Source organism: Petromyzon marinus, unplaced genomic scaffold (assembly GCF_048934315.1).
Source record: "Petromyzon marinus isolate PM22_M1 ecotype Great Lakes invasive population unplaced genomic scaffold, UKy_Petmar_22M1.pri1.0 PM_Scaffold_1, whole genome shotgun sequence".
In the NCBI taxonomy this organism is placed as follows: domain Eukaryota; kingdom Metazoa; phylum Chordata; class Hyperoartia; order Petromyzontiformes; family Petromyzontidae; genus Petromyzon; species Petromyzon marinus.
In genome coordinates, this window is record NW_027423057.1 from 4,848,950 (window position 1) to 4,921,038 (window position 72,089).

The following is a 72,089-nucleotide window of genomic DNA, read 5'->3' on the forward strand; positions in this document are numbered from 1 at the left end:
TGAGTCAAGCAGTACGAGTACCACCTTGATGGGTCTGCGACGTTTACTTCCAGAGTTATTACCAAAAAACCACAAACATCCCAGAATCCTCTCGGTTTGGGGTCAAAATGTTGTCGCTTATTAAATCCCATAAGAAACGTCGCATCGAATAAATGTGATTGAATTCTCCCCGTCTGGACGAGCGGAATTGAATGGTGCAACTGATTTTGCTGTGCTGTGAAAATTCAGATATTTACATGACTGCTTTTGTTTTATTTTGTGAATAGCAAAAAGCATTCAACCCCATAATACATGTTGTTTTATTGGTCGCTCGTCCATTTCATATCCCATAGCTGAAACACTCATATATTTGAATTCCTCTCGATGAGGCGAGCAGTACGAGTACAACCTTGATGGGTCTGCGACGTTTCCTTCCAGAGTTATTACCAAAAAACCACAAACATCCCAGAATCCTCTCGGTTTGGGGTCAAAATGGTGTCGCTTATTAAATCCCATAAGAAACGTCGCATCGAATGAATGTGATTGAATTCTACCCGTCTGGACGAGCGGAATTGAATGGTGCAACTGATTTTGCTGTGCTGTGAAAATTCAGATATTTGCATGACTGCTTTTGTTTTATTTTGTGAATAGCAAAAAGCATTCAACCCCATATTACATGTTGTTTTATTGGTCGCTCGTCCATTTCATATCCCATAGCTGAAACACTCATATATTTGAATTCCTCTCGATGAGGCGAGCAGTACGAGTACAACCTTGATGGGTCTGCGACGTTTCCTTCCAGAGTTATTACCAAAAAACCACAAACATCCCAGAATCCTCTCGGTTTGGGGTCAAAATGGTGTCGCTTATTAAATCCCATAAGAAACGTCGCATCGAATGAATGTGATTGAATTCTACCCGTCTGGACGAGCGGAATTGAATGGTGCAACTGATTTTGCTGTGCTGTGAAAATTCAGATATTTGCATGACTGCTTTTGTTTATTTTGTGAATAGCAAAAAGCATTCAACCCCATAATACATGTTGTTTTATTGGTCGCTCGTCCATTTCATATCCCATAGCTTAACAACTCATATATTTGGATTCCTCTCGATGAGGCGAGCAGTACGAGTACCACCTTGATCGGTCTGCGACGTTTACTTCCAGAGTTATTACGAAAAAAACACAAACATCCCAGAATCCTCTCGGTTTGGGGTCAAAATGTTGTCGCTTATTAAATCCCATAAGAAACGTCGCATCGAATAAATGTGATTGAATTCTCCCCGTCTGGACGAGCGGAATTGAATGGTGCAACTGATTTTGCTGTGCTGTGAAAATTCAAATATTTGCATGACTGCTTTTGTTTTATTTTGTGAATAGCAAAAAGCATTCAACACCATATTACATGTTGTTTTATTGGTCGCTCGTCCATTTCATATCCCATAGCTGAAACACTCATATATTTGAATTCCTCTCGATGAGGCGAGCAGTACGAGTACAACCTTGATGGGTCTGCGACGTTTCCTTCCAGAGTTATTACCAAAAAACCACAAACATCCCAGAATCCTCTCGGTTTGGGGTCAAAATGGTGTCGCTTATTAAATCCCATAAGAAACGTCGCATCGAATGAATGTGATTTAATTCTACCCGTCTGGACGAGCGGAATTGAATGGTGCAACTGATTTTGCTGTGCTGTGAAAATTCAGATATTTGCATGACTGCTTTTGTTTTATTTTGTGAATAGCAAAAAGCATTCAACCCCATAATACATGTTGTTTTATTGGTCGCTCGTCCATTTCATATCCCATAGCTTAACAACTCATATATTTGGATTCCTCTCGATGAGGCGAGCAGTACGAGTACCACCTTGATGGGTCTGCGACGTTTACTTCCAGGGTTATTACCAAAAAACCACAAACATCCCAGAATCCTCTCGGTTTGGGGTCAAAATGTTGTCGCTTATTAAATCCCATAAGAAACGTCGCATCGAATGAATGTGATTGAATTCTCCCCGTCTGGACGAGCGGAATTGAATGGTGCAACTGATTTTGTTCTGTGCTGTGAAAATTCAGATATTTGCATGACTGCTTTTGTTTTATTTTGTGAATAGCAAAAAGCATTCAACCCCATAATACATGTTGTTTTATTGGTCGCTCGTCCATTTCATATCCCATAGCTTAACAACTCATATATTTGGATTCCTCTCGATGAGTCGAGCAGTACGAGTACCACCTTGATGGGTCTGCGACGTTTACTTCCAGAGTTATTACCAAAAAACCACAAACATCCCAGAATCCTCTCGGTTTGGGGTCAAAATGTTGTCGCTTATTAAATCCCATAAGAAACGTCGCATCGAATAAATGTGATTGAATTCTCCCCGTCTGGACGAGCGGAATTGAATGGTGCAACTGATTTTGCTGTGCTGTGAAAATTCAGATATTTACATGACTGCTTTTGTTTTATTTTGTGAATAGCAAAAAGCATTCAACCCCATAATACATGTTGTTTTATTGGTCGCTCGTCCATTTCATATCCCATAGCTGAAACACTCATATATTTGAATTCCTCTCGATGAGGCGAGCAGTACGAGTACAACCTTGATGGGTCTGCGACGTTTCCTTCCAGAGTTATTACCAAAAAACCACAAACATCCCAGAATCCTCTCGGTTTGGGGTCAAAATGGTGTCGCTTATTAAATCCCATAAGAAACGTCGCATCGAATGAATGTGATTGAATTCTACCCGTCTGGACGAGCGGAATTGAATGGTGCAACTGATTTTGCTGTGCTGTGAAAATTCAGATATTTGCATGACTGCTTTTGTTTTATTTTGTGAATAGCAAAAAGCATTCAACCCCATAATACATGTTGTTTTATTGGTCGCTCGTCCATTTCATATCCCATAGCTTAACAACTCATATATTTGGATTCCTCTCGATGAGGCGAGCAGTACGAGTACCACCTTGATGGGTCTGCAACGTTTACTTCCAGAGTTATTACCAAAAAACCACAAACATCCCAGAATCCTCTCGGTTTGGGGTCAAAATGTTGTCGCTTATTAAATCCCATAAGAAACGTCCCATCGAATGAATGTGATTGAATTCTCCCCGTCTGGACGAGCGGAATTGAATGGTGCAACTGATTTTGCTGTGCTGTGAAAATTCAGATATTTGCATGACTGCTTTTGTTTTATTTTGTGAATAGCAAAAAGCATTCAACCCCATATTACATGTTGTTTTATTGGTCGCTCGTCCATTTCATATCCCATAGCTGAAACACTCATATATTTGAATTCCTCTCGATGAGGCGAGCAGTACGAGTACAACCTTGATGGGTCTGCGACGTTTCCTTCCAGAGTTATTACCAAAAAACCACAAACATCCCAGAATCCTCTCGGTTTGGGGTCAAAATGGTGTCGCTTATTAAATCCCATAAGAAACGTCGCATCGAATGAATGTGATTTAATTCTACCCGTCTGGACGAGCGGAATTGAATGGTGCAACTGATTTTGCTGTGCTGTGAAAATTCAGATATTTGCATGACTGCTTTTGTTTATTTTGTGAATAGCAAAAAGCATTCAACCCCATAATACATGTTGTTTTATTGGTCGCTCGTCCATTTCATATCCCATAGCTTAACAACTCATATATTTGGATTCCTCTCGATGAGGCGAGCAGTACGAGTACCACCTTGATCGGTCTGCGACGTTTACTTCCAGAGTTATTACGAAAAAACCACAAACATCCCAGAATCCTCTCGGTTTGGGGTCAAAATGTTGTCGCTTATTAAATCCCATAAGAAACGTCGCATCGAATAAATGTGATTGAATTCTCCCCGTCTGGACGAGCGGAATTGAATGGTGCAACTGATTTTGCTGTGCTGTGAAAATTCAAATATTTGCATGACTGCTTTTGTTTTATTTTGTGAATAGCAAAAAGCATTCAACACCATATTACATGTTGTTTTATTGGTCGCTCGTCCATTTCATATCCCATAGCTGAAACACTCATATATTTGAATTCCTCTCGATGAGGCGAGCAGTACGAGTACAACCTTGATGGGTCTGCGACGTTTCCTTCCAGAGTTATTACCAAAAAACCACAAACATCCCAGAATCCTCTCGGTTTGGGGTCAAAATGGTGTCGCTTATTAAATCCCATAAGAAACGTCGCATCGAATGAATGTGATTTAATTCTACCCGTCTGGACGAGCGGAATTGAATGGTGCAACTGATTTTGCTGTGCTGTGAAAATTCAGATATTTGCATGACTGCTTTTGTTTTATTTTGTGAATAGCAAAAAGCATTCAACCCCATAATACATGTTGTTTTATTGGTCGCTCGTCCATTTCATATCCCATAGCTTAACAACTCATATATTTGGATTCCTCTCGATGAGGCGAGCAGTACGAGTACCACCTTGATGGGTCTGCGACGTTTACTTCCAGGGTTATTACCAAAAAACCACAAACATCCCAGAATCCTCTCGGTTTGGGGTCAAAATGTTGTCGCTTATTAAATCCCATAAGAAACGTCGCATCGAATGAATGTGATTGAATTCTCCCCGTCTGGACGAGCGGAATTGAATGGTGCAACTGATTTTGTTCTGTGCTGTGAAAATTCAGATATTTGCATGACTGCTTTTGTTTTATTTTGTGAATAGCAAAAAGCATTCAACCCCATAATACATGTTGTTTTATTGGTCGCTCGTCCATTTCATATCCCATAGCTTAACAACTCATATATTTGGATTCCTCTCGATGAGTCGAGCAGTACGAGTACCACCTTGATGGGTCTGCGACATTTACTTCCAGAGTTATTACCAAAAAACCACAAACATCCCAGAATCCTCTCGGTTTGGGGTCAAAATGTTGTCGCTTATTAAATCCCATAAGAAACGTCGCATCGAATAAATGTGATTGAATTCTCCCCGTCTGGACGAGCGGAATTGAATGGTGCAACTGATTTTGCTGTGCTGTGAAAATTCAGATATTTACATGACTGCTTTTGTTTTATTTTGTGAATAGCAAAAAGCATTCAACCCCATAATACATGTTGTTTTATTGGTCGCTCGTCCATTTCATATCCCATAGCTGAAACACTCATATATTTGGATTCCTCTCGATGAGGCGAGCAGTACGAGTACCACCTTGATGGGTCTGCGACGTTTCCTTCCAGAGTTATTACCAAAAAAAACACAAACATCCCAGAATCATCTCGGTTTGGGGTCAAAATGGTGTCGCTCATTAAATCCTATAGGAAACGTCGCATCGAATGAATGTGATTGAATTCTCCCCGTCTGGACGAGCGGAATTGAATGGTGCAACTGATTTTGCTGTGCTGTGAAAATTCAAATATTTGCATGACTGCTTTTGTTTTATTTTGTGAATAGCAAAAAGCATTCAACCCCATATTACATGTTGTTTTATTGGTCGCTCGTCCATTTCATATCCCATAGCTGAAACACTCATATATTTGAATTCCTCTCGATGAGGCGAGCAGTACGAGTACAACCTTGATGGGTCTGCGACGTTTCCTTCCAGAGTTATTACCAAAAAACCACAAACATCCCAGAATCCTCTCGGTTTGGGGTCAAAATGGTGTCGCTTATTAAATCCCATAATAAACGTCGCATCGAATGAATGTGATTGAATTCTACCCGTCTGGACGAGCGGAATTGAATGGTGCAGCTGATTTTGCTGTGCTGTGAAAATTCAGATATTTGCATGACTGCTTTTGTTTTATTTTGTGAATAGCAAAAAGCATTCAACCCCATAATACATGTTGTTTTATTGGTCGCTCGTCCATTTCATATCCCATAGCTGAAACACTCATATATTTGGATTCCGGTTGACGAGGCGAGCAGTACGAGTACCACCTTGATCGGTCTGCGACGTTTCCTTCCAGAGTTATTACCAAAAAAACACAAACATCCCAGAATCCTCTCGGTTTGGGGTCAAAATGTTGTCGCTTATTAAATCCTATAGGAAACGTCGCATCGAATGAATGTGATTGAATTCTCCCCGTCTGGACGAGCGGAATTGAATGGTGCAACTGATTTTGCTGTGCTGTGAAAATTCAAATATTTGCATGACTGCTTTTGTTTTATTTTGTGAATAGCAAAAAGCATTCAACCCCATATTACATGTTGTTTTATTGGTCGCTCGTCCATTTCATATCCCATAGCTGAAACACTCATATATTTGAATTCCTCTCGATGAGGCGAGCAGTACGAGTACAACCTTGATGGGTCTGCGACGTTTCCTTCCAGAGTTATTACCAAAAAACCACAAACATCCCAGAATCCTCTCGGTTTGGGGTCAAAATGGTGTCGCTTATTAAATCCCATAATAAACGTCGCATCGAATGAATGTGATTGAATTCTACCCGTCTGGACGAGCGGAATTGAATGGTGCAGCTGATTTTGCTGTGCTGTGAAAATTCAGATATTTGCATGACTGCTTTTGTTTTATTTTTTGAATAGCAAAAAGCATTCAACCCCATAATACATGTTGTTTTATTGGTCGCTCGTCCATTTCATATCCCATAGCTGAAACACTCATATATTTGGATTCCGGTTGACGAGGCGAGCAGTACGAGTACCACCTTGATCGGTCTGCGACGTTTCCTTCCAGAGTTATTACCAAAAAAACACAAACATCCCAGAATCCTCTCGGTTTGGGGTCAAAATGTTGTCGCTTATTAAATCCCATAAGAAACGTCGCATCGAATAAATGTGATTGAATTCTCCCCGTCTGGACGAGCGGAATTGAATGGTGCAACTGATTTTGCTGTGCTGTGAAAATTCAAATATTTGCATGACTGCTTTTGTTTTATTTTGTGAATAGCAAAAAGCATTCAACCCCATATTACATGTTGTTTTATTGGTCGCTCGTCCATTTCATATCCCATAGCTGAAACACTCATATATTTGAATTCCTCTCGATGAGGCGAGCAGTACGAGTACAACCTTGATGGGTCTGCGACGTTTCCTTCCAGAGTTATTACCAAAAAACCACAAACATCCCAGAATCCTCTCGGTTTGGGGTCAAAATGGTGTCGCTTATTAAATCCCATAAGAAACGTCGCATCGAATGAATGTGATTGAATTCTACCCGTCTGGACGAGCGGAATTGAATGGTGCAACTGATTTTGCTGTGCTGTGAAAATTCAGATATTTGCATGACTGCTTTTGTTTTATTTTGTGAATAGCAAAAAGCATTCAACCCCATAATACATGTTGTTTTATTGGTCGCTCGTCCATTTCATATCCCATAGCTTAACAACTCATATATTTGGATTCCTCTCGATGAGGCGAGCAGTACGAGTACCACCTTGATGGGTCTGCGACGTTTACTTCCAGAGTTATTACCAAAAAACCACAAACATCCCAGAATCCTCTCGGTTTGGGGTCAAAATGTTGTCGCTTATTAAATCCCATAAGAAACGTCCCATCGAATGAATGTGATTGAATTCTCCCCGTCTGGACGAGCGGAATTGAATGGTGCAACTGATTTTGCTGTGCTGTGAAAATTCAGATATTTGCATGACTGCTTTTGTTTTATTTTGTGAATAGCAAAAAGCATTCAACCCCATATTACATGTTGTTTTATTGATCGCTCGTCCATTTCATATCCCATAGCTGAAACACTCATATATTTGAATTCCTCTCGATGAGGCGAGCAGTACGAGTACAACCTTGATGGGTCTGCGACGTTTCCTTCCAGAGTTATTACCAAAAAACCACAAACATCCCAGAATCCTCTCGGTTTGGGGTCAAAATGGTGTCGCTTATTAAATCCCATAAGAAACGTCGCATCGAATGAATGTGATTTAATTCTACCCGTCTGGACGAGCGGAATTGAATGGTGCAACTGATTTTGTTCTGTGCTGTGAAAATTCAGATATTTGCATGACTGCTTTTGTTTTATTTTGTGAATAGCAAAAAGCATTCAACCCCATAATACATGTTGTTTTATTGGTCGCTCGTCCATTTCATATCCCATAGCTGAAACACTCATATATTTGGATTCCGGATGACGAGGCGAGCAGTACGAGTACCACCTTGATCGGTCTGCGACGTTTCCTTCCAGAGTTATTACCAAAAAAACACAAACATCCCAGAATCCTCTCGGTTTGGGGTCAAAATGTTGTCGCTTATTAAATCCCATAAGAAACGTCGCATCGAATAAATGTGATTGAATTCTCCCCGTCTGGACGAGCGGAATTGAATGGTGCAACTGATTTTGCTGTGCTGTGAAAATTCAAATATTTGCATGACTGCTTTTGTTTTATTTTGTGAATAGCAAAAAGCATTCAACCCCATATTACATGTTGTTTTATTGGTCGCTCGTCCATTTCATATCCCATAGCTGAAACACTCATATATTTGAATTCCTCTCGATGAGGCGAGCAGTACGAGTACAACCTTGATGGGTCTGCGACGTTTCCTTCCAGAGTTATTACCAAAAAACCACAAACATCCCAGAATCCTCTCGGTTTGGGGTCAAAATGGTGTCGCTTATTAAATCCCATAAGAAACGTCGCATCGAATGAATGTGATTGAATTCTACCCGTCTGGACGAGCGGAATTGAATGGTGCAACTGATTTTGCTGTGCTGTGAAAATTCAGATATTTGCATGACTGCTTTTGTTTTATTTTGTGAATAGCAAAAAGCATTCAACCCCATAATACATGTTGTTTTATTGGTCGCTCGTCCATTTCATATCCCATAGCTTAACAACTCATATATTTGGATTCCTCTCGATGAGGCGAGCAGTACGAGTACCACCTTGATGGGTCTGCGACGTTTACTTCCAGAGTTATTACCAAAAAACCACAAACATCCCAGAATCCTCTCGGTTTGGGGTCAAAATGTTGTCGCTTATTAAATCCCATAAGAAACGTCCCATCGAATGAATGTGATTGAATTCTCCCCGTCTGGACGAGCGGAATTGAATGGTGCAACTGATTTTGCTGTGCTGTGAAAATTCAGATATTTGCATGACTGCTTTTGTTTTATTTTGTGAATAGCAAAAAGCATTCAACCCCATATTACATGTTGTTTTATCGGTCGCTCGTCCATTTCATATCCCATAGCTGAAACACTCATATATTTGAATTCCTCTCGATGAGGCGAGCAGTACGAGTACAACCTTGATGGGTCTGCGACGTTTCCTTCCAGAGTTATTACCAAAAAACCACAAACATCCCAGAATCCTCTCGGTTTGGGGTCAAAATGGTGTCGCTTATTAAATCCCATAAGAAACGTCGCATCGAATGAATGTGATTTAATTCTACCCGTCTGGACGAGCGGAATTGAATGGTGCAACTGATTTTGCTGTGCTGTGAAAATTCAGATATTTGCATGACTGCTTTTGTTTTATTTTGTGAATAGCAAAAAGCATTCAACCCCATAATACATGTTGTTTTATTGGTCGCTCGTCCATTTCATATCCCATAGCTTAACAACTCATATATTTTGATTCCTCTCGATGAGGCGAGCAGTACGAGTACCACCTTGATGGGTCTGCGACGTTTACTTCCAGAGTTATTACCAAAAAACCACAAACATCCCAGAATCCTCTCGGTTTGGGGTCAAAATGTTGTCGCTTATTAAATCCCATAAGAAACGTCGCATCGAATAAATGTGATTGAATTCTCCCCGTCTGGACGAGCGGAATTGAATGGTGCAACTGATTTTGCTGTGCTGTGAAAATTCAAATATTTGCATGACTGCTTTTGTTTTATTTTGTGAATAGCAAAAAGCATTCAACCCCATATTACATGTTGTTTTATTGGTCGCTCGTCCATTTCATATCCCATAGCTGAAACACTCATATATTTGAATTCCTCTCGATGAGGCGAGCAGTACGAGTACAACCTTGATGGGTCTGCGACGTTTCCTTCCAGAGTTATTACCAAAAAACCACAAACATCCCAGAATCCTCTCGGTTTGGGGTCAAAATTGTGTCGCTTATTAAATCCCATAAGAAACGTCGCATCGAATGAATGTGATTTAATTCTACCCGTCTGGACGAGCGGAATTGAATGGTGCAACTGATTTTGCTGTGCTGTGAAAATTCAGATATTTGCATGACTGCTTTTGTTTTATTTTGTGAATAGCAAAAAGCATTCAACCCCATAATACATGTTGTTTTATTGGTCGCTCGTCCATTTCATATCCCATAGCTTAACAACTCATATATTTGGATTCCTCTCGATGAGGCGAGCAGTACGAGTACCACCTTGATGGGTCTGCGACGTTTACTTCCAGAGTTATTACCAAAAAACCACAAACATCCCAGAATCCTCTCGGTTTGGGGTCAAAATGTTGTCGCTTATTAAATCCCATAAGAAACGTCCCATCGAATGAATGTGATTGAATTCTCCCCGTCTGGACGAGCGGAATTGAATGGTGCAACTGATTTTGCTGTGCTGTGAAAATTCAGATATTTGCATGACTGCTTTTGTTTTATTTTGTGAATAGCAAAAAGCATTCAACCCCATATTACATGTTGTTTTATCGGTCGCTCGTCCATTTCATATCCCATAGCTGAAACACTCATATATTTGAATTCCTCTCGATGAGGCGAGCAGTACGAGTACAACCTTGATGGGTCTGCGACGTTTCCTTCCAGAGTTATTACCAAAAAACCACAAACATCCCAGAATCCTCTCGGTTTGGGGTCAAAATGGTGTCGCTTATTAAATCCCATAAGAAACGTCGCATCGAATGAATGTGATTTAATTCTACCCGTCTGGACGAGCGGAATTGAATGGTGCAACTGATTTTGCTGTGCTGTGAAAATTCAGATATTTGCATGACTGCTTTTGTTTTATTTTGTGAATAGCAAAAAGCATTCAACCCCATAATACATGTTGTTTTATTGGTCGCTCGTCCATTTCATATCCCATAGCTTAACAACTCATATATTTGGATTCCTCTCGATGAGGCGAGCAGTACGAGTACCACCTTGATGGGTCTGCGACGTTTACTTCCAGAGTTATTACCAAAAAACCACAAACATCCCAGAATCCTCTCGGTTTGGGGTCAAAATGTTGTCGCTTATTAAATCCCATAAGAAACGTCCCATCGAATGAATGTGATTGAATTCTCCCCGTCTGGACGAGCGGAATTGAATGGTGCAACTGATTTTGCTGTGCTGTGAAAATTCAGATATTTGCATGACTGCTTTTGTTTTATTTTGTGAATAGCAAAAAGCATTCAACCCCATATTACATGTTGTTTTATCGGTCGCTCGTCCATTTCATATCCCATAGCTGAAACACTCATATATTTGAATTCCTCTCGATGAGGCGAGCAGTACGAGTACAACCTTGATGGGTCTGCGACGTTTCCTTCCAGAGTTATTACCAAAAAACCACAAACATCCCAGAATCCTCTCGGTTTGGGGTCAAAATGGTGTCGCTTATTAAATCCCATAAGAAACGTCGCATCGAATGAATGTGATTGAATTCTACCCGTCTGGACGAGCGGAATTGAATGGTGCAACTGATTTTGCTGTGCTGTGAAAATTCAGATATTTGCATGACTGCTTTTGTTTTATTTTGTGAATAGCAAAAAGCATTCAACCCCATAATACATGTTGTTTTATTGGTCGCTCGTCCATTTCATATCCCATAGCTTAACAACTCATATATTTGGATTCCTCTCGATGAGGCGAGCAGTACGAGTACCACCTTGATGGGTCTGCGACGTTTACTTCCAGAGTTATTACCAAAAAACCACAAACATCCCAGAATCCTCTCGGTTTGGGGTCAAAATGTTGTCGCTTATTAAATCCCATAAGAAACGTCCCATCGAATGAATGTGATTGAATTCTCCCCGTCTGGACGAGCGGAATTGAATGGTGCAACTGATTTTGCTGTGCTGTGAAAATTCAGATATTTGCATGACTGCTTTTGTTTTATTTTGTGAATAGCAAAAAGCATTCAACCCCATATTACATGTTGTTTTATCGGTCGCTCGTCCATTTCATATCCCATAGCTGAAACACTCATATATTTGAATTCCTCTCGATGAGGCGAGCAGTACGAGTACAACCTTGATGGGTCTGCGACGTTTCCTTCCAGAGTTATTACCAAAAAACCACAAACATCCCAGAATCCTCTCGGTTTGGGGTCAAAATGGTGTCGCTTATTAAATCCCATAAGAAACGTCGCATCGAATGAATGTGATTTAATTCTACCCGTCTGGACGAGCGGAATTGAATGGTGCAACTGATTTTGCTGTGCTGTGAAAATTCAGATATTTGCATGACTGCTTTTGTTTTATTTTGTGAATAGCAAAAAGCATTCAACCCCATAATACATGTTGTTTTATTGGTCGCTCGCCCATTTCATATCCCATAGCTTAACAACTCATATATTTTGATTCCTCTCGATGAGGCGAGCAGTACGAGTACCACCTTGATGGGTCTGCGACGTTTACTTCCAGAGTTATTACCAAAAAACCACAAACATCCCAGAATCCTCTCGGTTTGGGGTCAAAATGTTGTCGCTTATTAAATCCCATAAGAAACGTCGCATCGAATAAATGTGATTGAATTCTCCCCGTCTGGACGAGCGGAATTGAATGGTGCAACTGATTTTGCTGTGCTGTGAAAATTCAAATATTTGCATGACTGCTTTTGTTTTATTTTGTGAATAGCAAAAAGCATTCAACCCCATATTACATGTTGTTTTATTGGTCGCTCGTCCATTTCATATCCCATAGCTGAAACACTCATATATTTGAATTCCTCTCGATGAGGCGAGCAGTACGAGTACAACCTTGATGGGTCTGCGACGTTTCCTTCCAGAGTTATTACCAAAAAACCACAAACATCCCAGAATCCTCTCGGTTTGGGGTCAAAATTGTGTCGCTTATTAAATCCCATAAGAAACGTCGCATCGAATGAATGTGATTTAATTCTACCCGTCTGGACGAGCGGAATTGAATGGTGCAACTGATTTTGCTGTGCTGTGAAAATTCAGATATTTGCATGACTGCTTTTGTTTTATTTTGTGAATAGCAAAAAGCATTCAACCCCATAATACATGTTGTTTTATTGGTCGATCGTCCATTTCATATCCCATAGCTTAACAACTCATATATTTGGATTCCTCTCGATGAGGCGAGCAGTACGAGTACCACCTTGATGGGTCTGCGACGTTTACTTCCAGAGTTATTACCAAAAAACCACAAACATCCCAGAATCCTCTCGGTTTGGGGTCAAAATGTTGTCGCTTATTAAATCCCATAAGAAACGTCCCATCGAATGAATGTGATTGAATTCTCCCCGTCTGGACGAGCGGAATTGAATGGTGCAACTGATTTTGCTGTGCTGTGAAAATTCAGATATTTGCATGACTGCTTTTGTTTTATTTTGTGAATAGCAAAAAGCATTCAACCCCATATTACATGTTGTTTTATCGGTCGCTCGTCCATTTCATATCCCATAGCTGAAACACTCATATATTTGAATTCCTCTCGATGAGGCGAGCAGTACGAGTACAACCTTGATGGGTCTGCGACGTTTCCTTCCAGAGTTATTACCAAAAAACCACAAACATCCCAGAATCCTCTCGGTTTGGGGTCAAAATGGTGTCGCTTATTAAATCCCATAAGAAACGTCGCATCGAATGAATGTGATTTAATTCTACCCGTCTGGACGAGCGGAATTGAATGGTGCAACTGATTTTGCTGTGCTGTGAAAATTCAGATATTTGCATGACTGCTTTTGTTTTATTTTGTGAATAGCAAAAAGCATTCAACCCCATAATACATGTTGTTTTATTGGTCGCTCGCCCATTTCATATCCCATAGCTTAACAACTCATATATTTTGATTCCTCTCGATGAGGCGAGCAGTACGAGTACCACCTTGATGGGTCTGCGACGTTTACTTCCAGAGTTATTACCAAAAAACCACAAACATCCCAGAATCCTCTCGGTTTGGGGTCAAAATGTTGTCGCTTATTAAATCCCATAAGAAACGTCGCATCGAATAAATGTGATTGAATTCTCCCCGTCTGGACGAGCGGAATTGAATGGTGCAACTGATTTTGCTGTGCTGTGAAAATTCAAATATTTGCATGACTGCTTTTGTTTTATTTTGTGAATAGCAAAAAGCATTCAACCCCATATTACATGTTGTTTTATTGGTCGCTCGTCCATTTCATATCCCATAGCTGAAACACTCATATATTTGAATTCCTCTCGATGAGGCGAGCAGTACGAGTACAACCTTGATGGGTCTGCGACGTTTCCTTCCAGAGTTATTACCAAAAAACCACAAACATCCCAGAATCCTCTCGGTTTGGGGTCAAAATTGTGTCGCTTATTAAATCCCATAAGAAACGTCGCATCGAATGAATGTGATTTAATTCTACCCGTCTGGACGAGCGGAATTGAATGGTGCAACTGATTTTGCTGTGCTGTGAAAATTCAGATATTTGCATGACTGCTTTTGTTTTATTTTGTGAATAGCAAAAAGCATTCAACCCCATAATACATGTTGTTTTATTGGTCGCTCGTCCATTTCATATCCCATAGCTTAACAACTCATATATTTGGATTCCTCTCGATGAGGCGAGCAGTACGAGTACCACCTTGATGGGTCTGCGACGTTTACTTCCAGGGTTATTACCAAAAAACCACAAACATCCCAGAATCCTCTCGGTTTGGGGTCAAAATGTTGTCGCTTATTAAATCCCATAAGAAACGTCGCATCGAATAAATGTGATTGAATTCTCCCCGTCTGGACGAGCGGAATTGAATGGTGCAACTGATTTTGCTGTGCTGTGAAAATTCAGATATTTACATGACTGCTTTTGTTTTATTTTGTGAATAGCAAAAAGCATTCAACCCCATAATACATGTTGTTTTATTGGTCGCTCGTCCATTTCATATCCCATAGCTGAAACACTCATATATTTGAATTCCTCTCGATGAGGCGAGCAGTACGAGTACAACCTTGATGGGTCTGCGACGTTTCCTTCCAGAGTTATTACCAAAAAACCACAAACATCCCAGAATCCTCTCGGTTTGGGGTCAAAATGGTGTCGCTTATTAAATCCCATAAGAAACGTCGCATCGAATGAATGTGATTTAATTCTACCCGTCTGGACGAGCGGAATTGAATGGTGCAACTGATTTTGCTGTGCTGTGAAAATTCAGATATTTGCATGACTGCTTTTGTTTTATTTTGTGAATAGCAAAAAGCATTCAACCCCATAATACATGTTGTTTTATTGGTCGCTCGTCCATTTCATATCCCATAGCTTAACAACTCATATATTTGGATTCCTCTCGATGAGGCGAGCAGTACGAGTACCACCTTGATGGGTCTGCGACGTTTACTTCCAGGGTTATTACCAAAAAACCACAAACATCCCAGAATCCTCTCGGTTTGGGGTCAAAATGTTGTCGCTTATTAAATCCCATAAGAAACGTCGCATCGAATAAATGTGATTGAATTCTCCCCGTCTGGACGAGCGGAATTGAATGGTGCAACTGATTTTGCTGTGCTGTGAAAATTCAGATATTTACATGACTGCTTTTGTTTTATTTTGTGAATAGCAAAAAGCATTCAACCCCATAATACATGTTGTTTTATTGGTCGCTCGTCCATTTCATATCCCATAGCTGAAACACTCATATATTTGGATTCCGCTCGACGAGGCGAGCAGTACGAGTACCACCTTGATGGGTCTGCGACGTTTCGTTCCAGAGTTATTACCAAAAAACCACAAACATCCCAGAATCCTCTCGGTTTGGGGTCAAAATGGTGTCGCTTATTAAATCCCATAAGAAACGTCGCATCGAATGAATGTGATTTAATTCTACCCGTCTGGACGAGCGGAATTGAATGGTGCAACTGATTTTGCTGTGCTGTGAAAATTCAGATATTTGCATGACTGCTTTTGTTTTATTTTGTGAATAGCAAAAAGCATTCAACCCTATAATACATGTTGTTTTATTGGTCGCTCGTCCATTTCATATCCCATAGCTTAACAACTCATATATTTGGATTCCTCTCGATGAGGCGAGCAGTACGAGTACCACCTTGATGGGTCTGCGACGTTTACTTCCAGGGTTATTACCAAAAAACCACAAACATCCCAGAATCCTCTCGGTTTGGGGTCAAAATGTTGTCGCTTATTAAATCCCATAAGAAACGTCGCATCGAATAAATGTGATTGAATTCTCCCCGTCTGGACGAGCGGAATTGAATGGTGCAACTGATTTTGCTGTGCTGTGAAAATTCAGATATTTACATGACTGCTTTTGTTTTATTTTGTGAATAGCAAAAAGCATTCAACCCCATAATACATGTTGTTTTATTGGTCGCTCGTCCATTTCATATCCCATAGCTGAAACACTCATATATTTGGATTCCGCTCGACGAGGCGAGCAGTACGAGTACCACCTTGATGGGTCTGCGACGTTTCGTTCCAGAGTTATTACCAAAAAACCACAAACATCCCAGAATCCTCTCGGTTTGGGGTCAAAATGTTGTCGCTTATTAAATCCCATAAGAAACGTCCCATCGAATGAATGTGATTGAATTCTCCCCGTCTGGACGAGCGGAATTGAATGGTGCAACTGATTTTGCTGTGCTGTGAAAATTCAGATATTTGCATGACTGCTTTTGTTTTGTTTTGTGAATAGCAAAAAGCATTCAACCCCATAATACATGCTGTTTTATTGGTCGCTCGTCCATTTCATATCACATAGCTTGACCATTCATATATTTGGATTCCTCTCGACGAGGCGAGCAGTACGAGTACCACCTTGATGGTTCTGCGACGTTTCCTTCCAGAGTTATTACCAAAAAAACACAACCATCCCAGAATCCTCTCGGTTTGGGGTCAAAATGTTGTCGCTTATTAAATCCCATAAGAAACGTCGCATCGAATAAATGTGATTGAATTCTCCCCGTCTGGACGAGCGGAATTGAATGGTGCAACTGATTTTGCTGTGCTGTGAAAATTCAAATATTTGCATGACTGCATTTGTTTTATTTTGTGAATAACAAAAAGCATTCAACCCCATAATACATGCTGTTTTATTGGTCGCTAGTCCATTTCAAATCCCATAGCTTAACCATTCATATATTTGGATTCCTCTCGACGAGGCGAGCAGTACGAGTACCACCTTGATGGGTCTGCGACGTTTCCTTCCAGAGTTATTACCAAAAAAACACAAACATCACAGAATCCTCTCGGTTTGGGGTCAAAATGTTGTCGCTCATTAAATCCCATAAGAAACGTCGCATCGAATGAATGTGATTGAATTCTCCCCGTCTGGACGAGCGGAATTGAATGGTGCAACTGATTTTGTTCTGTGCTGTGAAAATTCAGATATTTGCATGACTGCTTTTGTTTTATTTTGTGAATAGCAAAAAGCATTCAACCCCATAATACATGTTGTTTTATTGGTCGCTCGTCCATTTCATATCCCATAGCTTAACAACTCATATATTTGGATTCCTCTCGATGAGGCGAGCAGTACGAGTACCACCTTGATGGGTCTGCGACGTTTACTTCCAGAGTTATTACCAAAAAACCACAAACATCCCAGAATCCTCTCGGTTTGGGGTCAAAATGTTGTCGCTTATTAAATCCCATAAGAAACGTCCCATCGAATGAATGTGATTGAATTCTCCCCGTCTGGACGAGCGGAATTGAATGGTGCAACTGATTTTGCTGTGCTGTGAAAATTCAGATATTTGCATGACTGCTTTTGTTTTATTTTGTGAATAGCAAAAAGCATTCAACCCCATAATACATGTTGTTTTATTGGTCGCTCGTCCATTTCATATCCCATAGCTGAAACACTCATATATTTGAATTCCTCTCGATGAGGCGAGCAGTACGAGTACAACCTTGATGGGTCTGCGACGTTTCCTTCCAGAGTTATTACCAAAAAACCACAAACATCCCAGAATCCTCTCGGTTTGGGGTCAAAATGGTGTCGCTTATTAAATCCCATAAGAAACGTCGCATCGAATGAATGTGATTTAATTCTACCCGTCTGGACGAGCGGAATTGAATGGTGCAACTGATTTTGCTGTGCTGTGAAAATTCAGATATTTGCATGACTGCTTTTGTTTTATTTTGTGAATAGCAAAAAGCATTCAACCCCATAATACATGTTGTTTTATTGGTCGCTCGTCCATTTCATATCCCATAGCTTAACAACTCATATATTTGGATTCCTCTCGATGAGGCGAGCAGTACGAGTACCACCTTGATGGGTCTGCGACGTTTACTTCCAGAGTTATTACCAAAAAACCACAAACATCCCAGAATCCTCTCGGTTTGGGGTCAAAATGTTGTCGCTTATTAAATCCCATAAGAAACCTCGCATCGAATAAATGTGATTGAATTCTCCCCGTCTGGACGAGCGGAATTGAATGGTGCAACTGATTTTGCTGTGCTGTGAAAATTCAGATATTTGCATGACTGCTTTTGTTTTATTTTGTGAATAGCAAAAAGCATTCAACCCCATATTACATGTTGTTTTATTGGTCGCTCGTCCATTTCATATCCCATAGCTGAAACACTCATATATTTGAATTCCTCTCGATGAGGCGAGCAGTACGAGTACAACCTTGATGGGTCTGCGACGTTTCCTTCCAGAGTTATTACCAAAAAACCACAAACATCCCAGAATCCTCTCGGTTTGGGGTCAAAATGGTGTCGCTTATTAAATCCCATAAGAAACGTCGCATCGAATGAATGTGATTTAATTCTACCCGTCTGGACGAGCGGAATTGAATGGTGCAACTGATTTTGTTCTGTGCTGTGAAAATTCAGATATTTGCATGACTGCTTTTGTTTTATTTTGTGAATAGCAAAAAGCATTCAACCCCATAATACATGTTGTTTTATTGGTCGCTCGTCCATTTCATATCCCATAGCTTAACAACTCATATATTTGGATTCCTCTCGATGAGGCGAGCAGTACGAGTACCACCTTGATGGGTCTGCGACGTTTACTTCCAGAGTTATTACCAAAAAACCACAAACATCCCAGAATCCTCTCGGTTTGGGGTCAAAATGTTGTCGCTTATTAAATCCCATAAGAAACGTCCCATCGAATGAATGTGATTGAATTCTCCCCGTCTGGACGAGCGGAATTGAATGGTGCAACTGATTTTGCTGTGCTGTGAAAATTCAGATATTTGCATGACTGCTTTTGTTTTATTTTGTGAATAGCAAAAAGCATTCAACCCCATAATACATGTTGTTTTATTGGTCGCTCGTCCATTTCATATCCCATAACTGAAACACTCATATATTTGAATTCCTCTCGATGAGGCGAGCAGTACGAGTACAACCTTGATGGGTCTGCGACGTTTCCTTCCAGAGTTATTACCAAAAAACCACAAACATCCCAGAATCCTCTCGGTTTGGGGTCAAAATGGTGTCGCTTATTAAATCCCATAAGAAACGTCGCATCGAATGAATGTGATTTAATTCTACCCGTCTGGACGAGCGGAATTGAATGGTGCAACTGATTTTGCTGTGCTGTGAAAATTCAGATATTTGCATGACTGCTTTTGTTTTATTTTGTGAATAGCAAAAAGCATTCAACCCCATAATACATGTTGTTTTATTGGTCGCTCGTCCATTTCATATCCCATAGCTTAACAACTCATATATTTGGATTCCTCTCGATGAGGCGAGCAGTACGAGTACCACCTTGATGGGTCTGCGACGTTTACTTCCAGAGTTATTACCAAAAAACCACAAACATCCCAGAATCCTCTCGGTTTGGGGTCAAAATGTTGTCGCTTATTAAATCCCATAAGAAACGTCGCATCGAATAAATGTGATTGAATTCTCCCCGTCTGGACGAGCGGAATTGAATGGTGCAACTGATTTTGCTGTGCTGTGAAAATTCAGATATTTGCATGACTGCTTTTGTTTTATTTTGTGAATAGCAAAAAGCATTCAACCCCATATTACATGTTGTTTTATTGGTCGCTCGTCCATTTCATATCCCATAGCTGAAACACTCATATATTTGAATTCCTCTCGATGAGGCGAGCAGTACGAGTACAACCTTGATGGGTCTGCGACGTTTCCTTCCAGAGTTATTACCAAAAAACCACAAACATCCCAGAATCCTCTCGGTTTGGGGTCAAAATGGTGTCGCTTATTAAATCCCATAAGAAACGTCGCATCGAATGAATGTGATTTAATTCTACCCGTCTGGACGAGCGGAATTGAATGGTGCAACTGATTTTGCTGTGCTGTGAAAATTCAGATATTTGCATGACTGCTTTTGTTTTATTTTGTGAATAGCAAAAAGCATTCAACCCCATAATACATGTTGTTTTATTGGTCGCTCGTCCATTTCATATCCCATAGCTTAACAACTCATATATTTGGATTCCTCTCGATGAGGCGAGCAGTACGAGTACCACCTTGATGGGTCTGCGACGTTTACTTCCAGGGTTATTACCAAAAAACCACAAACATCCCAGAATCCTCTCGGTTTGGGGTCAAAATGTTGTCGCTTATTAAATCCCATAAGAAACGTCGCATCGAATAAATGTGATTGAATTCTCCCCGTCTGGACGAGCGGAATTGAATGGTGCAACTGATTTTGCTGTGCTGTGAAAATTCAGATATTTGCATGACTGCTTTTGTTTTATTTTGTGAATAGCAAAAAGCATTCAACCCCATATTACATGTTGTTTTATTGGTCGCTCGTCCATTTCATATCCCATAGCTGAAACACTCATATATTTGAATTCCTCTCGATGAGGCGAGCAGTACGAGTACAACCTTGATGGGTCTGCGACGTTTCCTTCCAGAGTTATTACCAAAAAACCACAAACATCCCAGAATCCTCTCGGTTTGGGGTCAAAATGGTGTCGCTTATTAAATCCCATAAGAAACGTCGCATCGAATGAATGTGATTTAATTCTACCCGTCTGGACGAGCGGAATTGAATGGTGCAACTGATTTTGCTGTGCTGTGAAAATTCAGATATTTGCATGACTGCTTTTGTTTTATTTTGTGAATAGCAAAAAGCATTCAACCCCATAATACATGTTGTTTTATTGGTCGCTCGTCCATTTCATATCCCATAGCTTAACAACTCATATATTTGGATTCCTCTCGATGAGGCGAGCAGTACGAGTACCACCTTGATGGGTCTGCGACGTTTACTTCCAGGGTTATTACCAAAAAACCACAAACATCCCAGAATCCTCTCGGTTTGGGGTCAAAATGTTGTCGCTTATTAAATCCCATAAGAAACGTCGCATCGAATAAATGTGATTGAATTCTCCCCGTCTGGACGAGCGGAATTGAATGGTGCAACTGATTTTGCTGTGCTGTGAAAATTCAGATATTTGCATGACTGCTTTTGTTTTATTTTGTGAATAGCAAAAAGCATTCAACCCCATATTACATGTTGTTTTATTGGTCGCTCGTCCATTTCATATCCCATAGCTGAAACACTCATATATTTGAATTCCTCTCGATGAGGCGAGCAGTACGAGTACAACCTTGATGGGTCTGCGACGTTTCCTTCCAGAGTTATTACCAAAAAACCACAAACATCCCAGAATCCTCTCGGTTTGGGGTCAAAATGGTGTCGCTTATTAAATCCCATAAGAAACGTCGCATCGAATGAATGTGATTTAATTCTACCCGTCTGGACGAGCGGAATTGAATGGTGCAACTGATTTTGTTCTGTGCTGTGAAAATTCAGATATTTGCATGACTGCTTTTGTTTTATTTTGTGAATAGCAAAAAGCATTCAACCCCATAATACATGTTGTTTTATTGGTCGCTCGTCCATTTCATATCCCATAGCTTAACAACTCATATATTTGGATTCCTCTCGATGAGGCGAGCAGTACGAGTACCACCTTGATGGGTCTGCGACGTTTACTTCCAGAGTTATTACCAAAAAACCACAAACATCCCAGAATCCTCTCGGTTTGGGGTCAAAATGTTGTCGCTTATTAAATCCCATAAGAAACGTCGCATCGAATGAATGTGATTGAATTCTCCCCGTCTGGACGAGCGGAATTGAATGGTGCAACTGATTTTGCTGTGCTGTGAAAATTCAGATATTTGCATGACTGCTTTTGTTTTATTTTGTGAATAGCAAAAAGCATTCAACCCCATAATACATGTTGTTTTATTGGTCGCTCGTCCATTTCATATCCCATAGCTGAAACACTCATATATTTGAATTCCTCTCGATGAGGCGAGCAGTACGAGTACAACCTTGATGGGTCTGCGACGTTTCCTTCCAGAGTTATTACCAAAAAACCACAAACATCCCAGAATCCTCTCGGTTTGGGGTCAAAATGGTGTCGCTTATTAAATCCCATAAGAAACGTCGCATCGAATGAATGTGATTTAATTCTACCCGTCTGGACGAGCGGAATTGAATGGTGCAACTGATTTTGCTGTGCTGTGAAAATTCAGATATTTGCATGACTGCTTTTGTTTTATTTTGTGAATAGCAAAAAGCATTCAACCCCATAATACATGTTGTTTTATTGGTCGCTCGTCCATTTCATATCCCATAGCTTAACAACTCATATATTTGGATTCCTCTCGATGAGGCGAGCAGTACGAGTACCACCTTGATGGGTCTGCGACGTTTACTTCCAGAGTTATTACCAAAAAACCACAAACATCCCAGAATCCTCTCGGTTTGGGGTCAAAATGTTGTCGCTTATTAAATCCCATAAGAAACGTCGCATCGAATAAATGTGATTGAATTCTCCCCGTCTGGACGAGCGGAATTGAATGGTGCAACTGATTTTGCTGTGCTGTGAAAATTCAGATATTTGCATGACTGCTTTTGTTTTATTTTGTGAATAGCAAAAAGCATTCAACCCCATATTACATGTTGTTTTATTGGTCGCTCGTCCATTTCATATCCCATAGCTGAAACACTCATATATTTGAATTCCTCTCGATGAGGCGAGCAGTACGAGTACAACCTTGATGGGTCTGCGACGTTTCCTTCCAGAGTTATTACCAAAAAACCACAAACATCCCAGAATCCTCTCGGTTTGGGGTCAAAATGGTGTCGCTTATTAAATCCCATAAGAAACGTCGCATCGAATGAATGTGATTTAATTCTACCCGTCTGGACGAGCGGAATTGAATGGTGCAACTGATTTTGCTGTGCTGTGAAAATTCAGATATTTGCATGACTGCTTTTGTTTTATTTTGTGAATAGCAAAAAGCATTCAACCCCATAATACATGTTGTTTTATTGGTCGCTCGTCCATTTCATATCCCATAGCTTAACAACTCATATATTTGGATTCCTCTCGATGAGGCGAGCAGTACGAGTACCACCTTGATGGGTCTGCGACGTTTACTTCCAGGGTTATTACCAAAAAACCACAAACATCCCAGAATCCTCTCGGTTTGGGGTCAAAATGTTGTCGCTTATTAAATCCCATAAGAAACGTCGCATCGAATGAATGTGATTGAATTCTCCCCGTCTGGACGAGCGGAATTGAATGGTGCAACTGATTTTGCTGTGCTGTGAAAATTCAGATATTTACATGACTGCTTTTGTTTTATTTTGTGAATAGCAAAAAGCATTCAACCCCATAATACATGTTGTTTTATTGGTCGCTCGTCCATTTCATATCCCATAGCTGAAACACTCATATATTTGGATTCCGCTCGACGAGGCGAGCAGTACGAGTACCACCTTGATGGGTCTGCGACGTTTCCTTCCAGAGTTATTACCAAAAAACCACAAACATCCCAGAATCCTCTCGGTTTGGGGTCAAAATGTTGTCGCTTATTAAATCCCATAAGAAACGTCCCATCGAATGAATGTGATTGAATTCTCCCCGTCTGGACGAGCGGAATTGAATGGTGCAACTGATTTTGCTGTGCTGTGAAAATTCAGATATTTGCATGACTGCTTTTGTTTTATTTTGTGAATAGCAAAAAGCATTCAACCCCATAATACATGTTGTTTTATTGGTCGCTCGTCCATTTCATATCCCATAGCTGAAACACTCATATATTTGGATTCCGCTCGACGAGGCGAGCAGTACGAGTACCACCTTGATGGGTCTGCGACGTTTCCTTCCAGAGTTATTACCAAAAAACCACAAACATCCCAGAATCCTCTCGGTTTGGGGTCAAAATGTTGTCGCTTATTAAATCCCATAAGAAACGTCCCATCGAATGAATGTGATTGAATTCTCCCCGTCTGGACGAGCGGAATTGAATGGTGCAACTGATTTTGCTGTGCTGTGAAAATTCAGATATTTGCATGACTGCTTTTGTTTTGTTTTGTGAATAGCAAAAAGCATTCAACCCCATAATACATGCTGTTTTATTGGTCGCTCGTCCATTTCATATCCCATAGCTGAAACACTCATATATTTGAATTCCTCTCGATGAGGCGAGCAGTACGAGTACAACCTTGATGGGTCTGCGACGTTTCCTTCCAGAGTTATTACCAAAAAACCACAAACATCCCAGAATCCTCTCGGTTTGGGGTCAAAATGGTGTCGCTTATTAAATCCCATAAGAAACGTCGCATCGAATGAATGTGATTTAATTCTACCCGTCTGGACGAGCGGAATTGAATGGTGCAACTGATTTTGCTGTGCTGTGAAAATTCAGATATTTGCATGACTGCTTTTGTTTTATTTTGTGAATAGCAAAAAGCATTCAACCCCATAATACATGTTGTTTTATTGGTCGCTCGTCCATTTCATATCCCATAGCTTAACAACTCATATATTTGGATTCCTCTCGATGAGGCGAGCAGTACGAGTACCACCTTGATGGGTCTGCGACGTTTACTTCCAGGGTTATTACCAAAAAACCACAAACATCCCAGAATCCTCTCGGTTTGGGGTCAAAATGTTGTCGCTTATTAAATCCCATAAGAAACGTCGCATCGAATAAATGTGATTGAATTCTCCCCGTCTGGACGAGCGGAATTGAATGGTGCAACTGATTTTGCTGTGCTGTGAAAATTCAGATATTTACATGACTGCTTTTGTTTTATTTTGTGAATAGCAAAAAGCATTCAACCCCATAATACATGTTGTTTTATTGGTCGCTCGTCCATTTCATATCCCATAGCTGAAACACTCATATATTTGGATTCCGCTCGACGAGGCGAGCAGTACGAGTACCACCTTGATGGGTCTGCGACGTTTCCTTCCAGAGTTATTACCAAAAAACCACAAACATCCCAGAATCCTCTCGGTTTGGGGTCAAAATGTTGTCGCTTATTAAATCCCATAAGAAACGTCCCATCGAATGAATGTGATTGAATTCTCCCCGTCTGGACGAGCGGAATTGAATGGTGCAACTGATTTTGCTGTGCTGTGAAAATTCAGATATTTGCATGACTGCTTTTGTTTTGTTTTGTGAATAGCAAAAAGCATTCAACCCCATAATACATGCTGTTTTATTGGTCGCTCGTCCATTTCATATCACATAGCTTGACCATTCATATATTTGGATTCCTCTCGACGAGGCGAGCAGTACGAGTACCACCTTGATGGTTCTGCGACGTTTCCTTCCAGAGTTATTACCAAAAAAACACAAACATCCCAGAATCCTCTCGGTTTGGGGTCAAAATGTTGTCGCTTATTAAATCCCATAAGAAACGTCGCATCGAATAAATGTGATTGAATTCTCCCCGTCTGGACGAGCGGAATTGAATGGTGCAACTGATTTTGCTGTGCTGTGAAAATTCAAATATTTGCATGACTGCATTTGTTTTATTTTGTGAATAACAAAAAGCATTCAACCCCATAATACATGCTGTTTTATTGGTCGCTAGTCCATTTCAAATCCCATAGCTTAACCATTCATATATTTGGATTCCTCTCGACGAGGCGAGCAGTACGAGTACCACCTTGATGGGTCTGCGACGTTTCCTTCCAGAGTTATTACCAAAAAAACACAAACATCCCAGAATCCTCTCGGTTTGGGGTCAAAATGTTGTCGCTCATTAAATCCCATAAGAAACGTCGCATCGAATGAATGTGATTGAATTCTCCCCGTCTGGACGAGCGGAATTGAATGGTGCAACTGATTTTGTTCTGTGCTGTGAAAATTCAGATATTTGCATGACTGCTTTTGTTTTATTTTGTGAATAGCAAAAAGCATTCAACCCCATAATACATGTTGTTTTATTGGTCGCTCGTCCATTTCATATCCCATAGCTTAACAACTCATATATATGAATTCCTCTCGATGAGTCGAGCAGTACGAGTACCACCTTGATGGGTCTGCGACGTTTACTTCCAGAGTTATTACCAAAAAACCACAAACATCCCAGAATCCTCTCGGTTTGGGGTCAAAATGTTGTCGCTTATTAAATCCCATAAGAAACGTCGCATCGAATAAATGTGATTGAATTCTCCCCGTCTGGACGAGCGGAATTGAATGGTGCAACTGATTTTGCTGTGCTGTGAAAATTCAGATATTTACATGACTGCTTTTGTTTTATTTTGTGAATAGCAAGAAGCATTCAACCCCATAATACATGTTGTTTTATTGGTCGCTCGTCCATTTCATATCCCATAGCTGAAACACTCATATATTTGGATTCCTCTCGATGAGGCGAGCAGTAGGAGTACCACCTTGATGGGTCTGCGACGTTTCCTTCCAGAGTTATTACCAAAAAAACACAAACATCCCAGAATCATCTCGGTTTGGGGTCAAAATGTTGTCGCTCATTAAATCCCATAGGAAACGTCGCATCGAATGAATGTGATTGAATTCTCCCCGTCTGGACGAGCGGAATTGAATGGTGCAACTGATTTTGCTGTGCTGTGAAAATTCAGATATTTGCATGACTGCTTTTGTTTTATTTTGTGAATAGCAAAAAGCATTCAACCCCATAATACATGTTGTTTTATTGGTCGCTCGTCCATTTCATATCCCATAGCTGAAACACTCATATATTTGGATTCCGGTCGACGAGGCGAGCAGTACGAGTACCACCTTGATCGGTCTGCGACGTTTCCTTCCAGAGTTATTACCAAAAAAACACAAACATCCCAGAATCCTCTCGGTTTGGGGTCAAAATGTTGTCGCTTATTAAATCCCATAAGAAACGTCGCATCGAATAAATGTGATTGAATTCTCCCCGTCTGGACGAGCGGAATTGAATGGTGCAACTGATTTTGCTGTGCTGTGAAAATTCAAATATTTGCATGACTGCTTTTGTTTTATTTTGTGAATAGCAAAAAGCATTGAACCCCATATTACATGTTGTTTTATTGGTCGCTCGTCCATTTCATATCCCATAGCTGAAACACTCATATATTTGAATTCCTCTCGATGAGGCGAGCAGTACGAGTACAACCTTGATGGGTCTGCGACGTTTCGTTCCAGAGTTATTACCAAAAAACCACAAACATCCCAGAATCCTCTCGGTTTGGGGTCAAAATGGAGTCGCTTATTAAATCCCATAAGAAACGTCGCATCGAATGAATGTGATTGAATTCTACCCGTCTGGACGAGCGGAATTGAATGGTGCAACTGATTTTGCTGTGCTGTGAAAATTCAGATATTTGCATGACTGCTTTTGTTTTATTTTGTGAATAGCAAAAAGCATTCAACCCCATAATACATGTTGTTTTATTGGTCGCTCGTCCATTTCATATCCCATAGCTTAACAACTCATATATTTGGATTCCTCTCGATGAGGCGAGCAGTACGAGTACCACCTTGATGGGTCTGCGACGTTTACTTCCAGAGTTATTACCAAAAAACCACAAACATCCCAGAATCCTCTCGGTTTGGGGTCAAAATGTTGTCGCTTATTAAATCCCATAAGAAACGTCGCATCGAATAAATGTGATTGAATTCTCCCCGTCTGGACGAGCGGAATTGAATGATGCAACTGATTTTGCTGTGCTGTGAAAATTCAGATATTTACATGACTGCTTTTGTTTTATTTTGTGAATAGCAAAAAGCATTCAACCCCATAATACATGTTGTTTTATTGGTCGCTCGTCCATTTCATATCCCATAGCTGAAACACTCATATATTTGGATTCCGCTCGACGAGGCGAGCAGTACGAGTACCACCTTGATGGGTCTGCGACGTTTCCTTCCAGAGTTATTACCAAAAAACCACAAACATCCCAGAATCCTCTCGGTTTGGGGTCAAAATGTTGTCGCTTATTAAATCCCATAAGAAACGTCGCATCGAATAAATGTGATTGAATTCTCCCCGTCTGGACGAGCGGAATTGAATGGTGCAACTGATTTTGCTGTGCTGTGAAAATTCAAATATTTGCATGACTGCATTTGTTTTATTTTGTGAATAACAAAAAGCATTCAACCCCATAATACATGCTGTTTTATTGGTCGCTAGTCCATTTCAAATCCCATAGCTTAACCATTCATATATTTGGATTCCTCTCGACGAGGCGAGCAGTACGAGTACCACCTTGATGGGTCTGCGACGTTTCCTTCCAGAGTTATTACCAAAAAAACACAAACATCCCAGAATCCTCTCGGTTTGGGGTCAAAATGTTGTCGCTTATTAAATCCCATAAGAAACGTCGCATCGAATGAATGTGATTGAATTCTCCCCGTCTGGACGAGCGGAATTGAATGGTGCAACTGATTTTGTTCTGTGCTGTGAAAATTCAGATATTTGCATGACTGCTTTTGTTTTATTTTGTGAATAGCAAAAAGCATTCAACCCCATAATACATGTTGTTTTATTGGTCGCTCGTCCATTTCATATCCCATAGCTTAACAACTCATATATATATCAATTCCTCTCGATGAGGCGAGCAGTACGAGTACCACCTTGATGGGTCTGCGACGTTTACTTCCAGAGTTATTACCAAAAAACCACAAACATCCCAGAATCCTCTCGGTTTGGGGTCAAAATGTTGTCGCTTATTAAATCCCATAAGAAACGTCGCATCGAATAAATGTGATTGAATTCTCCCCGTCTGGACGAGCGGAATTGAATGGTGCAACTGATTTTGCTGTGCTGTGAAAATTCAGATATTTACATGACTGCTTTTGTTTTATTTTGTGAATAGCAAAAAGCATTCAACCCCATAATACATGTTGTTTTATTGGTCGCTCGTCCATTTCATATACCATAGCTGAAACACTCATATATTTGGATTCCTCTCGATGAGGCGAGCAGTACGAGTACAACCTTGATGGGTCTGCGACGTTTCCTTCCAGAGTTATTACCAAAAAAACACAAACATCCCAGAATCATCTCGGTTTGGGGTCAAAATGTTGTCGCTCATTAAATCCCATAGGAAACGTCGCATCGAATGAATGTGATTGAATTCTCCCCGTCTGGACGAGCGGAATTGAATGGTGCAACTGATTTTGCTGTGCTGTGAAAATTCAGATATTTGCATGACTGCTTTTGTTTTATTTTGTGAATAGCAAAAGCATTCAACCCCATAATACATGTTGTTTTATTGGTCGCTCGTCCATTTCATATCCCATAGCTGAAACACTCATATATTTGGATTCCGGTCGACGAGGCGAGCAGTACGAGTACCACCTTGATCGGTCTGCGACGTTTCCTTCCAGAGTTATTACCAAAAAAACACAAACATCCCAGAATCCTCTCGGTTTGGGGTCAAAATGTTGTCGCTTATTAAATCCCATAAGAAACGTCGCATCGAATAAATGTGATTGAATTCTCCCCGTCTGGACGAGCGGAATTGAATGGTGCAACTGATTTTGCTGTGCTGTGAAAATTCAGATATTTGCATGACTGCTTTTGTTTTATTTTGTGAATAGCAAAAAGCATTCAACCCCATAATACATGTTGTTTTATTGGTCGCTCGTCCATTTCATATCCCATAGCTTAACAACTCATATATTTGGATTCATCTCGATGAGGCGAGCAGTACGAGTACCACCTTGATGGGTCTGCGACGTTTACTTCCAGAGTTATTACCGAAAAACCACAAACATCCCAGAATCCTCTCGGTTTGGGGTCAAAATGTTGTCGCTTATTAAATCCCATAAGAAACGTCGCATCGAATAAATGTGATTGAATTCTCCCCGTCTGGACGAGCAGAATTGAATGGTGCAACTGATTTTGCTGTGCTGTGAAAATTCAGATATTTACATGACTGCTTTTGTTTTATTTTGTGAATAGCAAAAAGCATTCAACCCCATAATACATGTTGTTTTATTGGTCGCTCGTCCATTTCATATACCATAGCTGAAACACTCATATATTTGGATTCCTCTCGATGAGGCGAGCAGTACGAGTACAACCTTGATGGGTCTGCGACGTTTCCTTCCAGAGTTATTACCAAAAAAACACAAACATCCCAGAATCATCTCGGTTTGGGGTCAAAATGTTGTCGCTCATTAAATCCCATAGGAAACGTCGCATCGAATGAATGTGATTGAATTCTCCCCGTCTGGACGAGCGGAATTGAATGGTGCAACTGATTTTGCTGTGCTGTGAAAATTCAGATATTTGCATGACTGCTTTTGTTTTATTTTGTGAATAGCAAAAGCATTCAACCCCATAATACATGTTGTTTTATTGGTCGCTCGTCCATTTCATATCCCATAGCTGAAACACTCATATATTTGGATTCCGGTCGACGAGGCGAGCAGTACGAGTACCACCTTGATCGGTCTGCGACGTTTCCTTCCAGAGTTATTACCAAAAAAACACAAACATCCCAGAATCCTCTCGGTTTGGGGTCAAAATGTTGTCGCTTATTAAATCCCATAAGAAACGTCGCATCGAATAAATGTGATTGAATTCTCCCCGTCTGGACGAGCGGAATTGAATGGTGCAACTGATTTTGCTGTGCTGTGAAAATTCAGATATTTGCATGACTGCTTTTGTTTTATTTTGTGAATAGCAAAAAGCATTCAACCCCATAATACATGTTGTTTTATTGGTCGCTCGTCCATTTCATATCCCATAGCTTAACAACTCATATATTTGGATTCATCTCGATGAGGCGAGCAGTACGAGTACCACCTTGATGGGTCTGCGACGTTTACTTCCAGAGTTATTACCAAAAAACCACAAACATCCCAGAATCCTCTCGGTTTGGGGTCAAAATGTTGTCGCTTATTAAATCCCATAAGAAACGTCCCATCGAATGAATGTGATTGAATTCTCCCCGTCTGGACGAGCGGAATTGAATGGTGCAACTGATTTTGCTGTGCTGTGAAAATTCAGATATTTGCATGACTGCTTTTGTTTTATTTTGTGAATAGCAAAAAGCATTCAACCCCATATTACATGTTGTTTTATTGGTCGCTCGTCCATTTCATATCCCATAGCTGAAACACTCATATATTTGAATTCCTCTCGATGAGGCGAGCAGTACGAGTACAACCTTGATGGGTCTGCGACGTTTCCTTCCAGAGTTATTACCAAAAAACCACAAACATCCCAGAATCCTCTCGGTTTGGGGTCAAAATGGTGTCGCTTTTTAAATCCCATAAGAAACGTCGCATCGAATGAATGTGATTTAATTCTACCCGTCTGGACGAGCGGAATTGAATGGTGCAACTGATTTTGCTGTGCTGTGAAAATTCAGATATTTGCATGACTGCTTTTGTTTTATTTTGTGAATAGCAAAAAGCATTCAACCCCATATTACATGTTGTTTTATTGGTCGCTCGTCCATTTCATATCCCATAGCTGAAACACTCATATATTTGAATTCCTCTCGATGAGGCGAGCAGTACGAGTACAACCTTGATGGGTCTGCGACGTTTCCTTCCAGAGTTATTACCAAAAAACCACAAACATCCCAGAATCCTCTCGGTTTGGGGTCAAAATGGGGTCGCTTTTTAAATCCCATAAGAAACGTCGCATCGAATGAATGTGATTTAATTCTACCCGTCTGGACGAGCGGAATTGAATGGTGCAACTGATTTTGCTGTGCTGTGAAAATTCAGATATTTGCATGACTGCTTTTGTTTTATTTTGTGAATAGCAAAAAGCATTCAACCCCATAATACATGTTGTTTTATTGGTCGCTCGTCCATTTCATATCCCATAGCTTAACAACTCATATATTTGGATTCCTCTCGATGAGGCGAGCAGTACGAGTACCACCTTGATGGGTCTGCGACGTTTCCTTCCAGAGTTATTACCAAAAAACCACAAACATCCCAGAATCCTCTCGGTTTGGGGTCAAAATGTTGTCGCTTATTAAATCCCATAAGAAACGTCGCATCGAATAAATGTGATTGAATTCTCCCCGTCTGGACGAGCGGAATTGAATGGTGCAACTGATTTTGCTGTGCTGTGAAAATTCAGATATTTACATGACTGCTTTTGTTTTATTTTGTGAATAGCAAAAAGCATTCAACCCCATAATACATGTTGTTTTATTGGTCGCTCGTCCATTTCATATCACATAGCTGAAACACTCATATATTTGGATTCTGCTCGACGAGGCGAGCAGTACGAGTACAACCTTGATGGGTCTGCGACGTTTCCTTCCAGAGTTATTACCAAAAAACCACAAACATCCCAGAATCCTCTCGGTTTGGGGTCAAAATGTTGTCGCTTATTAAATCCCATAAGAAACGTCGCATCGAATAAATGTGATTGAATTCTCCCCGTCTGGACGAGCGGAATTGAATGGTGCAACTGATTTTGCTGTGCTGTGAAAATTCAAATATTTGCATGACTGCATTTGTTTTATTTTGTGAATAACAAAAAGCATTCAACCCCATAATACATGCTGTTTTATTGGTCGCTAGTCCATTTCAAATCCCATAGCTTAACCATTCATATATTTGGATTCCTCTCGACGAGGCGAGCAGTACGAGTACCACCTTGATGGGTCTGCGACGTTTCCTTCCAGAGTTATTACCAAAAAAACACAAACATCCCAGAATCCTCTCGGTTTGGGGTCAAAATGTTGTCGCTCATTAAATCCCATAAAAAAACGTCGCATCGAATGAATGTGATTGAATTCTCCCCGTCTGGACGAGCGGAATTGAATGGTGCAACTGATTTTGTTCTGTGCTGTGAAAATTCAGATATTTGCATGACTGCTTTTGTTTTATTTTGTGAATAGCAAAAAGCATTCAACCCCATAATACATGATGTTTTATTGGTCGCTCGTCCATTTCATATCCCATAGCTTAACAACTCATATATATGAATTCCTCTCGATGAGTCGAGCAGTACGAGTACCACCTTGATGGGTCTGCGACGTTTACTTCCAGAGTTATTACCAAAAAACCACAAACATCCCAGAATCCTCTCGGTTTGCGGTCAAAATGTTGTCGCTTATTAAATCCCATAAGAAACGTCGCATCGAATAAATGTGATTGAATTCTCCCCGTCTGGACGAGCGGAATTGAATGGTGCAACTGATTTTGCTGTGCTGTGAAAATTCAGATATTTACATGACTGCTTTTGTTTTATTTTGTGAATAGCAAAAAGCATTCAACCCCATAATACATGTTGTTTTATTGGTCGCTCGTCCATTTCATATCCCATAGCTGAAACACTCATATATTTGGATTCCTCTCGATGAGGCGAGCAGTACGAGTACCACCTTGATGGGTCTGCGACGTTTCCTTCCAGAGTTATTACCAAAAAACCACAAACATCCCAGAATCCTCTCGGTTTGGGGTCAAAATGGAGTCGCTTATTAAATCCCATAAGAAACGTCGCATCGAATGAATGTGATTGAATTCTACCCGTCTGGACGAGCGGAATTGAATGGTGCAACTGATTTTGCTGTGCTGTGAAAATTCAGATATTTGCATGACTGCTTTTGTTTTATTTTGTGAATAGCAAAAAGCATTCAACCCCATAATACATGTTGTTTTATTGGTCGCTCGTCCATTTCATATCCCATAGCTTAACAACTCATATATTTGGATTCCTCTCGATGAGGCGAGCAGTACGAGTACCACCTTGATGGGTCTGCGACGTTTACTTCCAGAGTTATTACCAAAAAACCACAAACATCCCAGAATCCTCTCGGTTTGGGGTCAAAATGTTGTCGCTTATTAAATCCCATAAGAAACGTCGCATCGAATAAATGTGATTGAATTCTCCCCGTCTGGACGAGCGGAATTGAATGATGCAACTGATTTTGCTGTGCTGTGAAAATTCAGATATTTACATGACTGCTTTTGTTTTATTTTGTGAATAGCAAAAAGCATTCAACCCCATAATACATGTTGTTTTATTGGTCGCTCGTCCATTTCATATCCCATAGCTGAAACACTCATATATTTGGATTCCGCTCGACGAGGCGAGCAGTACGAGTACCACCTTGATGGGTCTGCGACGTTTCCTTCCAGAGTTATTACCAAAAAACCACAAACATCCCAGAATCCTCTCGGTTTGGGGTCAAAATGTTGTCGCTTATTAAATCCCATAAGAAACGTCGCATCGAATAAATGTGATTGAATTCTCCCCGTCTGGACGAGCGGAATTGAATGGTGCAACTGATTTTGCTGTGTTGTGAAAATTCAAATATTTGCATGACTGCATTTGTTTTATTTTGTGAATAACAAAAAGCATTCAACCCCATAATACATGCTGTTTTATTGGTCGCTAGTCCATTTCAAATCCCATAGCTTAACCATTCATATATTTGGATTCCTCTCGACGAGGCGAGCAGTACGAGTACCACCTTGATGGGTCTGCGACGTTTCCTTCCAGAGTTATTACCAAAAAAACACAAACATCCCAGAATCCTCTCGGTTTGGGGTCAAAATGTTGTCGCTCATTAAATCCCATAAGAAACGTCGCATCGAATGAATGTGATTGAATTCTCCCCGTCTGGACGAGCGGAATTGAATGGTGCAACTGATTTTGTTCTGTGCTGTGAAAATTCAGATATTTGCATGACTGCTTTTGTTTTATTTTGTGAATAGCAAAAAGCATTCAACCCCATAATACATGTTGTTTTATTGGTCGCTCGTCCATTTCATATCCCATAGCTTAACAACTCATATATATCAATTCCTCTCGATGAGGCGAGCAGTACGAGTACCACCTTGATGGGTCTGCGACGTTTACTTCCAGAGTTATTACCGAAAAACCACAAACATCCCAGAATCCTCTCGGTTTGGGGTCAAAATGTTGTCGCTTATTAAATCCCATAAGAAACGTCGCATCGAATAAATGTGATTGAATTCTCCCCGTCTGGACGAGCGGAATTGAATGGTGCAACTGATTTTGCTGTGCTGTGAAAATTCAGATATTTACATGACTGCTTTTGTTTTATTTTGTGAATAGCAAAAAGCATTCAACCCCATAATACATGTTGTTTTATTGGTCGCTCGTCCATTTCATATACCATAGCTGAAACACTCATATATTTGGATTCCTCTCGATGAGGCGAGCAGTACGAGTACAACCTTGATGGGTCTGCGACGTTTCCTTCCAGAGTTATTACCAAAAAACACAAACATCCCAGAATCATCTCGGTTTGGGGTCAAAATGTTGTCGCTCATTAAATCCCATAGGAAACGTCGCATCGAATGAATGTGATTGAATTCTCCCCGTCTGGACGAGCGGAATTGAATGGTGCAACTGATTTTGCTGTGCTGTGAAAATTCAGATATTTGCATGACTGCTTTTGTTTTATTTTGTGAATAGCAAAAGCATTCAACCCCATAATACATGTTGTTTTATTGGTCGCTCGTCCATTTCATATCCCATAGCTGAAACACTCATATATTTGGATTCCGGTCGACGAGGCGAGCAGTACGAGTACCACCTTGATCGGTCTGCGACGTTTCCTTCCAGAGTTATTACCAAAAAAACACAAACATCCCAGAATCCTCTCGGTTTGGGGTCAAAATGTTGTCGCTTATTAAATCCCATAAGAAACGTCGCATCGAATAAATGTGATTGAATTCTCCCCGTCTGGACGAGCGGAATTGAATGGTGCAACTGATTTTGCTGTGCTGTGAAAATTCAGATATTTGCATGACTGCTTTTGTTTTATTTTGTGAATAGCAAAAAGCATTCAACCCCATAATACATGTTGTTTTATTGGTCGCTCGTCCATTTCATATCCCATAGCTTAACAACTCATATATTTGGATTCCTCTCGATGAGGCGAGCAGTACGAGTACCACCTTGATGGGTCTGCGACGTTAACTTCCAGAGTTATTACCAAAAAACCACAAACATCCCAGAATCCTCTCGGTTTGGGGTCAAAATGTTGTCGCTTATTAAATCCCATAAGAAACGTTCCATCGAATGAATGTGATTGAATTCTCCCCGTCTGGACGAGCGGAATTGAATGGTGCAACTGATTTTGCTGTGCTGTGAAAATTCAGATATTTGCATGACTGCTTTTGTTTTATTTTGTGAATAGCAAAAAGCATTCAACCCCATATTACATGTTGTTTTATTGGTCGCTCGTCCATTTCATATCCCATAGCTGAAACACTCATATATTTGAATTCCTCTCGATGAGGCGAGCAGTACGAGTACAACCTTGATGGGTCTGCGACGTTTCCTTCCAGAGTTATTACCAAAAAACCACAAACATCCCAGAATCCTCTCGGTTTGGGGTCAAAATGGTGTCGCTTTTAAATCCCATAAGAAACGTCGCATCGAATGAATGTGATTTAATTCTACCCGTCTGGACGAGCGGAATTGAATGGTGCAACTGATTTTGCTGTGCTGTGAAAATTCAGATATTTGCATGACTGCTTTTGTTTTATTTTGTGAATAGCAAAAAGCATTCAACCCCATATTACATGTTGTTTTATTGGTCGCTCGTCCATTTCATATCCCATAGCTGAAACACTCATATATTTGAATTCCTCTCGATGAGGCGAGCAGTACGAGTACAACCTTGATGGGTCTGCGACGTTTCCTTCCAGAGTTATTACCAAAAAACCACAAACATCCCAGAATCCTCTCGGTTTGGGGTCAAAATGGTGTCGCTTTTTAAATCCCATAAGAAACGTCGCATCGAATGAATGTGATTTAATTCTACCCGTCTGGACGAGCGGAATTGAATGGTGCAACTGATTTTGCTGTGCTGTGAAAATTCAGATATTTGCATGACTGCTTTTGTTTTATTTTGTGAATAGCAAAAAGCATTCAACCCCATAATACATGTTGTTTTATTGGTCGCTCGTCCATTTCATATCCCATAGCTTAACAACTCATATATTTGGATTCCTCTCGATGAGGCGAGCAGTACGAGTACCACCTTGATGGGTCTGCGACGTTTCCTTCCAGAGTTATTACCAAAAAACCACAAACATCCCAGAATCCTCTCGGTTTGGGGTCAAAATGTTGTCGCTTATTAAATCCCATAAGAAACGTCGCATCGAATAAATGTGATTGAATTCTCCCCGTCTGGACGAGCGGAATTGAATGGTGCAACTGATTTTGCTGTGCTGTGAAAATTCAGATATTTACATGACTGCTTTTGTTTTATTTTGTGAATAGCAAAAAGCATTCAACCCCATAATACATGTTGTTTTATTGGTCGCTCGTCCATTTCATATCCCATAGCTGAAACACTCATATATTTGGATTCCTCTCGATGAGGCGAGCAGTACGAGTACCACCTTGATGGGTCTGCGACGTTTACTTCCAGAGTTATTACCAAAAAACCACAAACATCCCAGAATCCTCTCGGTTTGGGGTCAAAATGTTGTCGCTTATTAAATCCCATAAGAAACGTCGCATCGAATAAATGTGATTGAATTCTCCCCGTCTGGACGAGCGGAATTGAATGGTGCAACTGATTTTGCTGTGCTGTGAAAATTCAGATATTTACATGACTGCTTTTGTTTTATTTTGTGAATAGCAAAAAGCATTCAACCCCATAATACATGTTGTTTTATTGGTCGCTCGTCCATTTCATATCCCATAGCTGAAACACTCATATATTTGGATTCCTCTCGATGAGGCGAGCAGTACGAGTACCACCTTGATGGGTCTGCGACGTTTCCTTCCAGAGTTATTACCAAAAAACCACAAACATCCCAGAATCCTCTCGGTTTGGGGTCAAAATGGAGTCGCTTATTAAATCCCATAAGAAACGTCGCATCGAATGAATGTGATTGAATTCTACCCGTCTGGACGAGCGGAATTGAATGGTGCAACTGATTTTGCTGTGCTGTGAAAATTCAGATATTTGCATGACTGCTTTTGTTTTATTTTGTGAATAGCAAAAAGCATTCAACCCCATAATACATGTTGTTTTATTGGTCGCTCGTCCATTTCATATCCCATAGCTTAACAACTCATATATTTGGATTCCTCTCGATGAGGCGAGCAGTACGAGTACCACCTTGATGGGTCTGCGACGTTTACTTCCAGAGTTATTACCAAAAAACCACAAACATCCCAGAATCCTCTAGGTTTGGGGTCAAAATGTTGTCGCTTATTAAATCCCATAAGAAACGTCGCATCGAATAAATGTGATTGAATTCTCCCCGTCTGGACGAGCGGAATTGAATGGTGCAACTGATTTTGCTGTGCTGTGAAAATTCAAATATTTGCATGACTGCATTTGTTTTATTTTGTGAATAACAAAAAGCATTCAACCCCATAATACATGCTGTTTTATTGGTCGCTAGTCCATTTCAAATCCCATAGCTTAACCATTCATATATTTGGATTCCTCTCGACGAGGCGAGCAGTACGAGTACCACCTTGATGGGTCTGCGACGTTTCCTTCCAGAGTTATTACCAAAAAAACACAAACATCCCAGAATCCTCTCGGTTTGGGGTCAAAATGTTGTCGCTCATTAAATCCCATAAGAAACGTCGCATCGAATGAATGTGATTGAATTCTCCCCGTCTGGACGAGCGGAATTGAATGGTGCAACTGATTTTGTTCTGTGCTGTGAAAATTCAGATATTTGCATGACTGCTTTTGTTTTATTTTGTGAATAGCAAAAAGCATTCAACCCCATAATACATGTTGTTTTATTGGTCGCTCGTCCATTTCATATCCCATAGCTTAACAACTCATATATATCAATTCCTCTCGATGAGGCGAGCAGTACGAGTACCACCTTGATGGGTCTGCGACGTTTACTTCCAGAGTTATTACCAAAAAACCACAAACATCCCAGAATCCTCTCGGTTTGGGGTCAAAATGTTGTCGCTTATTAAATCCCATAAGAAACGTCGCATCGAATAAATGTGATTGAATTCTCCCCGTCTGGACGAGCGGAATTGAATGGTGCAACTGATTTTGCTGTGCTGTGAAAATTCAGATATTTACATGACTGCTTTTGTTTTATTTTGTGAATAGCAAAAAGCATTCAACCCCATAATACATGTTGTTTTATTGGTCGCTCGTCCATTTCATATACCATAGCTGAAACACTCATATATTTGGATTCCTCTCGATGAGGCGAGCAGTACGAGTACAACCTTGATGGGTCTGCGACGTTTCCTTCCAGAGTTATTACCAAAAAAACACAAACATCCCAGAATCATCTCGGTTTGGGGTCAAAATGTTGTCGCTCATTAAATCCCATAGGAAACGTCGCATCGAATGAATGTGATTGAATTCTCCCCGTCTGGACGAGCGGAATTGAATGGTGCAACTGATTTTGCTGTGCTGTGAAAATTCAGATATTTGCATGACTGCTTTTGTTTTATTTTGTGAATAGCAAAAGCATTCAACCCCATAATACATGTTGTTTTATTGGTCGCTCGTCCATTTCATATCCCATAGCTGAAACACTCATATATTTGGATTCCGGTCGACGAGGCGAGCAGTACGAGTACCACCTTGATCGGTCTGCGACGTTTCCTTCCAGAGTTATTACCAAAAAAACACAAACATCCCAGAATCCTCTCGGTTTGGGGTCAAAATGTTGTCGCTTATTAAATCCCATAAGAAACGTCGCATCGAATAAATGTGATTGAATTCTCCCCGTCTGGACGAGCGGAATTGAATGGTGCAACTGATTTTGCTGTGCTGTGAAAATTCAGATATTTGCATGACTGCTTTTGTTTTATTTTGTGAATAGCAAAAAGCATTCAACCCCATAATACATGTTGTTTTATTGGTCGCTCGTCCATTTCATATCCCATAGCTTAACAACTCATATATTTGGATTCCTCTCGATGAGGCGAGCAGTACGAGTACCACCTTGATGGGTCTGCGACGTTTACTTCCAGAGTTATTACCAAAAAACCACAAACATCCCAGAATCCTCTCGGTTTGGGGTCAAAATGTTGTCGCTTATTAAATCCCATAAGAAACGTCCCATCGAATGAATGTGATTGAATTCTCCCCGTCTGGACGAGCGGAATTGAATGGTGCAACTGATTTTGCTGTGCTGTGAAAATTCAGATATTTGCATGACTGCTTTTGTTTTATTTTGTGAATAGCAAAAAGCATTCAACCCCATATTACATGTTGTTTTATTGGTCGCTCGTCCATTTCATATCCCATAGCTGAAACACTCATATATTTGAATTCCTCTCGATGAGGCGAGCAGTACGAGTACAACCTTGATGGGTCTGCGACGTTTCCTTCCAGAGTTATTACCAAAAAACCACAAACATCCCAGAATCCTCTCGGTTTGGGGTCAAAATGGTGTCGCTTATTAAATCCCATAAGAAACGTCCCATCGAATGAATGTGATTGAATTCTCCCCGTCTGGACGAGCGGAATTGAATGGTGCAACTGATTTTGCTGTGCTGTGAAAATTCAGATATTTGCATGACTGCTTTTGTTTTATTTTGTGAATAGCAAAAAGCATTCAACCCCATATTACATGTTGTTTTATTGGTCGCTCGTCCATTTCATATCCCATAGCTGAAACACTCATATATTTGAATTCCTCTCGATGAGGCGAGCAGTACGAGTACAACCTTGATGGGTCTGCGACGTTTCCTTCCAGAGTTATTACCAAAAAACCACAAACATCCCAGAATCCTCTCGGTTTGGGGTCAAAATGGTGTCGCTTTTAAATCCCATAAGAAACGTCGCATCGAATGAATGTGATTTAATTCTACCCGTCTGGACGAGCGGAATTGAATGGTGCAACTGATTTTGCTGTGCTGTGAAAATTCAGATATTTGCATGACTGCTTTTGTTTTATTTTGTGAATAGCAAAAAGCATTCAACCCCATATTACATGTTGTTTTATTGGTCGCTCGTCCATTTCATATCCCATAGCTGAAACACTCATATATTTGGATTCCTCTCGATGAGGCGAGCAGTACGAGTACCACCTTGATGGGTCTGCGACGTTTCCTTCCAGAGTTATTACCAAAAAACCACAAACATCCCAGAATCCTCTCGGTTTGGGGTCAAAATGGAGTCGCTTATTAAATCCCATAAGAAACGTCGCATCGAATGAATGTGATTGAATTCTACCCGTCTGGACGAGCGGAATTGAATGGTGCAACTGATTTTGCTGTGCTGTGAAAATTCAGATATTTGCATGACTGCTTTTGTTTTATTTTGTGAATAGCAAAAAGCATTCAACCCCATAATACATGTTGTTTTATTGGTCGCTCGTCCATTTCATATCCCATAGCTTAACAACTCATATATTTGGATTCCTCTCGATGAGGCGAGCAGTACGAGTACCACCTTGATGGGTCTGCGACGTTTACTTCCAGAGTTATTACCAAAAAACCACAAACATCCCAGAATCCTCTAGGTTTGGGGTCAAAATGTTGTCGCTTATTAAATCCCATAAGAAACGTCGCATCGAATAAATGTGATTGAATTCTCCCCGTCTGGACGAGCGGAATTGAATGGTGCAACTGATTTTGCTGTGCTGTGAAAATTCAAATATTTGCATGACTGCATTTGTTTTATTTTGTGAATAACAAAAAGCATTCAACCCCATAATACATGCTGTTTTATTGGTCGCTAGTCCATTTCAAATCCCATAGCTTAACCATTCATATATTTGGATTCCTCTCGACGAGGCGAGCAGTACGAGTACCACCTTGATGGGTCTGCGACGTTTCCTTCCAGAGTTATTACCAAAAAAACACAAACATCCCAGAATCCTCTCGGTTTGGGGTCAAAATGTTGTCGCTCATTAAATCCCATAAGAAACGTCGCATCGAATGAATGTGATTGAATTCTCCCCGTCTGGACGAGCGGAATTGAATGGTGCAACTGATTTTGTTCTGTGCTGTGAAAATTCAGATATTTGCATGACTGCTTTTGTTTTATTTTGTGAATAGCAAAAAGCATTCAACCCCATAATACATGTTGTTTTATTGGTCGCTCGTCCATTTCATATCCCATAGCTTAACAACTCATATATATCAATTCCTCTCGATGAGGCGAGCAGTACGAGTACCACCTTGATGGGTCTGCGACGTTTACTTCCAGAGTTATTACCAAAAAACCACAAACATCCCAGAATCCTCTCGGTTTGGGGTCAAAATGTTGTCGCTTATTAAATCCCATAAGAAACGTCGCATCGAATAAATGTGATTGAATTCTCCCCGTCTGGACGAGCGGAATTGAATGGTGCAACTGATTTTGCTGTGCTGTGAAAATTCAGATATTTACATGACTGCTTTTGTTTTATTTTGTGAATAGCAAAAAGCATTCAACCCCATAATACATGTTGTTTTATTGGTCGCTCGTCCATTTCATATACCATAGCTGAAACACTCATATATTTGGATTCCTCTCGATGAGGCGAGCAGTACGAGTACAACCTTGATGGGTCTGCGACGTTTCCTTCCAGAGTTATTACCAAAAAAACACAAACATCCCAGAATCATCTCGGTTTGGGGTCAAAATGTTGTCGCTCATTAAATCCCATAGGAAACGTCGCATCGAATGAATGTGATTGAATTCTCCCCGTCTGGACGAGCGGAATTGAATGGTGCAACTGATTTTGCTGTGCTGTGAAAATTCAGATATTTGCATGACTGCTTTTGTTTTATTTTGTGAATAGCAAAAGCATTCAACCCCATAATACATGTTGTTTTATTGGTCGCTCGTCCATTTCATATCCCATAGCTGAAACACTCATATATTTGGATTCCGGTCGACGAGGCGAGCAGTACGAGTACCACCTTGATCGGTCTGCGACGTTTCCTTCCAGAGTTATTACCAAAAAAACACAAACATCCCAGAATCCTCTCGGTTTGGGGTCAAAATGTTGTCGCTTATTAAATCCCATAAGAAACGTCGCATCGAATAAATGTGATTGAATTCTCCCCGTCTGGACGAGCGGAATTGAATGGTGCAACTGATTTTGCTGTGCTGTGAAAATTCAGATATTTGCATGACTGCTTTTGTTTTATTTTGTGAATAGCAAAAAGCATTCAACCCCATAATACATGTTGTTTTATTGGTCGCTCGTCCATTTCATATCCCATAGCTTAACAACTCATATATTTGGATTCCTCTCGATGAGGCGAGCAGTACGAGTACCACCTTGATGGGTCTGCGACGTTTACTTCCAGAGTTATTACCAAAAAACCACAAACATCCCAGAATCCTCTCGGTTTGGGGTCAAAATGTTGTCGCTTATTAAATCCCATAAGAAACGTCCCATCGAATGAATGTGATTGAATTCTCCCCGTCTGGACGAGCGGAATTGAATGGTGCAACTGATTTTGCTGTGCTGTGAAAATTCAGATATTTGCATGACTGCTTTTGTTTTATTTTGTGAATAGCAAAAAGCATTCAACCCCATATTACATGTTGTTTTATTGGTCGCTCGTCCATTTCATATCCCATAGCTGAAACACTCATATATTTGAATTCCTCTCGATGAGGCGAGCAGTACGAGTACAACCTTGATGGGTCTGCGACGTTTCCTTCCAGAGTTATTACCAAAAAACCACAAACATCCCAGAATCCTCTCGGTTTGGGGTCAAAATGGTGTCGCTTATTAAATCCCATAAGAAACGTCCCATCGAATGAATGTGATTGAATTCTCCCCGTCTGGACGAGCGGAATTGAATGGTGCAACTGATTTTGCTGTGCTGTGAAAATTCAGATATTTGCATGACTGCTTTTGTTTTATTTTGTGAATAGCAAAAAGCATTCAACCCCATATTACATGTTGTTTTATTGGTCGCTCGTCCATTTCATATCCCATAGCTGAAACACTCATATATTTGAATTCCTCTCGATGAGGCGAGCAGTACGAGTACAACCTTGATGGGTCTGCGACGTTTCCTTCCAGAGTTATTACCAAAAAACCACAAACATCCCAGAATCCTCTCGGTTTGGGGTCAAAATGGTGTCGCTTTTAAATCCCATAAGAAACGTCGCATCGAATGAATGTGATTTAATTCTACCCGTCTGGACGAGCGGAATTGAATGGTGCAACTGATTTTGCTGTGCTGTGAAAATTCAGATATTTGCATGACTGCTTTTGTTTTATTTTGTGAATAGCAAAAAGCATTCAACCCCATATTACATGTTGTTTTATTGGTCGCTCGTCCATTTCATATCCCATAGCTGAAACACTCATATATTTGAATTCCTCTCGATGAGGCGAGCAGTACGAGTACAACCTTGATGGGTCTGCGACGTTTCCTTCCAGAGTTATTACCAAAAAACCACAAACATCCCAGAATCCTCTCGGTTTGGGGTCAAAATGGTGTCGCTTTTTAAATCCCATAAGAAACGTCGCATCGAATGAATGTGATTTAATTCTACCCGTCTGGACGAGCGGAATTGAATGGTGCAACTGATTTTGCTGTGCTGTGAAAATTCAGATATTTGCATGACTGCTTTTGTTTCATTTTGTGAATAGCAAAAAGCATTCAACCCCATAATACATGTTGTTTTATTGGTCGCTCGTCCATTTCATATCCCATAGCTTAACAACTCATATATTTGGATTCCTCTCGATGAGGCGAGCAGTACGAGTACCACCTTGATGGGTCTGCGACGTTTCCTTCCAGAGTTATTACCAAAAAACCACAAACATCCCAGAATCCTCTCGGTTTGGGGTCAAAATGTTGTCGCTTATTAAATCCCATAAGAAACGTCGCATCGAATAAATGTGATTGAATTCTCCCCGTCTGGACGAGCGGAATTGAATGGTGCAACTGATTTTGCTGTGCTGTGAAAATTCAGATATTTACATGACTGCTTTTGTTTTATTTTGTGAATAGCAAAAAGCATTCAACCCCATAATACATGTTGTTTTATTGGTCGCTCGTCCATTTCATATCCCATAGCTGAAACACTCATATATTTGGATTCCTATCGATGAGGCGAGCAGTACGAGTACCACCTTGATGGGTCTGCGACGTTTACTTCCAGAGTTATTACCAAAAAACCACAAACATCCCAGAATCCTCTCGGTTTGGGGTCAAAATGTTGTCGCTTATTTAATCCCATAAGAAACGTCGCATCGAATAAATGTGATTGAATTCTCCCCGTCTGGACGAGCGGAATTGAATGGTGCAACTGATTTTGCTGTGCTGTGAAAATTCAGATATTTACATGACTGCTTTTGTTTTATTTTGTGAATAGCAAAAAGCATTCAACCCCATAATACATGTTGTTTTATTGGTCGCTCGTCCATTTCATATCCCATAGCTGAAACACTCATATATTTGGATTCCTCTCGATGAGGCGAGCAGTACGAGTACCACCTTGATGGGTCTGCGACGTTTCCTTCCAGAGTTATTACCAAAAAACCACAAACATCCCAGAATCCTCTCGGTTTGGGGTCAAAATGGAGTCGCTTATTAAATCCCATAAGAAACGTCGCATCGAATGAATGTGATTGAATTCTACCCGTCTGGACGAGCGGAATTGAATGGTGCAACTGATTTTGCTGTGCTGTGAAAATTCAGATATTTGCATGACTGCTTTTGTTTTATTTTGTGAATAGCAAAAAGCATTCAACCCCATAATACATGTTGTTTTATTGGTCGCTCGTCCATTTCATATCCCATAGCTTAACAACTCATATATTTGGATTCCTCTCGATGAGGCGAGCAGTACGAGTACCACCTTGATGGGTCTGCGACGTTTACTTCCAGAGTTATTACCAAAAAACCACAAACATCCCAGAATCCTCTCGGTTTGGGGTCAAAATGTTGTCGCTTATTAAATCCCATAAGAAACGTCGCATCGAATAAATGTGATTGAATTCTCCCCGTCTGGACGAGCGGAATTGAATGGTGCAACTGATTTTGCTGTGCTGTGAAAATTCAAATATTTGCATGACTGCATTTGTTTTATTTTGTGAATAACAAAAAGCATTCAACCCCATAATACATGCTGTTTTATTGGTCGCTAGTCCATTTCAAATCCCATAGCTTAACCATTCATATATTTGGATTCCTCTCGACGAGGCGAGCAGTACGAGTACCACCTTGATGGGTCTGCGACGTTTCCTTCCAGAGTTATTACCAAAAAAACACAAACATCCCAGAATCCTCTCGGTTTGGGGTCAAAATGTTGTCGCTCATTAAATCCCATAAGAAACGTCGCATCGAATGAATGTGATTGAATTCTCCCCGTCTGGACGAGCGGAATTGAATGGTGCAACTGATTTTGTTCTGTGCTGTGAAAATTCAGATATTTGCATGACTGCTTTTGTTTTATTTTGTGAATAGCAAAAAGCATTCAACCCCATAATACATGTTGTTTTATTGGTCGCTCGTCCATTTCATATCCCATAGCTTAACAACTCATATATATCAATTCCTCTCGATGAGGCGAGCAGTACGAGTACCACCTTGATGGGTCTGCGACGTTTACTTCCAGAGTTATTACCAAAAAACCACAAACATCCCAGAATCCTCTCGGTTTGGGGTCAAAATGTTGTCGCTTATTAAATCCCATAAGAAACGTCGCATCGAATAAATGTGATTGAATTCTCCCCGTCTGGACGAGCGGAATTGAATGGTGCAACTGATTTTGCTGTGCTGTGAAAATTCAGATATTTGCATGACTGCTTTTGTTTTATTTTGTGAATAGCAAAAGCATTCAACCCCATAATACATGTTGTTTTATTGGTCGCTCGTCCATTTCATATCCCATAGCTGAAACACTCATATATTTGGATTCCGGTCGACGAGGCGAGCAGTACGAGTACCACCTTGATCGGTCTGCGACGTTTCCTTCCAGAGTTATTACCAAAAAAACACAAACATCCCAGAATCCTCTCGGTTTGGGGTCAAAATGTTGTCGCTTATTAAATCCCATAAGAAACGTCCCATCGAATGAATGTGATTGAATTCTCCCCGTCTGGACGAGCGGAATTGAATGGTGCAACTGATTTTGCTGTGCTGTGAAAATTCAGATATTTGCATGACTGCTTTTGTTTTATTTTGTGAATAGCAAAAAGCATTCAACCCCATATTACATGTTGTTTTATTGGTCGCTCGTCCATTTCATATCCCATAGCTGAAACACTCATATATTTGAATTCCTCTCGATGAGGCGAGCAGTACGAGTACAACCTTGATGGGTCTGCGACGTTTCCTTCCAGAGTTATTACCAAAAAACCACAAACATCCCAGAATCCTCTCGGTTTGGGGTCAAAATGGTGTCGCTTTTAAATCCCATAAGAAACGTCGCATCGAATGAATGTGATTTAATTCTACCCGTCTGGACGAGCGGAATTGAATGGTGCAACTGATTTTGCTGTGCTGTGAAAATTCAGATATTTGCATGACTGCTTTTGTTTTATTTTGTGAATAGCAAAAAGCATTCAACCCCATATTACATGTTGTTTTATTGGTCGCTCGTCCATTTCATATCCCATAGCTGAAACACTCATATATTTGAATTCCTCTCGATGAGGCGAGCAGTACGAGTACAACCTTGATGGGTCTGCGACGTTTCCTTCCAGAGTTATTACCAAAAAACCACAAACATCCCAGAATCCTCTCGGTTTGGGGTCAAAATGGTGTCGCTTTTTAAATCCCATAAGAAACGTCGCATCGAATGAATGTGATTTAATTCTACCCGTCTGGACGAGCGGAATTGAATGGTGCAACTGATTTTGCTGTGCTGTGAAAATTCAGATATTTGCATGACTGCTTTTGTTTTATTTTGTGAATAGCAAAAAGCATTCAACCCCATAATACATGTTGTTTTATTGGTCGCTCGTCCATTTCATATCCCATAGCTTAACAACTCATATATTTGGATTCCTCTCGATGAGGCGAGCAGTACGAGTACCACCTTGATGGGTCTGCGACGTTTACTTCCAGAGTTATTACCAAAAAACCACAAACATCCCAGAATCCTCTCGGTTTGGGGTCAAAATGTTGTCGCTTATTAAATCCCATAAGAAACGTCGCATCGAATAAATGTGATTGAATTCTCCCCGTCTGGACGAGCGGAATTGAATGGTGCAACTGATTTTGCTGTGCTGTGAAAATTCAGATATTTACATGACTGCTTTTGTTTTATTTTGTGAATAGCAAAAAGCATTCAACCCCATAATACATGTTGTTTTATTGGTCGCTCGTCCATTTCATATCCCATAGCTGAAACACTCATATATTTGGATTCCGCTCGACGAGGCGAGCAGTACGAGTACAACCTTGATGGGTCTGCGACGTTTCCTTCCAGAGTTATTACCAAAAAAACACAAACATCCCAGAATCCTCTCGGTTTGGGGTCAAAATGTTGTCGCTTATTAAATCCCATAAGAAACGTCCCATCGAATGAATGTGATTGAATTCTCCCCGTCTGGACGAGCGGAATTGAATGGTGCAACTGATTTTGCTGTGCTGTGAAAATTCAGATATTTGCATGACTGCTTTTGTTTGTTTTGTGAATAGCAAAAAGCATTCAACCCCATAATACATGCTGTTTTATTGGTCGCTCGTCCATTTCATATCACATAGCTTAACCATTCATATATTTGGATTCCTCTCGACGAGGCGAGCAGTACGAGTACCACCTTGATGGTTCTGCGACGTTTCCTTCCAGAGTTATTACCAAAAAAACACAAACATCCCAGAATCCTCTCGGTTTGGGGTCAAAATGTTGTCGCTTATTAAATCCCATAAGAAACGTCGCATCGAATAAATGTGATTGAATTCTCCCCGTCTGGACGAGCGGAATTGAATGGTGCAACTGATTTTGCTGTGCTGTGAAAATTCAAATATTTGCATGACTGCATTTGTTTTATTTTGTGAATAACAAAAAGCATTCAACCCCATAATACATGCTGTTTTATTGGTCGCTAGTCCATTTCAAATCCCATAGCTTAACCATTCATATATTTGGATTCCTCTCGACGAGGCGAGCAGTACGAGTACCACCTTGATGGGTCTGCGACGTTTCCTTCCAGAGTTATTACCAAAAAAACACAAACATCCCAGAATCCTCTCGGTTTGGGGTCAAAATGTTGTCGCTCATTAAATCCCATAAAAAAACGTCGCATCGAATGAATGTGATTGAATTCTCCCCGTCTGGACGAGCGGAATTGAATGGTGCAACTGATTTTGTTCTGTGCTGTGAAAATTCAGATATTTGCATGACTGCTTTTGTTTTATTTTGTGAATAGCAAAAAGCATTCAACCCCATAATACATGTTGTTTTATTGGTCGCTCGTCCATTTCATATCCCATAGCTTAACAACTCATATATATGAATTCCTCTCGATGAGTCGAGCAGTACGAGTACCACCTTGATGGGTCTGCGACGTTTACTTCCAGAGTTATTACCAAAAAACCACAAACATCCCAGAATCCTCTCGGTTTGCGGTCAAAATGTTGTCGCTTATTAAATCCCATAAGAAACGTCGCATCGAATAAATGTGATTGAATTCTCCCCGTCTGGACGAGCGGAATTGAATGGTGCAACTGATTTTGCTGTGCTGTGAAAATTCAGATATTTACATGACTGCTTTTGTTTTATTTTGTGAATAGCAAAAAGCATTCAACCCCATAATACATGTTGTTTTATTGGTCGCTCGTCCATTTCATATCCCATAGCTGAAACACTCATATATTTGGATTCCTCTCGATGAGGCGAGCAGTACGAGTACCACCTTGATGGGTCTGCGACGTTTCCTTCCAGAGTTATTACCAAAAAAACACAAACATCCCAGAATCATCTCGGTTTGGGGTCAAAATGTTGTCGCTCATTAAATCCCATAGGAAACGTCGCATCGAATGAATGTGATTGAATTCTCCCCGTCTGGACGAGCGGAATTGAATGGTGCAACTGATTTTGCTGTGCTGTGAAAATTCAGATATTTGCATGACTGCTTTTGTTTTATTTTGTGAATAGCAAAAAGCATTCAACCCCATAATACATGTTGTTTTATTGGTCACTCGTCCATTTCATATCCCATAGCTGAAACACTCATATATTTGGATTCCGGTCGACGAGGCGAGCAGTACGAGTACCACCTTGATCGGTCTGCGACGTTTCCTTCCAGAGTTATTACCAAAAAAACACAAACATCCCAGAATCCTCTCGGTTTGGGGTCAAAATGTTGTCGCTTATTAAATCCCATAAGAAACGTCGCATCGAATAAATGTGATTGAATTCCCCCCGTCTGGACGAGCGGAATTGAATGGTGCAACTGATTTTGCTGTGCTGTGAAAATTCAGATATTTACATGACTGCTTTTGTTTTATTTTGTGAATAGCAAAAAGCATTCAACCCCATAATACATGTTGTTTTATTGGTCGCTCGTCCATTTCATATACCATAGCTGAAACACTCATATATTTGGATTCCGCTCGATGAGGCGAGCAGTACGAGTACAACCTTGATGGGTCTGCGACGTTTCCTTCCAGAGTTATTACCAAAAAAACACAAACATCCCAGAATCATCTCGGTTTGGGGTCAAAATGTTGTCGCTCATTAAATCCCATAGGAAACGTCGCATCGAATGAATGTGATTGAATTCTCCCCGTCTGGACGAGCGGAATTGAATGGTGCAACTGATTTTGCTGTGCTGTGAAAATTCAGATATTTGCATGACTGCTTTTGTTTTATTTTGTGAATAGCAAAAGCATTCAACCCCATAATACATGTTGTTTTATTGGTCGCTCGTCCATTTCATATCCCATAGCTGAAACACTCATATATTTGGATTCCGGTCGACGAGGCGAGCAGTACGAGTACCACCTTGATCGGTCTGCGACGTTTCCTTCCAGAGTTATTACCAAAAAAACACAAACATCCCAGAATCCTCTCGGTTTGGGGTCAAAATGTTGTCGCTTATTAAATCCCATAAGAAACGTCGCATCGAATAAATGTGATTGAATTCTCCCCGTCTGGACGAGCGGAATTGAATGGTGCAACTGATTTTGCTGTGCTGTGAAAATTCAAATATTTGCATGACTGCTTTTGTTTTATTTTGTGAATAGCAAAAAGCATTCAACCCCATATTACATGTTGTTTTATTGGTCGCTCGTCCATTTCATATCCCATAGCTGAAACACTCATATATTTGAATTCCTCTCGATGAGGCGAGCAGTACGAGTACAAGCTTGATGGGTCTGCGACGTTTCCTTCCAGAGTTATTACCAAAAAACCACAAACATCCCAGAATCCTCTCGGTTTGGGGTCAAAATGGTGTCGCTTATTAAATCCCATAAGAAACGTCGCATCGAATGAATGTGATTGAATTCTACCCGTCTGGACGAGCGGAATTGAATGGTGCAACTGATTTTGCTGTGCTGTGAAAATTCAGATATTTGCATGACTGCTTTTGTTTTATTTTGTGAATAGCAAAAAGCATTCAACCCCATAATACATGTTGTTTTATTGGTCGCTCGTCCATATCATATCCCATAGCTTAACAACTCATATATTTGGATTCCTCTCGATGAGGCGAGCAGTACGAGTACCACCTTGATGGGTCTGCGACGTTTACTTACAGAGTTATTACCAAAAAACCACAAACATCCCAGAATCCTCTCGGTTTGGGGTCAAAATGTTGTCGCTTATTAAATCCCATAAGAAACGTCCCATCGAATGAATGTGATTGAATTCTCCCCGTCTGGACGAGCGGAATTGAATGGTGCAACTGATTTTGCTGTGCTGTGAAAATTCAGATATTTGCATGACTGCTTTTGTTTTATTTTGTGAATAGCAAAAAGCATTCAACGCCATATTACATGTTGTTTTATTGGTCGCTCGTCCATTTCATATCCCATAGCTGAAACACTCATATATTTGAATTCCTCTCGATGAGGCGAGCAGTACGAGTACAACCTTGATGGGTCTGCGACGTTTCCTTCCAGAGTTATTACCAAAAAACCACAAACATCCCAGAATCCTCTCGGTTTGGGGTCAAAATGGTGTCGCTTATTAAATCCCATAAGAAACGTCGCATCGAATGAATGTGATTTAATTCTACCCGTCTGGACGAGCGGAATTGAATGGTGCAACTGATTTTGCTGTGCTGTGAAAATTCAGATATTTGCATGACTGCTTTTGTTTTATTTTGTGAATAGCAAAAAGCATTCAACCCCATAATACATGTTGTTTTATTGGTCGCTCGTCCATTTCATATCCCATAGCTTAACAACTCATATATTTGGATTCCTCTCGATGAGGCGAGCAGTACGAGTACCAGCTTGATGGGTCTGCGACGTTTACTTCCAGAGTTATTACCAAAAAACCACAAACATCCCAGAATCCTCTCGGATTGGGGTCAAAATGTTGTCGCTTATTAAATCCCATAAGAAACGTCGCATCGAATAAATGTGATTGAATTCTCCCCGTCTGGACGAGCGGAATTGAATGGTGCAACTGATTTTGCTGTGCTGTGAAAATTCAGATATTTACATGACTGCTTTTGTTTTATTTTGTGAATAGCAAAAAGCATTCAACCCCATAATACATGTTGTTTTATTGGTCGCTCGTCCATTTCATATCCCATAGCTGAAACACTCATATATTTGGATTCCGCTCGACGAGGCGAGCAGTACGAGTACAACCTTGATGGGTCTGCGACGTTTCCTTCCAGAGTTATTACCAAAAAACCACAAACATCCCAGAATCCTCTCGGTTTGGGGTCAAAATGTTGTCGCTTATTAAATCCCATAAGAAACGTCCCATCGAATGAATGTGATTGAATTCTCCCCGTCTGGACGAGCGGAATTGAATGGTGCAACTGATTTTTGCTGTGCTGTGAAAATTCAGATATTTGCATGACTGCTTTTGTTTTGTTTTGTGAATAGCAAAAAGCATTCAACCCCATAATACATGCTGTTTTATTGGTCGCTCGTCCATTTCATATCACATAGCTTAACCATTCATATATTTGGATTCCTCTCGACGAGGCGAGCAGTACGAGTACCACCTTGATGGTTCTGTGACGTTTCCTTCCAGAGTTATTACCAAAAAAACACAAACATCCCAGAATCCTCTCGGTTTGGGGTCAAAATGTTGTCGCTTATTAAATCCCATAAGAAACGTCGCATCGAATGAATGTGATTGAATTCTACCCGTCTGGACGAGCGGAATTGAATGGTGCAACTGATTTTGCTGTGCTGTGAAAATTCAGATATTTGCATGACTGCTTTTGTTTTATTTTGTGAATAGCAAAAAGCATTCAACCCCATAATACATGTTGTTTTATTGGTCGCTCGTCCATTTCATATCCCATAGCTTAACAACTCATATATTTGGATTCCTCTCGATGAGGCGAGCAGTACGAGTACCACCTTGATGGGTCTGCGACGTTTACTTCCAGAGTTATTACCAAAAAACCACAAACATCCCAGAATCCTCTCGGTTTGGGGTCAAAATGTTGTCGCTTATTAAATCCCATAAGAAACGTCCCATCGAATGAATGTGATTGAATTCTCCCCGTCTGGACGAGCGGAATTGAATGGTGCAACTGATTTTGCTGTGCTGTGAAAATTCAGATATTTGCATGACTGCTTTTGTTTTATTTTGTGAATAGCAAAAAGCATTCAACCCCATATTACATGTTGTTTTATTGGTCGCTCGTCCATTTCATATCCCATAGCTGAAACACTCATATATTTGAATTCCTCTCGATGAGGCGAGCAGTACGAGTACAACCTTGATGGGTCTGCGACGTTTCCTTCCAGAGTTATTACCAAAAAACCACAAACATCCCAGAATCCTCTCGGTTTGGGGTCAAAATGGTGTCGCTTATTAAATCCCATAAGAAACGTCGCATCGAATGAATGTGATTTAATTCTACCCGTCTGGACGAGCGGAATTGAATGGTGCAACTGATTTTGCTGTGCTGTGAAAATTCAGATATTTGCATGACTGCTTTTGTTTTATTTTGTGAATAGCAAAAAGCATTCAACCCCATAATACATGTTGTTTTATTGGTCGCTCGTCCATTTCATATCCCATAGCTTAACAACTCATATATTTGGATTCCTCTCGATGAGGCGAGCAGTACGAGTACCAGCTTGATGGGTCTGCGACGTTTACTTCCAGAGTTATTACCAAAAAACCACAAACATCCCAGAATCCTCTCGGTTTGGGGTCAAAATGTTGTCGCTTATTAAATCCCATAAGAAACGTCGCATCGAATAAATGTGGTTGAATTCTCCCCGTCTGGACGAGCGGAATTGAATGGTGCAACTGATTTTGCTGTGCTGTGAAAATTCAGATATTTACATGACTGCTTTTGTTTTATTTTGTGAATAGCAAAAAGCATTCAACCCCATAATACATGCTGTTTTATTGGTCGCTCGTCCATTTCATATCACATAGCTTAACCATTCATATATTTGGATTCCTCTCGACGAGGCGAGCAGTACGAGTACCACCTTGATGGTTCTGCGACGTTTCCTTCCAGAGTTATTACCAAAAAAACACAAACATCCCAGAATCCTCTCGGTTTGGGGTCAAAATGTTGTCGCTTATTAAATCCCATAAGAAACGTCGCATCGAATAAATGTGATTGAATTCTCCCCGTCTGGACGAGCGGAATTGAATGGTGCAACTGATTTTGCTGTGCTGTGAAAATTCAAATATTTGCATGACTGCATTTGTTTTATTTTGTGAATAACAAAAAGCATTCAACCCCATAATACATGCTGTTTTATTGGTCGCTAGTCCATTTCAAATCCCATAGCTTAACCATTCATATATTTGGATTCCTCTCGACGAGGCGAGCAGTACGAGTACCACCTTGATGGGTCTGCGACGTTTCCTTCCAGAGTTATTACCAAAAAAACACAAACATCCCAGAATCCTCTCGGTTTGGGGTCAAAATGTTGTCGCTCATTAAATCCCATAAAAAAACGTCGCATCGAATGAATGTGATTGAATTCTCCCCGTCTGGACGAGCGGAATTGAATGGTGCAACTGATTTTGTTCTGTGCTGTGAAAATTCAGATATTTGCATGACTGCTTTTGTTTTATTTTGTGAATAGCAAAAAGCATTCAACCCCATAATACATGTTGTTTTATTGGTCGCTCGTCCATTTCATATCCCATAGCTTAACAACTCATATATATGAATTCCTCTCGATGAGTCGAGCAGTACGAGTACCACCTTGATGGGTCTGCGACGTTTACTTCCAGAGTTATTACCAAAAAACCACAAACATCCCAGAATCCTCTCGGTTTGCGGTCAAAATGTTGTCGCTTATTAAATCCCATAAGAAACGTCGCATCGAATGAATGTGATTGAATTCTCCCCGTCTGGACGAGCGGAATTGAATGGTGCAACTGATTTTGCTGTGCTGTGAAAATTCAGATATTTGCATGACTGCTTTTGTTTTATTTTGTGAATAGCAAAAAGCATTCAACCCCATAATACATGTTGTTTTATTGGTCGCTCGTCCATTTCATATCCCATAGCTTAACAACTCATATATTTGGATTCCTCTCGATGAGGCGAGCAGTACGAGTACCAGCTTGATGGGTCTGCGACGTTTACTTCCAGAGTTATTACCAAAAAACCACAAACATCCCAGAATCCTCTCGGTTTGGGGTCAAAATGTTGTCGCTTATTAAATCCCATAAGAAACGTCGCATCGAATAAATGTGATTGAATTCTCCCCGTCTGGACGAGCGGAATTGAATGGTGCAACTGATTTTGCTGTGCTGTGAAAATTCAGATATTTACATGACTGCTTTTGTTTTATTTTGTGAATAGCAAAAAGCATTCAACCCCATAATACATGTTGTTTTATTGGTCGCTCGTCCATTTCATATCCCATAGCTGAAACACTCATATATTTGGATTCCGCTCGACGAGGCGAGCAGTACGAGTACAACCTTGATGGGTCTGCGACGTTTCCTTCCAGAGTTATTACCAAAAAACCACAAACATCCCAGAATCCTCTCGGTTTGGGGTCAAAATGTTGTCGCTTATTAAATCCCATAAGAAACGTCCCATCGAATGAATGTGATTGAATTCTCCCCGTCTGGACGAGCGGAATTGAATGGTGCAACTGATTTTGCTGTGCTGTGAAAATTCAGATATTTGCATGACTGCTTTTGTTTTGTTTTGTGAATAGCAAAAAGCATTCAACCCCATAATACATGCTGTTTTATTGGTCGCTCGTCCATTTCATATCACATAGCTTAACCATTCATATATTTGGATTCCTCTCGACGAGGCGAGCAGTACGAGTACCACCTTGATGGTTCTGCGACGTTTCCTTCCAGAGTTATTACCAAAAAAACACAAACATCCCAGAATCCTCTCGGTTTGGGGTCAAAATGTTGTCGCTTATTAAATCCCATAAGAAACGTCGCATCGAATGAATGTGATTGAATTCTACCCGTCTGGACGAGCGGAATTGAATGGTGCAACTGATTTTGCTGTGCTGTGAAAATTCAGATATTTGCATGACTGCTTTTGTTTTATTTTGTGAATAGCAAAAAGCATTCAACCCCATATTACATGTTGTTTTATTGGTCGCTCGTCCATTTCATATCCCATAGCTGAAACACTCATATATTTGAATTCCTCTCGATGAGGCGAGCAGTACGAGTACAACCTTGATGGGTCTGCGACGTTTCCTTCCAGAGTTATTACCAAAAAACCACAAACATCCCAGAATCCTCTCGGTTTGGGGTCAAAATGGTGTCGCTTATTAAATCCCATAAGAAACGTCGCATCGAATGAATGTGATTTAATTCTACCCGTCTGGACGAGCGGAATTGAATGGTGCAACTGATTTTGCTGTGCTGTGAAAATTCAGATATTTGCATGACTGCTTTTGTTTTATTTTGTGAATAGCAAAAAGCATTCAACCCCATAATACATGTTGTTTTATTGGTCGCTCGTCCATTTCATATCCCATAGCTTAACATCTCATATATTTGGATTCCTCTCGATGAGGCGAGCAGTACGAGTACCAGCTTGATGGGTCTGCGACGTTTACTTCCAGAGTTATTACCAAAAAACCACAAACATCCCAGAATCCTCTCGGTTTGGGGTCAAAATGTTGTCGCTTATTAAATCCCATAAGAAACGTCGCATCGAATAAATGTGATTGAATTCTCCCCGTCTGGACGAGCGGAATTGAATGGTGCAACTGATTTTGCTGTGCTGTGAAAATTCAGATATTTACATGACTGCTTTTGTTTTATTTTGTGAATAGCAAAATGCATTCAACCCCATAATACATGTTGTTTTATTGGTCGCTCGTCCATTTCATATCCCATAGCTGAAACACTCATATATTTGGATTCCGCTCGACGAGGCGAGCAGTACGAGTACAACCTTGATGGGTCTGCGACGTTTCCTTCCAGAGTTATTACCAAAAAACCACAAACATCCCAGAATCCTCTCGGTTTGGGGTCAAAATGTTGTCGCTTATTAAATCCCATAAGAAACGTCCCATCGAATGAATGTGATTGAATTCTCCCCGTCTGGACGAGCGGAATTGAATGGTGCAACTGATTTTGCTGTGCTGTGAAAATTCAGATATTTGCATGACTGCTTTTGTTTTGTTTTGTGAATAGCAAAAAGCATTCAACCCCATAATACATGCTGTTTTATTGGTCGCTCGTCCATTTCATATCACATAGCTTAACCATTCATATATTTGGATTCCTCTCGACGAGGCGAGCAGTACGAGTACCACCTTGATGGTTCTTCGACGTTTCCTTCCAGAGTTATTACCAAAAAAACACAAACATCCCAGAATCCTCTCGATTTGGGGTCAAAATGTTGTCGCTTATTAAATCCCATAAGAAACGTCGCATCGAATGAATGTGATTGAATTCTACCCGTCTGGACGAGCGGAATTGAATGGTGCAACTGATTTTGCTGTGCTGTGAAAATTCAGATATTTGCATGACTGCTTTTGTTTTATTTTGTGAATAGCAAAAAGCATTCAACCCCATAATACATGTTGTTTTATTGGTCGCTCGTCCATTTAATATCCCATAGCTTAACAACTCATATATTTGGATTCCTCTCGATGAGGCGAGCAGTACGAGTACCACCTTGATGGGTCTGCGACGTTTACTTCCAGAGTTATTACCAAAAAACCACAAACATCCCAGAATCCTCTCGGTTTGGGGTCAAAATGTTGTCGCTTATTAAATCCCATAAGAAACGTCCCATCGAATGAATGTGATTGAATTCTCCCCGTCTGGACGAGCGGAATTGAATGGTGCAACTGATTTTGCTGTGCTGTGAAAATTCAGATATTTGCATGACTGCTTTTGTTTTATTTTGTGAATAGCAAAAAGCATTCAACCCCATATTACATGTTGTTTTATTGGTCGCTCGTCCATTTCATATCCCATAGCTGAAACACTCATATATTTGAATTCCTCTCGATGAGGCGAGCAGTACGAGTACAACCTTGATGGGTCTGCGACGTTTCCTTCCAGAGTTATTACCAAAAAACCACAAACATCCCAGAATCCTCTCGGTTTGGGGTCAAAATGGTGTCGCTTATTAAATCCCATAAGAAACGTCGCATCGAATGAATGTGATTTAATTCTACCCGTCTGGACGAGCGGAATTGAATGGTGCAACTGATTTTGCTGTGCTGTGAAAATTCAGATATTTGCATGACTGCTTTTGTTTTATTTTGTGAATAGCAAAAAGCATTCAACCCCATAATACATGTTGTTTTATTGGTCGCTCGTCCATTTCATATCCCATAGCTTAACATCTCATATATTTGGATTCCTCTCGATGAGGCGAGCAGTACGAGTACCAGCTTGATGGGTCTGCGACGTTTACTTCCAGAGTTATTACCAAAAAACCACAAACATCCCAGAATCCTCTCGGTTTGGGGTCAAAATGTTGTCGCTTATTAAATCCCATAAGAAACGTCGCATCGAATAAATGTGATTGAATTCTCCCCGTCTGGACGAGCGGAATTGAATGGTGCAACTGATTTTGCTGTGCTGTGAAAATTCAGATATTTACATGACTGCTTTTGTTTTATTTTGTGAATAGCAAAAAGCATTCAACCCCATAATACATGTTGTTTTATTGGTCGCTCGTCCATTTCATATCCCATAGCTGAAACACTCATATATTTGGATTCCGCTCGACGAGGCGAGCAGTACGAGTACAACCTTGATGGGTCTGCGACGTTTCCTTCCAGAGTTATTACCAAAAAACCACAAACATCCCAGAATCCTCTCGGTTTGGGGTCAAAATGTTGTCGCTTATTAAATCCCATAAGAAACGTCCCATCGAATGAATGTGATTGAATTCTCCCCGTCTGGACGAGCGGAATTGAATGGTGCAACTGATTTTGCTGTGCTGTGAAAATTCAGATATTTGCATGACTGCTTTTGTTTTGTTTTGTGAATAGCAAAAAGCATTCAACCCCATAATACATGCTGTTTTATTGGTCGCTCGTCCATTTCATATCACATAGCTTAACCATTCATATATTTGGATTCCTCTCGACGAGGCGAGCAGTACGAGTACCACCTTGATGGTTCTGCGACGTTTCCTTCCAGAGTTATTACCAAAAAAACACAAACATCCCAGAATCCTCTCGGTTTGGGGTCAAAATGTTGTCGCTTATTAAATCCCATAAGAAACGTCGCATCGAATGAATGTGATTGAATTCTACCCGTCTGGACGAGCGGAATTGAATGGTGCAACTGATTTTGCTGTGCTGTGAAAATTCAGATATTTGCATGACTGCTTTTGTTTTATTTTGTGAATAGCAAAAAGCATTCAACCCCATAATACATGTTGTTTTATTGGTCGCTCGTCCATTTCATATCCCATAGCTTAACAACTCATATATTTGGATTCCTCTCGATGAGGCGAGCAGTACGAGTACCACCTTGATGGGTCTGCGACGTTTACTTCCAGAGTTATTACCAAAAAACCACAAACATCCCAGAATCCTCTCGGTTTGGGGTCAAAATGTTGTCGCTTATTAAATCCCATAAGAAACGTCCCATCGAATGAATGTGATTGAATTCTCCCCGTCTGGACGAGCGGAATTGAATGGTGCAACTGATTTTGCTGTGCTGTGAAAATTCAGATATTTGCATGACTGCTTTTGTTTTATTTTGTGAATAGCAAAAAGCATTCAACCCCATATTACATGTTGTTTTATTGGTCGCTCGTCCATTTCATATCCCATAGCTGAAACACTCATATATTTGAATTCCTCTCGATGAGGCGAGCAGTACGATTACAACCTTGATGGGTCTGCGACGTTTCCTTCCAGAGTTATTACCAAAAAACCACAAACATCCCAGAATCCTCTCGGTTTGGGGTCAAAATGTTGTCGCTTATTAAATCCCATAAGAAACGTCGCATCGAATAAATGTGATTGAATTCTCCCCGTCTGGACGAGCGGAATTGAATGGTGCAACTGATTTTGCTGTGCTGTGAAAATTCAGATATTTACATGACTGCTTTTGTTTTATTTTGTGAATAGCAAAAAGCATTCAACCCCATAATACATGTTGTTTTATTGGTCGCTCGTCCATTTCATATCCCATAGCTGAAACACTCATATATTTGGATTCCACTCGACGAGGCGAGCAGTACGAGTACAACCTTGATGGGTCTGCGACGTTTCCTTCCAGAGTTATTACCAAAAAACCACAAACATCCCAGAATCCTCTCGGTTTGGGGTCAAAATGTTGTCGCTTATTAAATCCCATAAGAAACGTCCCATCGAATGAATGTGATTGAATTCTCCCCGTCTGGACGAGCGGAATTGAATGGTGCAACTGATTTTGCTGTGCTGTGAAAATTCAGATATTTGCATGACTGCTTTTGTTTTATTTTGTGAATAGCAAAAAGCATTCAACCCCATAATACATGTTGTTTTATTGGTCGCTCGTCCATTTCATATCCCATAGCTGAAACACTCATATATTTGAATTCCTCTCGATGAGGCGAGCAGTACGATTACAACCTTGATGGGTCTGCGACGTTTCCTTCCAGAGTTATTACCAAAAAACCACAAACATCCCAGAATCCTCTCGGTTTGGGGTCAAAATGTTGTCGCTTATTAAATCCCATAAGAAACGTCGCATCGAATAAATGTGATTGAATTCTCCCCGTCTGGACGAGCGGAATTGAATGGTGCAACTGATTTTGCTGTGCTGTGAAAATTCAGATATTTACATGACTGCTTTTGTTTTATTTTGTGAATAGCAAAAAGCATTCAACCCCATAATACATGTTGTTTTATTGGTCGCTCGTCCATTTCATATCCCATAGCTGAAACACTCATATATTTGGATTCCACTCGACGAGGCGAGCAGTACGAGTACAACCTTGATGGGTCTGCGACGTTTCCTTCCAGAGTTATTACCAAAAAACCACAAACATCCCAGAATCCTCTCGGTTTGGGGTCAAAATGTTGTCGCTTATTAAATCCCATAAGAAACGTCCCATCGAATGAATGTGATTGAATTCTCCCCGTCTGGACGAGCGGAATTGAATGGTGCAACTGATTTTGCTGTGCTGTGAAAATTCAGATATTTGCATGACTGCTTTTGTTTTATTTTGTGAATAGCAAAAAGCATTCAACCCCATAATACATGTTGTTTTATTGGTCGCTCGTCCATTTCATATCCCATAGCTTAACAACTCATATATTTGGATTCCTCTTGATGAGGCGAGCAGTACGAGTACCACCTTGATGGGTCTGCGACGTTTACTTCCAGAGTTATTACCAAAAAACCACAAACATCCCAGAATCCTCTCGGTTTGGGGTCAAAATGTTGTCGCTTATTAAATCCCATAAGAAACGTCCCATCGAATGAATGTGATTGAATTCTCCCCGTCTGGACGAGCGGAATTGAATGGTGCAACTGATTTTGCTGTGCTGTGAAAATTCAGATATTTGCATGACTGCTTTTGTTTTATTTTGTGAATAGCAAAAAGCATTCAACCCCATATTACATGTTGTTTTATTGGTCGCTCGTCCATTTCATATCCCATAGCTGAAACACTCATATATTTGAATTCCTCTCGATGAGGCGAGCAGTACGATTACAACCTTGATGGGTCTGCGACGTTTCCTTCCAGAGTTATTACCAAAAAACCACAAACATCCCAGAATCCTCTCGGTTTGGGGTCAAAATGTTGTCGCTTATTAAATCCCATAAGAAACGTCGCATCGAATAAATGTGATTGAATTCTCCCCGTCTGGACGAGCGGAATTGAATGGTGCAACTGATTTTGCTGTGCTGTGAAAATTCAGATATTTACATGACTGCTTTTGTTTTATTTTGTGAATAGCAAAAAGCATTCAACCCCATAATACATGTTGTTTTATTGGTCTCTCGTCCATTTCATATCCCATAGCTGAAACACTCATATATTTGGATTCCACTCGACGAGGCGAGCAGTACGAGTACAACCTTGATGGGTCTGCGACGTTTCCTTCCAGAGTTATTACCAAAAAACCACAAACATCCCAGAATCCTCTCGGTTTGGGGTCAAAATGTTGTCGCTTATTAAATCCCATAAGAAACGTCCCATCGAATGAATGTGATTGAATTCTCCCCGTCTGGACGAGCGGAATTGAATGGTGCAACTGATTTTGCTGTGCTGTGAAAATTCAGATATTTGCATGACTGCTTTTGTTTTGTTTTGTGAATAGCAAAAAGCATTCAACCCCATAATACATGCTGTTTTATTGGTCGCTCGTCCATTTCATATCACATAGCTTAACCATTCATATATTTGGATTCCTCTCGACGAGGCGAGCAGTACGAGTACCACCTTGATGGTTCTGCGACGTTTCCTTCCAGAGTTATTACCAAAAAAACACAAACATCCCAGAATCCTCTCGGTTTGGGGTCAAAATGTTGTCGCTTATTAAATCCCATAAGAAACGTCGCATCGAATGAATGTGATTTAATTCTACCCGTCTGGACGAGCGGAATTGAATGGTGCAACTGATTTTGCTGTGCTGTGAAAATTCAGATATTTGCATGACTGCTTTTGTTTTATTTTGTGAATAGCAAAAAGCATTCAACCCCATAATACATGTTGTTTTATTGGTCGCTCGTCCATTTCATATCCCATAGCTTAACAACTCATATATTTGGATTCCTCTCGATGAGGCGAGCAGTACGAGTACCAGCTTGATGGGTCTGCGACGTTTACTTCCAGAGTTATTACCAAAAAACCACAAACATCCCAGAATCCTCTCGGTTTGGGGTCAAAATGTTGTCGCTTATTAAATCCCATAAGAAACGTCGCATCGAATAAATGTGGTTGAATTCTCCCCGTCTGGACGAGCGGAATTGAATGGTGCAACTGATTTTGCTGTGCTGTGAAAATTCAGATATTTACATGACTGCTTTTGTTTTATTTTGTGAATAGCAAAAAGCATTCAACCCCATAATACATGTTGTTTTATTGGTCGCTCGTCCATTTCATATCCCATAGCTGAAACACTCATATATTTGGATTCCGCTCGACGAGGCGAGCAGTACGAGTACAACCTTGATGGGTCTGCGACGTTTCCTTCCAGAGTTATTACCAAAAAACCACAAACATCCCAGAATCCTCTCGGTTTGGGGTCAAAATGTTGTCGCTTATTAAATCCCATAAGAAACGTCCCATCGAATGAATGTGATTGAATTCTCCCCGTCTGGACGAGCGGAATTGAATGGTGCAACTGATTTTGCTGTGCTGTGAAAATTCAGATATTTGCATGACTGCTTTTGTTTTGTTTTGTGAATAGCAAAAAGCATTCAACCCCATAATACATGCTGTTTTATTGGTCGCTCGTCCATTTCATATCACATAGCTTAACCATTCATATATTTGGATTCCTCTCGACGAGGCGAGCAGTACGAGTACCACCTTGATGGTTCTGCGACGTTTCCTTCCAGAGTTATTACCAAAAAAACACAAACATCCCAGAATCCTCTCGGTTTGGGGTCAAAATGTTGTCGCTTATTAAATCCCATAAGAAACGTCGCATCGAATGAATGTGATTGAATTCTACCCGTCTGGACGAGCGGAATTGAATGGTGCAACTGATTTTGCTGTGCTGTGAAAATTCAGATATTTGCATGACTGCTTTTGTTTTATTTTGTGAATAGCAAAAAGCATTCAACCCCATAATACATGTTGTTTTATTGGTCGCTCGTCCATTTCATATCCCATAGCTTAACAACTCATATATTTGGATTCCTCTCGATGAGGCGAGCAGTACGAGTACCACCTTGATGGGTCTGCGACGTTTACTTCCAGAGTTATTGCTAAAAAACCACAAACATCCCAGAATCCTCTCGGTTTGGGGTCAAAATGTTGTCGCTTATTAAATCCCATAAGAAACGTCCCATCGAATGAATGTGATTGAATTCTCCCCGTCTGGACGAGCGGAATTGAATGGTGCAACTGATTTTGCTGTGCTGTGAAAATTCAGATATTTGCATGACTGCTTTTGTTTTATTTTGTGAATAGCAAAAAGCATTCAACCCCATATTACATGTTGTTTTATTGGTCGCTCGTCCATTTCATATCCCATAGCTGAAACACTCATATATTTGAATTCCTCTCGATGAGGCGAGCAGTACGATTACAACCTTGATGGGTCTGCGACGTTTCCTTCCAGAGTTATTACCAAAAAACCACAAACATCCCAGAATCCTCTCGGTTTGGGGTCAAAATGTTGTCGCTTATTAAATCCCATAAGAAACGTCGCATCGAATAAATGTGATTGCATTCTCCCCGTCTGGACGAGCGGAATTGAATGGTGCAACTGATTTTGCTGTGCTGTGAAAATTCAGATATTTACATGACTGCTTTTGTTTTATTTTGTGAATAGCAAAAAGCATTCAACCCCATAATACATGTTGTTTTATTGGTCGCTCGTCCATTTCATATCCCATAGCTGAAACACTCATATATTTGGATTCCACTCGACGAGGCGAGCAGTACGAGTACAACCTTGATGGGTCTGCGACGTTTCCTTCCAGAGTTATTACCAAAAAACCACAAACATCCCAGAATCCTCTCGGTTTGGGGTCAAAATGTTGTCGCTTATTAAATCCCATAAGAAACGTCCCATCGAATGAATGTGATTGAATTCTCCCCGTCTGGACGAGCGGAATTGAATGGTGCAACTGATTTTGCTGTGCTGTGAAAATTCAGATATTTGCATGACTGCTTTTGTTTTGTTTTGTGAATAGCAAAAAGCATTCAACCCCATAATACATGCTGTTTTATTGGTCGCTCGTCCATTTCATATCACATAGCTTAACCATTCATATATTTGGATTCCTCTCGACGAGGCGAGCAGTACGAGTACCACCTTGATGGTTCTGCGACGTTTCCTTCCAGAGTTATTACCAAAAAAACACAAACATCCCAGAATCCTCTCGGTTTGGGGTCAAAATGTTGTCGCTTATTAAATCCCATAAGAAACGTCGCATCGAATAAATGTGATTGAATTCTCCCCGTCTGGACGAGCGGAATTGAATGGTGCAACTGATTTTGCTGTGCTGTGAAAATTCAAATATTTGCATGACTGCATTTGTTTTATTTTGTGAATAACAAAAAGCATTCAACCCCATAATACATGCTGTTTTATTGGTCGCTAGTCCATTTCAAATCCCATAGCTTAACCATTCATATATTGGATTCCTCTCGACGAGGCGAGCAGTACGAGTACCACCTTGATGGGTCTGCGACGTTTCCTTCCAGAGTTATTACCAAAAAAACACAAACATCCCAGAATCCTCTCGGTTTGGGGTCAAAATGTTGTCGCTCATTAAATCCCATAAAAAAACGTCGCATCGAATGAATGTGATTGAATTCTCCCCGTCTGGACGAGCGGAATTGAATGGTGCAACTGATTTTGTTCTGTGCTGTGAAAATTCAGATATTTGCATGACTGCTTTTGTTTTATTTTGTGAATAGCAAAAAGCATTCAACCCCATAATACATGTTGTTTTATTGGTCGCTCGTCCATTTCATATCCCATAGCTTAACAACTCATATATATGAATTCCTCTCGATGAGTCGAGCAGTACGAGTACCACCTTGATGGGTCTGCGACGTTTACTTCCAGAGTTATTACCAAAAAACCACAAACATCCCAGAATCCTCTCGGTTTGCGGTCAAAATGTTGTCGCTTATTAAATCCCATAAGAAACGTCGCATCGAATGAATGTGATTGAATTCTCCCCGTCTGGACGAGCGGAATTGAATGGTGCAACTGATTTTGCTGTGCTGTGAAAATTCAGATATTTGCATGACTGCTTTTGTTTTATTTTGTGAATAGCAAAAAGCATTCAACCCCATAATACATGTTGTTTTATTGGTCACTCGTCCATTTCATATCCCATAGCTGAAACACTCATATATTTGGATTCCGGTCGACGAGGCGAGCAGTACGAGTACCACCTTGATCGGTCTGCGACGTTTCCTTCCAGAGTTATTACCAAAAAAACACAAACATCCCAGAATCCTCTCGGTTTGGGGTCAAAATGTTGTCGCTTATTAAATCCCATAAGAAACGTCGCATCGAATAAATGTGATTGAATTCTCCCCGTCTGGACGAGCGGAATTGAATGGTGCAACTGATTTTTCTGTGCTGTGAAAATTCAAATATTTGCATGACTGCTTTTGTTTTATTTTGTGAATAGCAAAAAGCATTCAACCCCATATTACATGTTGTTTTATTGGTCGCTCGTCCATTTCATATCCCATAGCTGAAACACTCATATATTTGAATTCCTCTCGAGGAGGCGAGCAGTACGAGTACAACCTGGATGGGTCTGCGACGTTTCCTTCCAGAGTTATTACCAAAAAAACACAAACATCCCAGAATCATCTCGGTTTGGGGTCAAAATGTTGTCGCTCATTAAATCCCATAGGAAACGTCGCATCGAATGAATGTGATTGAATTCTCCCCGTCTGGACGAGCGGAATTGAATGGTGCAACTGATTTTGCTGTGCTGTGAAAATTCAGATATTTGCATGACTGCTTTTGTTTTATTTTGTGAATAGCAAAAGCATTCAACCCCATAATACATGTTGTTTTATTGGTCGCTCGTCCATTTCATATCCCATAGCTGAAACACTCATATATTTGGATTCCGGTCGACGAGGCGAGCAGTACGAGTACCACCTTGATCGGTCTGCCACATTCCTTCCAGAGTTATTACCAAAAAAACACAAACATCCCAGAATCCTCTCGGTTTGGGGTCAAAATGTTGTCGCTTATTAAATCCCATAAGAAACGTCGCATCGAATAAATGTGATTGAATTCTCCCCGTCTGGACGAGCGGAATTGAATGGTGCAACTGATTTTGCTGTGCTGTGAAAATTCAAATATTTGCATGACTGCTTTTGTTTTATTTTGTGAATAGCAAAAAGCATTCAACCCCATATTACATGTTGTTTTATTGGTCGCTCGTCCATTTCATATCCCATAGCTGAAACACTCATATATTTGAATTCCTCTCGATGAGGCGAGCAGTACGAGTACAAGCTTGATGGGTCTGCGACGTTTCCTTCCAGAGTTATTACCAAAAAACCACAAACATCCCAGAATCCTCTCGGTTTGGGGTCAAAATGGTGTCGCTTATTAAATCCCATAAGAAACGTCGCATCGAATGAATGTGATTGAATTCTACCCGTCTGGACGAGCGGAATTGAATGGTGCAACTGATTTTGCTGTGCTGTGAAAATTCAGATATTTGCATGACTGCTTTTGTTTTATTTTGTGAATAGCAAAAAGCATTCAACCCCATAATACATGTTGTTTTATTGGTCGCTCGTCCATTTCATATCCCATAGCTTAACAACTCATATATTTGGATTCCTCTCGATGAGGCGAGCAGTACGAGAACCACCTTGATGGGTCTGCGACGTTTACTTCCAGAGTTATTACCAAAAAACCACAAACATCCCAGAATCCTCTCGGTTTGGGGTCAAAATGTTGTCGCTTATTAAATCCCATAAGAAACGTCCCATCGAATGAATGTGATTGAATTCTCCCCGTCTGGACGAGCGGAATTGAATGGTGCAACTGATTTTGCTGTGCTGTGAAAATTCAGATATTTGCATGACTGCTTTTGTTTTATTTTGTGAATAGCAAAAAGCATTCAACCCCATATTACATGTTGTTTTATTGGTCGCTCGTCCATTTCATATCCCATAGCTGAACCACTCATATATTTGAATTCCTCTCGATGAGGCGAGCAGTACGAGTACAACCTTGATGGGTCTGCGACGTTTCCTTCCAGAGTTATTACCAAAAAACCACAAACATCCCAGAATCCTCTCGGTTTGGGGTCAAAATGGTGTCGCTTATTAAATCCCATAAGAAACGTCGCATCGAATGAATGCGATTTAATTCTACCCGTCTGGACGAGCGGAATTGAATGGTGCAACTGATTTTGCTGTGCTGTGAAAATTCAGATATTTGCATGACTGCTTTTGTTTTATTTTGTGAATAGCAAAAAGCATTCAACCCCATAATACATGTTGTTTTATTGGTCGCTCGTCCATTTCATATCCCATAGCTTAACAACTCATATATTTGGATTCCTCTCGATGAGGCGAGCAGGACGAGTACCAGCTTGATGGGTCTGCGACGTTTACTTCCAGAGTTATTACCAAAAAACCACAAACATCCCAGAATCCTCTCGGTTTGGGGTCAAAATGTTGTCGCTTATTAAATCCCATAAGAAACGTCGCATCGAATAAATGTGATTGAATTCTCCCCGTCTGGACGAGCGGAATTGAATGGTGCAACTGATTTTGCTGTGCTGTGAAAATTCAGATATTTACATGACTGCTTTTGTTTTATTTTGTGAATAGCAAAAAGCATTCAACCCCATAATACATGTTGTTTTATTGGTCGCTCGTCCATTTCATATCCCATAGCTGAAACACTCATATATTTGGATTCCGCTCGACGAGGCGAGCAGTACGAGTACAACCTTGATGGGTCTGCGACGTTTCCTTCCAGAGTTATTACCAAAAAACCACAAACATCCCAGAATCCTCTCGGTTTGGGGTCAAAATGTTGTCGCTTATTAAATCCCATAAGAAACGTCCCATCGAATGAATGTGATTGAATTCTCCCCGTCTGGACGAGCGGAATTGAATGGTGCAACTGATTTTGCTGTGCTGTGAAAATTCAGATATTTGCATGACTGCTTTTGTTTTGTTTTGTGAATAGCAAAAAGCATTCAACCCCATAATACATGCTGTTTTATTGGTCGCTCGTCCATTTCATATCACATAGCTTAACCATTCATATATTTGGATTCCTCTCGACGAGGCGAGCAGTACGAGTACCACCTTGATGGTTCTGCGACGTTTCCTTCCAGAGTTATTACCAAAAAAACACAAACATCCCAGAATCCTCTCGGTTTGGGGTCAAAATGTTGTCGCTTATTAAATCCCATAAGAAACGTCGCATCGAATAAATGTGATTGAATTCTCCCCGTCTGGACGAGCGGAATTGAATGGTGCAACTGATTTTGCTGTGCTGTGAAAATTCAGATATTTACATGACTGCTTTTGTTTTATTTTGTGAATAGCAAAAAGCATTCAACCCCATAATACATGTTGTTTTATTGGTCGCTCGTCCATTTCATATCCCATAGCTGAAACACTCATATATTTGGATTCCACTCGACGAGGCGAGCAGTACGAGTACAACCTTGATGGGTCTGCGACGTTTCCTTCCAGAGTTATTACCAAAAAACCACAAACATCCCAGAATCCTCTCGGTTTGGGGTCAAAATGTTGTCGCTTATTAAATCCCATAAGAAACGTCCCATCGAATGAATGTGATTGAATTCTCCCCGTCTGGACGAGCGGAATTGAATGGTGCAACTGATTTTGCTGTGCTGTGAAAATTCAGATATTTGCATGACTGCTTTTGTTTTGTTTTGTGAATAGCAAAAAGCATTCAACCCCATAATACATGCTGTTTTATTGGTCGCTCGTCCATTTCATATCACATAGCTTAACCATTCATATATTTGGATTCCTCTCGACGAGGCGAGCAGTACGAGTACCACCTTGATGGTTCTGCGACGTTTCCTTCCAGAGTTATTACCAAAAAAACACAAACATCCCAGAATCCTCTCGGTTTGGGGTCAAAATGTTGTCGCTTATTAAATCCCATAAGAAACGTCGCATCGAATAAATGTGATTGAATTCTCCCCGTCTGGACGAGCGGAATTGAATGGTGCAACTGATTTTGCTGTGCTGTGAAAATTCAAATATTTGCATGACTGCATTTGTTTTATTTTGTGAATAACAAAAAGCATTCAACCCCATAATACATGCTGTTTTATTGGTCGCTAGTCCATTTCAAATCCCATAGCTTAACCATTCATATATTTGGATTCCTCTCGACGGGGCGAGCAGTACGAGTACCACCTTGATGGGTCTGCGACGTTTCCTTCCAGAGTTATTACCAAAAAAACACAAACATCCCAGAATCCTCTCGGTTTGGGGTCAAAATGTTGTCGCTCATTAAATCCCATAAAAAAACGTCGCATCGAATGAATGTGATTGAATTCTCCCCGTCTGGACGAGCGGAATTGAATGGTGCAACTGATTTTGTTCTGTGCTGTGAAAATTCAGATATTTGCATGACTGCTTTTGTTTTATTTTGTGAATAGCAAAAAGCATTCAACCCCATAATACATGTTGTTTTATTGGTCGCTCGTCCATTTCATATCCCATAGCTTAACAACTCATATATATGAATTCCTCTCGATGAGTCGAGCAGTACGAGTACCACCTTGATGGGTCTGCGACGTTTACTTCCAGAGTTATTACCAAAAAACCACAAACATCCCAGAATCCTCTCGGTTTGCGGTCAAAATGTTGTCGCTTATTAAATCCCATAAGAAACGTCGCATCGAATGAATGTGATTGAATTCTCCCCGTCTGGACGAGCGGAATTGAATGGTGCAACTGATTTTGCTGTGCTGTGAAAATTCAGATATTTGCATGACTGCTTTTGTTTTATTTTGTGAATAGCAAAAAGCATTCAACCCCATAATACATGTTGTTTTATTGGTCACTCGTCCATTTCATATCCCATAGCTGAAACACTCATATATTTGGATTCCGGTCGACGAGGCGAGCAGTACGAGTACCACCTTGATCGGTCTGCGACGTTTCCTTCCAGAGTTATTACCAAAAAAACACAAACATCCCAGAATCCTCTTGGTTTGGGGTCAAAATGTTGTCGCTTATTAAATCCCATAAGAAACGTCGCATCGAATAAATGTGATTGAATTCTCCCCGTCTGGACGAGCGGAATTGAATGGTGCAACTGATTTTTCTGTGCTGTGAAAATTCAAATATTTGCATGACTACTTTTGTTTTGTTTTGTCAATAGCAAAAAGCATTCAACCCCATAATACATGCTGTTTTATTGGTCGCTCGTCCATTTCATATCACATAGCTTAACCATTCATATATTTGGATTCCTCTCGACGAGGCGAGCAGTACGAGTACCACCTTGATGGTTCTGCGACGTTTCCTTCCAGAGTTATTACCAAAAAACCACAAACATCCCAGAATCCTCTCGGTTTGGGGTCAAAATGGTGTCGCTTATTAAATCCCATAAGAAACGTCGCATCGAATGAATGTGATTTAATTCAACCCGTCTGGACGAGCGGAATTGAATGGTGCAACTGATTTTGCTGTGCTGTGAAAATTCAGATATTTGCATGACTGCTTTTGTTTTATTTTGTGAATAGCAAAAAGCATTCAACCCCATAATACATGTTGTTTTATTGGTCGCTCGTCCATTTCATATCCCATAGCTTAACAACTCATATATTTGGATT